Raw genomic sequence first — 72,089 nt, forward strand, 5'->3', positions numbered from 1 at the left:
CTAAATCTTATATGTTTATGTCTGCTTATACTAAACTGTTTTATATTAAAAGTGACTATATTCTACTCTATTTTTTTTTTTTTTAAAGATTTTTGGCTTAATTTTCCAAACTGAAGGGAAGTGAAGAGGACATTTGAAAGACTACTTTGAATTTTACTAATGATGACATTTTTCTGTTATAGCTACATGTTTGTGGAACCAGTTGCCACTATACTAGTCCCCCCATATCCATGAGGGATATGTTTCAAGATCCCAGTAGATGCCTAAAATCATAGAGAACACCAAACCTTATTAATACTATGTTTTTCCCCTATAAATACATACCTATTAGAATGTTTAATTATAAATTAGGAGCAGTAAGAGATTAACAATAACTAACAATAAAATAGAGTAATTAAGTCAAGAACTTTAAACTTTTCCCTTAAAGGAAGTACTTTACAGCTTCTCTTTGGCACATCTGAATTGCCAGCATCACTACTCTTGTGCTTTGGGTCCTCATAGCTATGCCATCATCAGGGAAGGTTGATGTGATAGAGGAAGAGATAGGACATATGCATATTGCAAACCCAGGATTCAGGTAATGTGGTCCTTCCATCTTGCTTGCATTTTATCCTAAACTAGAGGCCTGATACATGAAATTCTTGCAAGAGTAGGCCTTCTTCCCCTGGATGCTGGCACTGGCTTCCCTCTGGCACCCGGGACCCAGGCTTCCCTTGCAGCCCCAGCTTTGTCGAAGGTTGTCCAGAAGGACGTCCATTCTAATTAGCATATTCTGTTTTTATTATTATAGATGTGTTAACTAAACTAACCTCTTTCCCTTGCTTCTCATTGTATTTTTACTTAATCTATCTATATATATAAAAGGCTAATATGCAAAGCTTCCCCTCAGGAGTTAGATCAGGAGACCAGGCGTTTGATTGCTCACTATGACATCTGCTAACCACCAATGTGTGGCGCGGAACAAAGGAAGGCTCCAGCCAGCAGCCGGCAGCGGGGGACGGAAGGCCCCAATTGGCCCTGATCACTGGCCAGGCCTAGGCACCATACCCATGCATGAATTTCATGCACTGGGCCCTTTTTTAAATATAATTCCTCTGATTGCAGGATTTTTATTTGATTTGTAAAGCTTTCTGTTTCATGGTTTCCAGGGTAGTGTCCCTGTAATATAAGTGGAGGCTACCATTGTATTAAGGTGATTTCTCATGTGACAACAAAACTGGCCAGAGATGGGTTCTAAAGTCCTTCCAAGTTTCAAGGGTTATTGGGCAAGTATAGATCTGTTGAAGGAAACCCTCTTGCTAAGACTGACTTATAATCAGTCAAGGGAATCAGTTATCCCTTGTAATTAGTCAGCATATTATCAAAAGTAATTGGGATTCTATTAGCAAAACATCTGAGTGTGAAATGACTGCTGATAGTCAATATTACTATCTGATATGGAATTATCCTCTTCATTTATAAATTTGTGCTTCATTTTCTAGTTAAATTTTTTTCCATATGGAGTAAAAGCAAAATTGAGCAATAATCTTACGCTTTTAATAAAAGCATGGAGATATATAATTAACTAAAGTCACATAATAATTCTTACAAAATTAAAACAAATTTCTTTTCAGTTAGTTCTGCTACTTCACATTTTTTAAAAGTTATTTTTATAGAAAATAGTTTTCTGAAATTTTAACGTTTGTGATTAAGAAAATTTCCTGGAATATAATAACTTTATTTTCCTTGAATGAGGTGCACATGATACAGAACAAGTAGCATAGATATAGACATGATCTCTGCCCCATGGAGTTTGTTATTTCCATAAGTTAGGAACTTTGAAAAATATGCCTGATTTGTCTGAGGTTTAAAATAGAGGTAAAAATAGCTTAGAGCCCTATTTTAAAAATTGAATATGAGTTATGTACATGAAATGCCTAGCATAGCACCTGCTTCATATTTGGAACTAAAAAATGGGTAGTTATTATCATCATTATTAATATTATTGTTTGAATTAATGAATTTCAATGTCATGAGAAGAATGCAATTTAGAAAGAAATACAGGTTTACTCTAGAATAAGAAATCTTAAAACTTAAACTAAATGTCATTTAGGGCACATTTATTAGCCACTTAAAAAAATTCACTTTAGCATTTCTTTCAAGTAAGCTACCCTGGTGCATTTAATATGCTATTAATTTGCATAGTTGATGAGCAAGAACAAGTGATTTGGGTAGTAAAATTGTAAAAGAAGTGTGTGGACATTTAGTAATTGTGCTGAGGGATTAAGGCAATTATAGAAAAAATTCAGCCTAAAAGTGCCATTGAAGAGCATTTTTACAACATTTATTATTCAGATGACTCATCCAAAATGGATAACTGCTCTGACTGATTATTGCTTAAGACTGTTTAATTTCTTGAAATGACTTAATCACTGAAAACTTCATGTAGAAGTTTAGATTTCAGGTAATTATTGAAGGAGAAAGAAAAGTTGCTTAGCAGTAGATCTAAGTTCAAAATTAGAAATAAAATGAGAACAATAAAACATGCACCATGAAATTTCTCTCAAGGTCAATGATAGCTCAGTTTTAGAAACAATATATTCAGACATATCTGGCTCTGCAAGACTAAAGCAAGTTAAGTTTATTTTTGGTGCATCAGTTATTACTTATTACCCTTTGTTTTACTTTGTGAAAACCCTCACACCCTTTAACCACCTCCATTTTTTTGTTACCAATATCAGCCTTACACTACAACCAGCTCCGCGGATATGTACACTACTCACTAAGAGTATTTGCATTTTAAGTCCAAATTCTAAATGTGGAATTAAAGTCTGTATTTTCATGAAATATATTTTAATACAAGAAAGTAAAATTTTTGTTGTTTTGTTTCTCAGGAATGGGAAGAAATAGGGGGGCCTTCCAGGGTTTTGAAATTAGAAGCTTTAAAGTATGGTGAGCACATGTCCTAGTTTTCCCAGAAGAGTACTAGTTTACACCCATTGTTCTGGCAGTATTATTAACTAGAGGCCCAGTGCATGAATCTGTGTACCAGTCAGGTCCCTCAGCTGGCCTGCAGGATTGGGCCAAAACCAGCTCTCTGATATCCCCTGAGGGGTCCCAGATTTTGAGAAGTTGAAGGCCAGGCTGAGGGACCCCACTGGTGCAAGACTGGGGCCAGGGAGGGATGCAGGAGGTTGGCCAGCTGGGGAGAGACCACAGGAGGGCTCCAGGGCATGTCCAGTCCATCTTGCTCAGTCCCGATTGACCAGACCCCAGCAGCAAGCTAACCTACTGGTCAGAACGTCTGCCCCCTGGTGGTCAGTGTACATCATAGCAACCAGTCGACCGGTCAACTGCCCCCTGGTGGTCAGTGCATGTCATAGAAACTGGTCAACCGGTTGAGTGTCTGACCCTTGATGGTCAGTGCACATCATAGTGAGCTGTTGAGCGGCCTTAGCATATCATTACCACATTTTACTTTGGTTGGTTGAATGGATGACTGGACAGTTAGCATATTAGGATTTTATTATATAGGATTGCACCCCATTTTACATTTTAAACAATGTCATGGTTTGAGGATAAATTACATGGCCAACTAATTATAAAAGCATACTCTTTACTTTGACAAATTAATGAATCATTCAGAGAAAAGAAATTATAAACTCACTTTAATTAAGAAGTATATATATTTGTAAATGTAATATCCCACTTAATATATAATACCTATCTTCATAGGCTTGTTTGTAGAACTTCCTTTTCCCTGTCATCTTGTTCACATACAGCAAGAATTTTGTAAGAAAAATTCTCTTGATTTCTTACTCTGCCAAAAAAGGGAATCATCTAATTTGTAGGTATGTTCCACTGGTTTATATAGTACACATGCATCAGCTTAATTTTATTTAAATTATGATATTACTAGAGGCCCGGTGCATGAAATTCATGCACTTGGGGGAGGTGATCCCTCAGCCCACCCTGCACCCTCTCATAGTCCAGGAGCTCTAAGGGGATGTCCAACTGACAGCTTAGGCCCACTCCTGGATGTCAGTTGGACATCCTTAGCACTGCCGTGGAGGTAGGAGAGGCTCCTGCCACCACCCTTGCACTCACCAGCCATGAGTCTGGCTTCTGGTTGAGCAGCACTTCCCTTGTAAGAGCGCACTGACCACCAGGGGGCATCTCTTTCAGTAAGCGTCTGCCCCCTGGTGGTCAGTGCACGTCATAGGGACCACTTGTTCTGCCATTTGGTCAATTTGCAAATTAGCCTTTTATTATATAGGATGTATGACATGTATAAGTATATCAGACAAAAGTTATGGCTACAGTAAAAATAAATAAATCTCCAAATTTCAGGATTTTAACTTAATAGAGATTTATTTTTCATTTAAGGAAATTCTTGAGCAGCTTGGGAAATTCTCTAGGACAGCAGCCCCTTGTAAATTGCAATTCAAGAACCTTGTCTGTCTCTATGTTATGCCTCCACAATCTCAACAGGAATAGTTCAAGTTTGCTTCAGAAGAGGAAGTTAGAACATGGAATATTATAAAGGGTCGTTTCATGGCTTCAATCCAGAAGTGACACTTGTAACTTCTACACATGATCCCCTGTCCAGAACTAGTCACAATGCTGATCATCAAAATCTCTCTTTTATTTTATTACTGTGAAAGAAAACACCAGCCCCTCTGCATGGAGACAATTCCAGGTTCTATCACATCACTGCATTCATCTGAGAAGACCAGAATCTGGATCTATGCAGCAGTCTGTATATTGAGTCAGATATAGCTCCATCAAGTTATCTGTCTTTGTACACCATATTCAATGACAAAAAAAGATGGGATAATTGCAATGACCACTTCTGTTCAGAAAGGAGAACAGAAAACACTCCCCAGTTTTTGATCCATAGCAATATTTACATACCACTGGGAAGCCTTATGCACATCTCTGATGGATGTAATGGGTATTTTTATTATACCTGATTCTGCTTTCTGGGAGGTTAAAACTTATACACTGTTTTCTGTGATTTCTGGCCCCAGGTTCTGGGAGCTTCTTTCTCTTTTGTTACCTTTTTTGATAACAACTGAGATGAACTTTTGGAAATAGCCTTTTCTTGTGGCAATACAGCTTTCTAAGCCTGCTTTGTGTTGTTCTAGATTTGTTCATTTAATGGAGTTGATTGGTTAGAAATAATTAGCAGATGGGGCAGAATAATGAGAAGTGTTTTCTGTAGAATGTGTTCATTAGCGTGCTATTATCAAGCCATTTGACCTACAGGTCTAAAGCCACTTTTCCAAATCGCTTATCAGTTAAAGGCTCAGATCTTGATCCTTATTTGTGTGTCTCCTATGTGTTTTATTTTATTTTATTTTTTAAATATATTTTTATTGGCTTCAGAGAGTAGGGGAGAGAAAGAGATGGAAACATCAATGACGAGAGAGAATCATTGACCAGCTGCCCCCTGCTCACCCCCTATTGGGGATTGAGCCCACAACCTGGGCATGTTCCCTTGACCGGAATTGAACCTGGGACCCTTCAATCCACAGGCCTATGCTCTATCCACTGAGCCAAACTAGCTGTGACTGTGTTTTATTTTAAACTTTATTCTAAACTGAGAATGAAAACAAAAATTAACTATTCATTTCCTAAAAAAATCTCATTTCCTCAAGACTGGTTCAAGTATTTTGAAGCATGTCTAACTTAACAGAAATCTTTTGACAGGTAGAAATGTTTTTAATGTTATAGTACATTAAGCTCATTGCTTTCATTATTTACAAAAGTTGTTAGAAAAGTAAAAATACTTTATGCATGTTAAAGTAATTATTTTGTAAATTTCTAATAAAATACTGTTATTAAATATAATTCTCACTAGTATTTTATATACAGGTATATATTAAATAAATTTAGAAAGAAATAATATATAAAACATTTTTAAAATAAAATATAAGCACCTTATAGCAGCGGTTCTAAACCTGTTGGTCGCGACCCCTTTGGGGAGTCGAATGACCCTTTCACAGGGGTCGCCTAAGACCATCGGAAAACACATATATAATTACATATTGTTTTTGTGATTAATCACTATGTTTTAATTATGTTCAATTTGTAACAATGAAATTGGGGGTCACCACAGCATGAGGAACTGTATTAAAGAGTCGTGGCATTAGGAAGGTTGAGAACCACTGCCTTATAGTATCATTTTTTTAAAAATATATTTTATTGATTTTTTACAGAGGGGGAAGGGATAGAGAGTTAGAAACATCGATGAGAGAGAAACATTGATCAGCTGCCTCCTGCACACCCTCTACTGGGTATGTGCTCGCAACCAAGGTACATGCCCTTTACAGGAATTGAACCTGGGACCTTTCAGTCTGCAGGCTGACGCTCTATTCACTGAGCCAAACCGGTTAGACCGTACTATCATTTTTGTTATGAGTTTTAATGGTCTTGATCTGGTAGATCAAGTATTTTAGTTACATTTTAATACACTTTCTTTGAGTCCCTTTCCAGTGACCATAGAGCAATAATGTCTTGCTTAATGAATGGTATCACTTTTGCCTTTTAGAATCTTGATGATGCAAACTAGCCTTTGGTGATACCCTTTTGCCATTTTCATGACTCTTAATAATTATGATCTTTTCATTATAACTCTTTCCTTTTCTGGTTTATATCATTACTAAGAATTACTGTTCTGTTGTTGTTGCTGTTTTTATATTTTTCTTCCAGAAAGGAAAGACCTATTCTTAGTCTTAAATTTGTGCAGTTAATTGGTTCATTCAATTAATTCTGCTTTTAAACATAGTTTTTATAAATGCTTCATTAGTGTTGAAAATACCATCTATATAAAGGAGTCATACAAGAATATATTTATAAATTCTTTCTCAATCTCAGTCCAAGTTTGTAATCTATTTTAATCTTTACTAAGGATATTTTGATATATACCTCTTCGGGTTTTTTCTTTTAAGTATATTAAAAACCTCTCAGGTTCACATAAAAGTGACTTATATAACAGTGTCTTCACAGTTGATACTAAGAGAATTTTGTTAGTACAATAATTGTAATGAATTGCTTTCATTAATTGTTTCTTCTAGAGTTATTATTCGGCTACTGGAATGAGACCTTAAAATAGACTATGTTAATCATCATAAACACTAAATATAGACAATATACCTCCTCTACTTTTTATAAAGAATCTAACTCTTACGGAGATTATGTAATTTGACAAAAGGAATGCAGCCAAAAGTCAAAGAGGATTCTGTTACAATGCTTTCTAACTTAAAGCTATTCCTCTTAAACCAGCGGTTCTCAACCTGTGGGTCGTGACCCCTTTGGCAGTGGAATGACCCTTTCACGGGGGTAGCTTAAGACCACCCTGCATATCGGATATTTACATTACGATTCATAACAGTAGTAACATTACAGTTATGAAGTAGCAACGAAAATAATTTTATGGTTGGATCACAGCATGAGGAACTGTATTTAAAAGGCCAGAAGGTTGAGAATCACTGTAACTCTAAACAATTTTATATTGTGTAGACCCATTGAACCAAGCACAGTGCTCAGTTCAGAGAGCTTAAGAAATGGAGTTTGGTTTACTAGAACTAATGAAGTTTACTAGAACAGAGAGAGAGAGAGAGAGAGAGAGAGAGAGAGAGAGAGAGAGAGACAGAGAGAGAGAGACAGAGACAGAGAGGGTTTTTTTGTTTTGTTTTGTTTTACCTAAAACAATATATCAACTAATTTGTCTTCTAAATTATATTAAAAATCATTAATAAGTTTGCAAAAATATTTGGAATAAAAAGAACTATATAAATTGGAACTAATATTCTTCTGTGTTCTCTAATGTCCTTCCTGTAACAGTCAAGGGAATAGTTGCTTTTACAGAGTTACTTCTGTTCTAAGGCTTTCCTCTGCCTATAGACAGGCATCAACAGATGACTGTCTGCAGGTATTTGCCTGGGGGAAGCTATTGAATGTCAATGCAAATCAGGGCAGCTTCCTCCACTGTAGAAAGTTACTGGCAGGAACCTTGCAGGCATAGGTATATTTTAAGACAGTAGAACTGCACATTATGTCAATAAGTTTATATCACTAAATAACTATTTTTACCTTGATATCAATTGTTTTATAATTTCTTTATAATACATTTTATTTTAAATTATATTACTAGAAACTAAAAATGTCAATTACTGTATATATGGTGTAAAACATACTTATATAATTTTTAAGAACTTACAACTTGCGTTTATTACATTTTTGTAATATAAAAAGTTGATATAATACTCATAATAATAATAACAGTTTAACGTTGTGCTGTTTCAATGCTAAATTTAAGTAAATTTTTTGTAAGATAACATTTTATAAGTTCATTTGATAAAAAGAAAATTCCAGAAACAAAGTCTTAAACTAGCTTAATCATTTACACATTTTATCTGTTACTTTTTGTTCTTCAAAAGAAATGGCATAAATTTCTAATGACTTGGGACTCAGCCACCTGTCATTCTAAAGAATGTGTCTTTCTTCACGAAATGATGTGCTAATTAACTGTTAAAATTTGGGGTAGGGGGTTTAGAAATAAAATGATCATGTGTTATGTTGAAAAGAAACACATTTTTCTATTTAGATGTATTCATTTTACTATTCCTAGGGAGACAAAAATTGATGAAATTGATATGCAAAGAAGAAACAATGTCACCTTTTAAATTACAATCTGGATAAAGATTTAGGAAACACAAGAAGTCACACTGAAATATACTTTACTATTCTTGAAGAAAACCAATATTGGTGCCAAATGAACAGCACCATAAATTATATATACCATCAACTATGGCAGAGATATTTAGATTTAAAGCTAAAATTTCAGTTTGAAATAGTATCTTATTAGCTCTTAGACTAAGTCTCTTCATGTTACAAATTCTTAAGACATAGAAAGAATAAAACTCGTAACATTTGAAACTAAGAATAAAACTCATAACATTTAAAAGTTCTTTTGGCTAATAGCACTGCACATGTTTGAAAGCAGTCATGAAACACAGAGCAGGGGGAAAATTAGACACATATTAGTCTATGAGACACAGAGAAGGCGAGAGATTAGACAGATATTAGTCTATTTCACTGGAGTCACAGAACGATGCACACAATACGATCCATGTCTTGGCATTGAGACATTACAAGGAAAGAGTAGATCATCCAGGATGACTGGGCACAACGCAGTGAGTCCAAAATGTGTAGATTTCACAGGAAAGGATTCTCTGATGAAAGAAGAGGCTTTTACAGAAGAAATTTGTTTTTTTAGAAAATGCAAGGGCCCTTTTTTTCTTTACCATTGTTTAAATTATTACTGAACCAATATGGTACTAGAATAGGGGAAACTGCTTTAATTTTGCTAAATGTTGGGGGCTTATGTCATGACGTGTATGCACCAACCAGCCTTCTAGATAGAGATAAGTAAAAATATTCACCCAGCAACTCCATGGGCAGTAAGTACCACAAAGACTGGCTCCATAGCCTTTTTTTTTTTTTTTTAATTCTCACCCGAGGATATGTTTTTATTGATATTTAGAAAGAGAGAGGAAGGAAGGAGAGAGGGAAACATTGATCAGTTGCCTCTTGTACACACCCTGGACCTGATGGGATTGAACCTGAAATCAGGTTCTATGCTCTGACTGGAATAGAATCTACAATCCACTGCTGCTCAGGATGATGCTCCAACCAACTAAGCCACACTGGCCAGGGCTTTTATTTCTTACTAGAGGCCGGTGCACAAAATTTGTGTATAGGGTGGGCGTATCCCTCAGCCCAACCTGAGCCCTCTCCAATCTGGGACATCATTCTCACAATCCAGGACTGCTGGCTCCCAACCACTCACCTGCTTGCCTGCCTCATTGCCCCTAACCGCTTCTGCCTGCCAGCCTGATCACCCCCTAACCACCCTCCTGCCAGCCTGATCGACACCTAACTGCTCCCCTGCCAGCCCGATTGCCCCCAATTGCCTTCCCCTGCCAGCCTGGTTACCCCTAACTGCCCTCCCCTTCTGGCCTGGTTGCCCCCAACTGCCCTCCCTTGCAGGCCTGGTCCCTCCCAACTGCCCTCCCCTGCCTGCCATCTTGTGTCCACATGGGGGTGGCCATCTTTGACCACATGGGGGTGGCTATCTTGTGTGTTGAAGTGATGGTCAATTTGCATATCACCTCTTTATTAGATAGGATTAATCTGCCTCCATAGCCTTTTGATTGGCAAAGATAATTCCTGGATGTATCTCTCCTCATCCTGGAATAATTAACAATAAAAATCAATATGTGCCATATGAAAGAGGTCTTCAGATAAAGAAAAAACTGTGTCATACTAAAAACACAAAGAAAGAATATACCACTGAAAATGGAAAAATACATATATGTAAATTTTGAAACAATTCTTTAGAATCATTAAAATATCTCTTTCCTATAAGTAGAAATAGAATGTTACCAAAAAATAAAAGTTTAATACAGAATATGAATTTATTGAGAGATATATTTCAAGGAATCTAAAAATACAAATTAACAATAAAAATCTTCAATGAAAATTCATAAAATTAAAACTAATAAAATTAGTATATTGGATCACCAGATCATTGTAAAAGACAAATTTGATTTAAAAAATTGTACAATGCAGAAAATGGAAAAAAAGAATAAAATTGTGAGAGAAAGTTGATAATTGTGGGAGATTAAGACTAGTGATCCAGTTTAAGTGTTCTAGGAACCCAAAGAAAAAGAATCAATACCCATTAGATTTAATTTTTGGAAAACAGTAACATAGGTCTACTATTTTACTGGTTTTACTGTGCATCTGGGATAATCAATAGATTCTCACCATAGTCCAGCCATGTAAAAAATTTTAAACTGTAAGCTTAAAGAAGAGTCCTTTTCTTTAAGTTGGGTGTTGTCAACTTAACACCCCAAATCCCAAACTAATATATTTATAAAGAATTTAATTTCTTTTGGCTTGAAAATCTTCTCTAATATATTGCATGCCATAATATATGTCTGTATATCATAGTATATATAGATATATGTCATGTACATGATGGTGCAAAAGTAGGTTTACAGTTGTGAGGATGCTAAAGTATATTCTTGTATTATTATTTATTAATTATTGTATTATTTTCCATACAAACAATTATAAACCTACTTTTTCCCCACCCATATATAACTTTTGAGATAAAAATATTTGATTTGTAAATTCTATATTCATGAAAGTTTTAATTAATATTTACAGGCTACATATTGCTATTCTCAGAAATGGAAGTGTCAGAACTATACTGTGTGATTACCATTCTAAAAAAAGATACTTGAAGAGATATTTTAGTCCCCTTAGAAATCAATATTAAAACTCAAAAGTTGTGGAAGTGCTTTAAAAAGGACAAGCATGGGGTGCTGATATTGTTGTTGGAGGAAAAAAGGATTATTCCACAGTATCACAGGAAATGCATTTTCAGGACACACTCAGAAGAATTTGAGGTATAGTGGCAAGATTTATTGGATTGCAAACAAAGGAGGGCCTTAGGGGGCATATCCACAACCAGGCAGCCCAGCTCTCTCTGCTGGGGTAGAAGTGCAGCCCTGGGGCCACAGGCCTGTACTTGGTCCCAGCAAGCTCAGGAGGAGAGTCAGGACCCATAGCTGCCATGCCATTAGCCTGGCATCCGAGGTTCCAGTAGTCTCTGGCTACTGTCAGTGCTGGCTATGGCCCACATGGCTGCTGAAGAGAGAGAGAGAGAGAGAGAGAGAGAGAGAGAGAGAGAGAGAGAGAGAGAGAGAGAAATGCCTTGTGCCATTGCTAAGCTTTGATTGTGTATCATTAGGTTTAGGGTGGAAATTTTTCTTTCAGTCTCTTTCCTGGATCTTTCTGGGGCTACAACTGGTGCTTCTTCTTATCCAATTCTTTTTGTCAGGTCTTTCTCCTCCCCTTTATGGTTGCCATGTTCGCTCTGTGGGTGTGCACTCATAGCAAAAGGAATCCGCCCTGTATTGTCTTGGCTTCTACTGCACAGACCTCAGCAGAGGAATTTCCTTCTTGAAGTTTCTCTCTCCCCTGTTAATCTGTGGGAAAGGCCTGCTCTTCCCTGGGGAGATTAGAAAGCCAGTGTTTCCTGCCTGCCTACTTGTAAATTAGAGTCTTTTGGGGAAAGGGTGTGTCTGTGAAGTTGCCCCTTCTAATTAATCCAACTTAATTAGATGTCTGGTTGCTTACTATAACAATACCAGTGAGCTGTTGTCAATAATAACAAATAAAATTGTAAGTATTGATACCCTAAATGGAAAGCTGGAACTCTTGTTCCACCAAGTTTTAAGAATAAAGGTTGAGGACAAACGGATTTAAACAAAAGTGTGGAAATTTATTGCAAACTTATACAAACTCACCCCTGGGGAGGGGTTCCCAAATGGGGAAACAAAACGAAAAACAGTGAGTCTTTTTGTCTAAGGGTTTATAAATGTGGGCAGCTTCATTGTCTGTACATGCTCTTTTCTAATTGTACTCTTCCTCATTTTATTCCCCCAGTGATTTTTCCTAATTGGCCGATTCCCCTCTTTCCTGCCTGGTATCAGCTTTAAAGTTTCAAAGCTCACCCACTCCTCTTGTAAGGTAAGCATTCTAGCCATTTGGAGCTGGTTCTGTCCTTCACATTTGCATTCCTTCCCCATTCACCCTTACCCTAATTGCCTTTCTTGTCTCTAAATCCTATCAATCCTATCTAATAAAAGAGAAACATGGTAATTTGCCATATGTCTGCTACCCTTCCCATTGGCTAATCAGGGTGATATGCAAATTAACTGCCAGCCAAGATGGCAGCCGGCAGCCAGGCAGCTTGAAACTAACATGAGGCTTGCTTGCTTCAGTGACGGAAGACTCCAACGTTCCCCGCCTGCCTTGCCAGCCTCTGAGCTTGCAGTTTGAAACATTGTTACAAATATAGAAGCTAAACAAAACCCCAGAAACCTGCTTTCAGCCAGCCGGGATCTCAGAGCTGGAGTTGATAGAGTGTTTCGATTTTAGAACCCAAACAAACCAGATACCTGCTTTCAGCAGCGGAGGCCAAAGAGCTGGAGCCAAGCCTCAGAGCTAACGATGGTCCAGAATAAAGAAGAAAAAAAGGAGCGGTTGGGAGCTTCAGTCACCTGCCAGCCTGAAAACAGCCCTCAGCCCCTCATCCAGACTGGACAGGCACCCCAGTGGGGACCCCCACCCTGAAGGGTGTGTGACCAGCTGCAAACAGCCATCATCCCCTCACCCAGGCTAGCCAGGCACCCCAGTGGGGACCCCCACCCTGATCCAGGACACCCTTCAGGGCAAACCAGCCGGCCCCCACACATGTACCAGGCCTCTATCTTATATAGTAAAAGGGTAATATGCCTCCCTACACTGGGATCAGTGGAGCCGCAAGGCCTCCCAGCACCGGGATCAGCGTGACAGGGGGCAGCGCCCAAACCCCCTGATCGCCCTGCGGCTCTGTGTGTGACAGGGGGCAGGGCCACAAGCTCTCTATCTGCCCTGCTCTGTTCGTGACAGGGGAAGGCGGCCCAACTCCCTGATCAGCCCTGCTCTGTGCCTGATAGGGGGAAGCTCCCCAACCCCCTGATTGGCCCTGCTCTGTTTGTGACAGGGTGCGGCGCCCCAACCCCCCAACCCCACTGGCCCTGCTCTGTGTGTGATGGGGTAGAGCCATAACCTCCCCATCGGCTCAGCCCTGAGTGTGACAGTAGTGGCACCCCAACCCCCTGATCGGCCCTGCTCTGTATGTAACAGGGGGCGGTGCCCCAACTCCCCTATTGGCCCTACTCTGTGAGTGATGGGGGGAGCTCCTCAACCTCCTGATCGGCCCTGCTCTGTGCGTGACAGGGGGGAGCTCCCCAACCCTCTGATCGGCCCTGCTTTGTGAGTGACAGGGTACGGAGCCCCAACCCCCCTGATGGGCCCTGCTCTGTGCGTGACAGGGGGTGGCGCCGCAACCTCCCCATCGACCCTGCCTTGAGTGTGACAGGGGGCGGTGCCTCAACCCCTCAATCAGCCCTACCCTGAGCGTGACTGAGGGTGGCATCGCAACCTCCTGATCCGCCCTGCTCTGTACATGACAGGGTGTGGCGCCCCAACTCCCCAATCAGCCCTGCTCTGAGCCCGACCAGGGGCTGCACCTAGGGATTGGGCCTGCTCTCTGCCACCCGGGAGCAGGCCTAAGCCAGCAGGTCTTTATCTCCCGAGGGGTCCCAGACTGTGAGAGGGCACAGGCCGGGCTGAGGGACTCCCCTCTCCCCCCAGTGCACAAATTTTTGTGCACCGGGCCTCTAGTATGGTTATAAAACAACAAACTCTTAATATAATTATTGAAACATTGCATAATTCATAAATAAATTAATATTATACAATTAAAATAATATAAGAATACTGGTATCCTTTTCCTTACATCTTTCTATTTCCTTCATACTTAGGCCCTGGCAACCACTTTTCTATTCTGTTTTCCTGACATTTTTTAGATTCCACATATAAGTGATACTATGCAGTATTTGTCTTTATCTGTCTTAGCTTTTAGCATTAGGCCTTCAAGGGTATGTGTGTGTGTGTTAACTAAAAGAAAAGTAACCATCTGGCAAATAGAGGCGGTCAAGACTCTAAGCAGGCAACTTTGGAACATTCTGCAATGAAAGACTTGCTTACTTGCTATGTTTCTGTAAGAAGGTAAATCTCTTCACGTGATGTTTCAGCAAGTTTTCGAACAGGACTTCCAGCTGGGCCAGTTCTTCTAATTCATTCTGATAGCCAAGATGGCATTTCAGATATTCTATGTTCTTCATCTGTTTTGCCAGAAACTCTGTCATGAATTCTAAAAGGTCAGTTTCATTATTCTCAGAAAATAAGATCTTCAGGTTCTGCAAGATCTTGCTTAATAGTTTTTTCACCTACAGAGCAGACTTTAGAGCTTGCATGCCACTTTCCCAGTTACAAACCTGCAGCTTTAAAAAGAATTAGGTCTGAGGATCTAATGTATAACATGGTGACTAAAGTTAATAATGCTGTACTGTATACTTGTAATTTGTTAAGATAGTAAAACTTCTATGTTCTCCCCCCAAAAAATGTTAAATATGAGATGATGGATATGTAAATTAACCAGAAGGGAGGAGTCCATTTTACAGTATTTATGTATATTAAATCATATATTTTAAATTTCTTATAATTTTACCTCAATACAGCTAAAAATAAACTTTTAAATAAACAAAAGATAATAAAAAAGTTCAGTCTTGAAGAGTGTATAGAATCATGGTCAATTACTTATCTTGGAGGTGGGGGCTTATTTTTAGGTGAGTTAGATTATAATGACATTATAAAGTTTCATACATATTAATATATGTAAATAAAATTTCAAATCACAATGGGATAGATATCCTAGGAGCAGGGAAGGGAATACTGATTCAAAAAGCAAGACATAACTTGATTAGGCAGTCATTAAATAATTGTGAAAAAAATAACCTACTTAGCCCTAGCTGGTTTGGCTCAGTGGATAGAGCATTGGCCGCCAGGCTGAAGGGTCCCAGGTTCTATTCCAGTCAAGGGCACATGCCCGGGTTGCAGGCTCGATCCCCAGTAGGGGACATTCAGGAGGCAGCTGATCAATGATTCTCTCTCATCATTGATGTTTCTATCTTTCTTTCCCTCTCCCTTCCTCTCTGAAATCAATAAAAAAATATATTTTAAAAAAATAACCTACTGAAATGTTTCAGAACCAGAGGTTTCAAATATTTCAGAAAAAAATGTTATCAACAAGCAAAATGATCTGTAGTATAGAAAAAGATGGAAAACTACCACATTTATTTCTGTGAAGCACAATTATCATATCATTACTTGACAAAGATTGCAACCACTATATATATATATATATATATATATATATATATATATATGTAAAATTTCTCTATTAAGCAATGCCTAAGATGGTCTTTAATGATTGCCATCTTCTGATATTTATGTCCTTTTGTCCCTCTTCTTCAAGGTGGTCTGGATTAGTGAACTAGTGATTTGTGTCTAATGGAAAGCAGAGGTAATACGGTGTCACTTCTGGCCTGGATGGTGTGGCTTAGTGGTTGAGCATCGACCTATTAACCAGGAGGTTTCGGTTTGATTCCTTGTCAGAGCACATGCCTGGGTTGTGAGCTTGATCCTCAGTAAGGGGCATGCAGGAGGCAGCTGATCAATGATTCTTTCTCATCATTGATGTTTCTATCTCTCCCTCCCTCTCCCTTCCCCTCTGAAATCAATAAAATTATATATTTTTTAAAAAGATGTCACTTCTGAGATATGTTATAAAAATACTATGAAAAAAATACTATGGCTTCTGTCTCAGAGTCTCCCTTGCTCGTTCATCTCTCACTCTTGAGTAAGCATGTAAGCCTGTGGATAGGTCCATGAGGTAAGGAACTGATATTTTCAGCATTAAGACAGCAAAGTCTGTGTCCTTCTATGGAGCTCATGAAAGAGCCTGGAAGTGCATTCCTCCTCCAGTTGAAACTCAATGTGACTGCAGCTGCTGCCGATACCTTGATTACAGTTTCCTCAGAAACCCAGAGCCAGAGGTGCCCACCTAAACTGCTCCTGGAGTCCTGACCCACAGAAATGACAAGATAAGTAAATGTTTTGCTTTATTTTAGCCACTACAGTTTGGATAACCTATTACACAGTAGTAGACAACTATTAGACTTAGTTAGAAAATACTAATTAAAAAATGAACACCACTAAGCAGAAGAGCATTTGAAAAAAAAATCCATGTTATATAGAGTTCACAACATAAAAAAGAAAACAAGGTAAAATATTATAATTGGTAAATAAAAAATTAAACATATATATATATATTTATATATATATATACACATACATATTTAGTATCATTTGATTGTAAGAGAGTGAAGCCATGAAAACAAACAGGACATAAAAAATAAGTATTTATTTGACTCATGAAATTGAATATTAATATATAATATATGCATATGTATATTATAAACACTGTATATGAAATCAGACCACAAATATGTCCAGGATGTCTGTCACTACTTGAGTCAATTGAACAGAGATAGGGTTCAATCATATATGAGCATTTTTATTTTCCAATATTGCTCGTAGCATGGGAGAGCAGGAGGTCATCCACAAAAATCTGCTCTATCCTACCCCCGACCCATTAACCAGCTGCTTATATTGCATAGACGGTCAAAGATTACATGGGGAAGGAGGCAAAAGGAATAATAATGCATAAGATGATTACAGATTACAGACTATGTGAATGGGGATTCAGAGGGCGTGGACCTCTGGGACTCCATTGTTTAGGCAACAAGGTCATTAATCTTCTTATGATGATAGGCTGTTCTCAGATGGATAAGGTGAATGGACCACATTTCGAGGGTAACTCCCAGGTCCCAGGGCATACAACAACTAGCAAGGTCAGAATGTGTATTCTTTAATCAGAACAGAGCAAACAAAGTTAATAGAGCATGATTAATATTTCTTATATTATGTTAATATAACTATAGCTAGTTTCCACTATTCTATTTCTTCCTCCTGCCCCTCTATGTGTTCATAAGAAATAAAGGATTAGGAAATAAGTTTGAAGCAGAGATAAAAAAGATAAAAGAATGAATAATAAATAACAACAAAACTAAAAATTACAAAGATCTCACTAAAATAAATTAAGAAGATCCACAACAAGACACATAATTTTAAAATTTCAGAGCTCTTGGGAAAATATAAAACCTTCAGAACTCATAGAGAGAGCAAACATAATCAACTTAGAGAGAGGAAAGATAATCAGAAGATGATTGAAATGCCTTTGGACTCTCAACAATAGCTCTGGTCACAGAAGACAATGAGTAATACTTTCTAAATTTGAGGAAATATGATTTCCAACTAAAAGCAAACAAACAAACACATAATTATATAGACTATGTTAGGTATGAGAGTAGAATAAAGACATTTTCAATTGTAAAACTTCCAAAACGATTCCTTTATGCTGTTGGAACAGGCAACAAACTTATTCTATAAAGAACCAGATAATAAATATTAAAGACTTTGTAGACCATAAGGTCTGTGTAGCAACTAGTCAGCTTTAAAAATACAACTATGAATATGTGTGAATCTGTTCCAATTAAGCTTTTTTTATGGACACCTACATTTGAATGTCATACATCATGAAATATTATTTTTCCAACCATTTAAAAATATAAAATCATTTTTAGCTTGATGGTGGGCCAGATTTGGCCTGTGGACCTATAGTCTGCTGACCTCTGGACACCTGGAATATAAGCTTTCCCCAGATAAAAGTAAGCAAGAAATAAGAAGTTATAAAAGCCAGGATACAAGGGATCCAACACAGAAAGTAGGCAGAAGGAATTTCCAGAATGAAGGTAAAGGGAGGTCGTATGAAGACAGTGTGAGCTGGGGGTTCAGAGGGCATGGACCTCCGGGACTCTAGGATCTCAATTTCCACCATTGTAGGTTGGAGCAGGAGAACAGAGTGCTCCAGAGAGATGTACCAAGGAAAACAAAATGAAACAAAGCAAAATAAAACACAACAAAACTGATAAATTTCCCAATGTGCATGTTTTAATTGAAAAAAACCTGAAAGATTTATTGGAATCTTAGCTAAAAGAAATCATGATAAGGATAGGGAAACAAAATAAACAAAACAACAAAACAAAACAAAACAAAACAAAACAAGACAATCAAATAAATTAGATAAATATGCACAGATTAAAATAAACAAAAAACTGAAACAGTCAATCAAGAGAGAAAATTTAATTGTCATAACTAAACTGTACAGGTCTGAACAATAATTATAACAATCACAGAATATTATTTACTTTTTTAAAAAAGCATAGTATAACCACATTATAGACACTATTAGATGTATGTGTGAGGGTAGTGATAGAAGAAAGGTAGTGATTAAGGAGTTAAAATCTGAAAAATTAATAAATAGCATTGAAAGCATACTATTTAGAAATAGGGAGTAACTACCAAAAGAAATAGATAACAGTAGTAAGTTACTACTTCTAAGCTGCATGAACAGAGAGCAAGGAGGACTGGTTAGGACCACTGTTTTTACCTACATGTCAGGTAAATCTATTTGTAATAGTATTTTAATAGCAACAATTTTATTACCAAAAAGTTAAATAAAAAGTAAGAAATGATTAATTTATGTTTTATAAATGGTTGTAACTCAGACAGTATATTAATAGTGATACTAACAATACAATAATTACATTGTTTTTCTGGATAATAAAATGCATTACAGTAATACTGCAAGGATTGGAAGTTATGTAAAAAAGACAAAACTTGAAGGCATCTTACATTAAAAAGAAAAAACAAAGTTTGAATTGGCTGTTCCCTTAGCCTGGAATGCCCTTCCCCCAGATGTGTGACTGGCTTTTGCCTTTCCCAGTTTCAGGCTCCTGCTAAAATATCACTTTCTTACTGAGTTGTTTCCTGATCTCCCTATCTGCACAAATACCTTCTATCCTCCTTCCCTGCTTTGTTTTCTTCCATAGGTTTTATAAACATTTGACAGTGAGTTTTATTTTTTGTTCTTGCTTGTTTTCTCACTGTCTCTCGATTCTCTTTTGAATATAAACCACTTGATGGCAGTAATTTTATTCTGTTTTGCCACTTATGTATTCCCAAAATTTAGAGCAGGAGAACCAAGATGGAGGTATAGGTAAACACAGGTACTCACCGCCTTCCACAACCACATCAAAATTACAAGTAAAATACAGAACCATCATTCAGAGCTGCCTGAAAGCTGGCTGAATGGAAGTCCTACAACTAGAGAAGTAAAGAAGAAAGTACATTGAGAGTGGTCAGAGGGGCAGAGGCCCTCAACAGGCTGGTCTGACATCCATGTGTAGTGTGTTTTTAATTGTGAGGAATATCTCCAGGACCTCCTGTGAGAAGCAAGGGGTCCCAGCCACACACTAGACCCCCAGCCCAAGGTCCCAGAGCTGTGAAGAGAAGTCCCCATAACTTCAGGCTATAAAAACAGCTGGGATTGTGGCTGAGTGACAGGGAGGCTGATGGAGTCAGTTACAGGTGTCCCTCTTAAAGGGCCAGCACATGAACTTACAGCATCCCACTTCCGCTGAGCTCCAACTCCAGATGGCAGCTTTGGGAAAATTCAGGGACTTATGGGGAGGAGCTGGACTGTCTGGCATTGGGGCAAGAATTTAGGGGCAGCTTTATCCCAGACAGGGGTGTTCAGAGGGGTCATTGTTCCTGTACTAGAACTCCCCCATCACAGAGCTGACTTGCAGCCATACCTGAGTTTTCATTAATGTGGCTCGCACTGTTTTCTCCACCCTGGCAGTTCCCTGAGGCCCTACCCATCCAATTTGCATCCCCACCCAAGCTGTTTGCAGTGGCTTTTCCATATAAATGGCCTTTCATGGCTCAGGCTTCAGACTTTGCTAAAATCTCTCAAATAAGCAGCAGCTGGCTTCAAACCTATCAATAAAAGGCCCAAGACCTGGTTCTAGCATCAGCTTGCCTTGCTTCACAGCTGGGCCTCACCTGGGCAATTCCTAGCCTAATACAAGTAGCAGCCATATACAGATCTCTCTGTACCTCCTGCTGAGTGGCATCAAGCAGTGGCTGACTTTGTACCTCCCAGGAAGCCCCAGAGCCAGTGCACCAATGAACAGCTTCAGACCATACCAGATTACAACTCTACACAGCTACAAGTGACACACTCAAGAAGAAAGTCCTGCTCCAGAGGGGTGTCCTCTGCACAGCAGCTCTTCCATTGTAGATGCAGTTGGTCCTCACAGACAATTGGCCTGGAGGATAATTACTTCCAGTGATGCCAGAATGCGGAGACAAAGAAACATGTTACAAATGAAAGAAATGGAAGCAAACAGATAGTGGGCACTCAATACATATATGTTCTAATAAATGAAAATTGAGTTTTAACAAATAAGAAACAATAAGGAAAACTAAATAATGTAATAATTTCAAATTTTCCCAAATTAATTTATATATTTAACAAAACATATTTACTTCTCCACAGAGACTTTTACTGCAACTTGGTAAAATAATTCTTAACTTAAGTGTTTTCAGAAAACATTGTGGTAAAGGTAGCAGGAACCAGTCAGATCTGTGATGGCTATTATTATTGTCATTGAGAAGCAAGATATTTTGACAAATAATAAAACAGGGCATTCCTAATGAAAGAGTTAGTTTACTAAAAATCAGCAGATAGGTAAGTGGAACAGAATAGTCAGCCTTAAGAACAACTGTAGTATGAGCAGTCCTGATGGGTGAGTCATAAAATGGGGTGAGAAATAGTGGATAGCTGGGAAAATTTGAAGTTAAAATTTTTGCTTACAATATATGCCCAGATAAATTACAGAGATTTAAAAATGTTAAATTACAATTTTTCTATATGCAAAATAATACAAATACCATAAAAATATAGGTAAATGTCCTATATACACAAAAATAATTGGAATAATGTTTTACCTGGTCTTTTAATCTTATTAATAAATAAAAAATCATCACAAAAATCAATATACCAGTGATTAATGAAAATACTTTTGAACCTGTATTTTTATAAAAAAGTTTGAAGAATTATTTCAAATATAGAGTATCAGACATTCAATTTTTGAAAAGAAATCTAAGAACTAAACAGAAAAACTGTTTAGCTTTAACAGTAGTGTTTAATATGCAAATTAAAAAAACAACAACAGTAAGATAATGAGAGGGTTAACTTGAAATGCAGGCAAATAGAGCAGGGGTCCAGTGGAAAACAAAGGCAGGTGGAGCATAGGCAGGGGCAGACACTACGGTTTGAGCAGATTAATCCCAGGAACCAACCAAGCAGAAATCATAAAATGTTTCTGGATTCAAAGTGGGGGGCATGGGAAAACAGGGAGGGCCTGTGGCAACAAGGTGTATGAACACATAGAAACAAAGAAAGTTCAGCACAGGGACAGAGAGAGAACATAGAAACAGGAGAAGTTCAGGCCTGTTACTGGGCAAAAACAATTGAGGGAATCAATCAGGTTGATGACATAGGTAAACCTAGAACAGGCTTGTGGCAAATATATACCCCTGGACTACAAGGCTTTAACAGGCAGCCCATTATTGTGTCCCCCTCCCCTTGTGGGGGGTCTGAATCTACTTAATAAGTTTTGCACACTTTTGCTTAAATCTTCTGGTCGGTGGAGCACGCATCTTGTGACATGACCCCAGGGGAAACACCTCTGCTCACCATTCAGGTTATCAATAACATGCCCCCTTTATAATTGGCCAAGCCTAACATTACTAATTAATACACTTAGGTAATCTCATATACTTGTGATGTACATTAAAATTAGTTCAAGGAGTTTGATCGGAAACTTGACTCTTGTCAAAAGAAACAACCTAACATTCAGCAATATAAGAATAGTTTACTAAATTAAATAATTTAATAAATTTTAAGTTAAATAAATGAAGATATCTATCTATCTACCTATCTATCTATCTATCTATCTATCTATCTATCTATCTATCTATCTATATAAAGCCAGCGACCGGAACGCAGGAAAGTCTGGCCATCCCCACCCCTGATCAGCCTCTCCCACCCTGATCAGGGACAGGGCCACTGGCCAACTACCCATGGCCCCACCCCCAATAGACCCCCACCACCCTGATCAGCCCACAGCCCCACTCCCCAGTCAGCTCCACCCCCGAATGGCCCCCCCACTCCAATCAGGGCCAGGGCCAGCCAGCCAACCACCCATGGATCCCCCCAAGGCTGGCCCCACCCCCAATCAGCCCCGACCCCAATCAGGGGCGGGGCCTACTGGCCAATTGCCCTTGGCTCCTGCCCCTGCCGGCTGGGACCTGATCAGGCCCAATTGGGGCAGGCCAACTGGCCAATCTCCCACCATCTCCTCCTCCCAACGGGCCTGGCCCCGATCGGCCCTGATTGGGGCCGGGCCAGCCAGACCCCACCCATGTACAAATTCATTCACTGGGCCTCTAGTACTGATATAACATTTCCTGTAGCCATTGTGTATCATGTATTTAAAACATGTCTAAAGACATGGAGATGTCCTCATGTTGTAATATTAATGAATACCACTGTGTTTTTTGAAATTATGTCAATTGCTTTTTTCTCATTGGTATAACATTTAAGGCATTCTATGTATGTATCTATCAATCCAATTACATTGCATTGTACATGAAGTGTAAACATTAGCTTTCAGTTTTTCTGTCTCTCTGTCTGTCTCTGTCACACACACACTATTTTTAATGTGATTGCATCTGGTTATTACATTGGTACAGATAACTTCTAATTCTTTTATACACTCTTATGCATTTTAAATCTTGCACAATGGAGATAAAATATTTTATTATTCAATGAAAGTACCATAAAATTTTCCTGAAACCTACTGAAATACCATCACCAACTCTCACAATTTAAATCATGGCATTTTTGTGACTGTCTCAAATAAGGGAGTCAGAAAATAGAATGCTGCAACTAAAGGTTGGATGTCACTCCTTTCCTTTGCTGAAAAGCTCTTCCTTCATAGCTCTTCACTGTTTATAAATGACAGCACGAAAGAATAATTGGAAGAGTTGCCTGGTACAAAGAAAAAGGTAAAAGTCTCTGCTGCAAGTCTTCTGCCAGAGAGTTATTTTTAGAGATCCTTAGTGGTCAGAGCTACCCTTCTACAAGGCTTGAGCTACCAAATGCACTTGTGTCTCTAATCGTTTTTCTGAAAGGCTGCAATGATGACCACCCAATAAACAAATCCAAGCACACACATAAGATACAGCATGTCATATTTTTACTGTGGAACCATTTGAGTTTTAAAGTGCTGCAATTTACCACTGTCCTGAAAGGATGGAAAACTGTTTCCAGGATTTTTTGGGGGAAAATGCTTCTCCTGACCCAGAGGGGTTGGATTTTAGGCAGATTGTCTTGAAAGAGTATCAAGCTTTTATTGACTCTTTTTCCCCCTGCATAATCAGTCTATACTCTTTCCTCTTTTGTCACCTCTTGTGATATAATAGGCTTATGGTAGCTACTATATAAGAGGTTCCTGGATATAATTTACACTAATAAAAGAGAAACATGCAAATTGGTGTCACTCCAGTACTCCCACCAGCCAATTAGGATGTGTATGCAAATTAACCCAACAAAGATGGTGAAGACTGAAGACTCCGGTCCAAGCAAAGACTGAAGACGACTGAAGACTGAAGACAACTGAAGACTGAAGACAACTGAAGACTGAAGAGACTTGGCTTCTCCACTGCAGTTGGAGCGAAGGCCTGGGTCCTGGGTACTGGAGGGAAACCGGTGCCAAAGGGAAACCGGTGCCAGCAGCCAGGGGAAGGAAGGCCTATTGCATAAATCCCTTTGTGCAACGGGCCTCTAGTTGAATATAACACACTTGTGAAAAATACCTATGCCAGAGTAAGAACACTATTTATGGGGCATTTACTCTATGCAGGCACAATTTTTTACATTGTTAATAAATTACTTTATATTATCTTCATAGCTATCCTGTGCTACACTCTTAATATTTTTTGCTTTCAGATAAGGATACTGAGGAACAGAAAAGGTAAGTGTCTCGCTCATATTACACAGCTAATAAATGATGAGCTAAGATGCAGACCAGGGAGTCTGGTTCTTAAACACTGTAGCTAATTTCTCAACATTTTGCAATGATTTACTGAGCCCATGTGTGAAAACTACCTCTAATAGGTGAGGAGGAGGTTTTCTTTCAAGTGAATGTAAACTACTGTGAATCAACCTGGGGGGTGGTTTAGCCTGCGGCAGAAAAGCGACTTGACTGAGAGAGAGGCGTTTTCCTCACTCTCTATTCTGAAGGAGGGGAGTTTTAGGTTTGGTGAGGGTGGTTTCCATGCACAAAGAGTCAGCAATAGAACTAGCGGGTCCGTGAAACACCTCCCCGCTTCCCTTTTTGGCAATGAGGTTTGCAGTTGCCTTAATGACAGTGCTCTTAATCAGATGTCTGAAACAGCAGTGAGGCCTGGGAAGGTAGCATCCAACTCCCCTTTCAAACATGCAGCTGTGCTCTAAACCCACTGGCAATAAGTGAGGTAAATTCTTTCTGACATTTTGGATGTAAGAAAATTATTTTGCCTTAACTGAGGTCTGGGAGGACAATAGATTTCGGACATGCGGTCCGAGTTTTCCCTTTATTTCCAATTATTACCTCTGCCTCTGCTCACAGTTGCTCTTCCTTTGGGAAAATGGCTCTGTGTAAGTTCTAAGAGTTATTTTCTACGGCTTGATCTCTTTGTGGCCCTGAACAGTTTGCTTTGGTTTTTCACACACTGGACTCAACCCTGAAGGTGTACCCACTCTTTGTTAGTAGTCCCCCAGATGGGGGTGGATCTAATAGAAACCTGCATTATTGTTTGTGAAAGCAGCATGCCACGGGAGTGCTGGAGTCCTTGCCAGCAGCAGTTTTTGTTAAAAATGCAGGTCCAACAGCTAAATCTGGCCATGTTACTGATGTCACCATGGCTGCTGAAGATGCTGCCTCGCCAGCAGGCTTTCCAGAGGCCAGCGTTAACAAAATCGGGCACAAGTGACCATATCTGAGTGCCTGCTTTCTGGCACAGCATGGCAAACTGTTTAAGGGGCCAAAGTCAACATCCCAGGAGTTCTTCAGAATGTGTGAGGAGATTAGCAATAAATTGGATTGCTTGCTCATCAGTTATCATGATTGGAATATCTTCATGTTGTGTGAACTTATTATAAGACCACAGGCGAGGGACGTCTCAGAGTTGGCAATGACAGCCAATCCAGAATTGTTTTGCACAATGGGTGTTCTTATTGCAAAGCTATCATTTCTCTCTTTATCTTAAACTCCTAATGCTCTCAGGGGTCTGACTTCCCAAAATTTCCAGCTGTGATTGTGTTCTCTCTCTCTCTCTTTAAGAGCTACTGATTAATGACTTTTACTTGCTAATTTCCAATGTTGAAATTGGTTTCCTAATTTACACTGGTGGGGACCATTTGTAAGGTGGTAATTGATGATTGAAATGCCAGCAAATAGGCCTCTAACAGAGACGGAACAATAGGGAAGAGTGTCTGTATTCTGACAGTAAGCCTTACCCACTGAGAGCTGTCCCAATGAAAGACACATCTTGAATGAAGTCAGGTCTGCTTGAGATCCACTGGTATTGTTAATTTTTAGGATCTATGTAAAATCACCTGTTCTGCCCATCTGTATTCTCCCTTGCTCATCTTTACACAATGGGATTCCACAAATAACACTTGCTAGTGGGTGGCAAGTGAAGTTATAGCTTTAGCACTGTATTAATTTGCTTTTATTTAAAATTTGCTTTTTGGAATGTTACTAACTCTTACAAAGGCTTTAACAAAGATATCCAAGAGAAAGGAATCATACCTCCTGCTCCTTCTTGTCTTATTTTGTATTAAAGGAACAAGCTTTTCTGGAGTACTGCCTTATTATTTGCAAAGCAACGGGCAAGGAACTTTCACATGTTTACTCCTTAATAAAATTTTTCAGGCAAGAATTGCAACAAATATTCTAGTAGGAACAATGGCTTGCAGAAAATCACACATCTGGTATCTCTATAAGAGATGGAACTAAAACTTGAACCTGAAATTCTGACCGTAAACCTAGAAAGTGTGTGTGCTTTGTTCTGCTTTGTTTGCATATAAAAATACTTATAAATAATTCAAATAATATTAAAGTGTTTAAGGTAAAAATACCTTCTTTTTCTTTCTCCCAAACCCACAACACATAGGTAACTGCACATAATAGTGAGATGTTTATATTTCCAGAAATTTTTAATGAATATAAAAAATGCATAAGAATGCTCATATGGATAAGAATATCTACATGTAGTTTTTTTTCAAAATTTGTTATGTAAAAAATATATTGGTTTTTAATTTGCTCTTATTGCTTAGTATCTAAAGGCTTTCAAATTGTAGGTATAATGCCATCTGACTTTTTGATAATTGTATAGTATTTATTAAAGTAATACATATATTCATATACATACTTGTATTTTATCTATAATGCATGTATGTTGTGCATGGTTTGCATATTTAAAAACAAGAATAGTGAAAGACCTATTATGAGATATCGGAGTGCAAGGTCACTAAATCAAACTCACATTCTGAAATCAAATTTTGTTAACAATTCATAAGGAAACAGAAAATGGTGGGACACCAATAAAATAGAAGTCTGAGATGGCCAATACATTTCTCTGGGTTTTCCCTTGTCATATTAAGACACACATAGTCCTGATTCAACCAATGTAACTTAAGCAATGCATCACTTCAATTCCCCTACTAATACACAAATTTATTCTTCAACGGAATCCTTCCACTATTTATTCTCACAAATGTGTTATTTTATTCAATCATATTTTCAGCTTAGTATTTTGCTTTTTTCCCCTATTTCCTTTTCTAGTTTCATATTGCTGATATCCTTCTTGTCTTTTTTTTTTAAACATGTTTATTAGGCTTCTTTTTTAAATTCTTGGTCTCTCTGGTCAAATACTGATACTTCTGATGCAATCAAGCATACAGTTAATTGCTTCTCATTTGAAATAGTTGTGCTCCTCAGATGTCTAGTTATTTTGACTTGTGAGATCCGCCCCCCTCCCCCCCCACACACACACACTAACACTTGTTATGTGCTTATCTGCTACACAGTCATGCAATGCACAATTGGCAAGGCCAGACCCCAAGCTGTGCCAGTTTCCATTAGATTAAAGTGTACCATAGTGGCTTATATTCTGTCAACTTGGTTAAATCGAGCCTGCATTTACCTGAATCCCCTTTTCCTTTTGGCTCTGGGTTAGAGTTGGTCAAAGAGGAATTTCATAAGTTTGGGAGGGTGGCAGTGGAGCAGCAGCCAGTATTCTCTGGATGTCTGATGGCTAGATGCGATGAGAGATATACAGGTTGAGCCAAAAGTAGGTTTGTAGTCATGAGTATGCAAAACAGAGTTTATTCTGTATTATGATTTATTAACTAGGGGCTCAGTGCATGAATTCGTGTACCTTGAAAGGAACTGTGGGCCATGAGGCTGCGATAGGCACAGGGGTGGGTCTCGGCCCATCATCTACACCCCCACCTGGCCCCTCCCACAGCAGCCCCCCAGTCACCTGTCTGCTGGCTGCTCCACTCCTGCCTCCACCACTTCCATGCACTGATGACGCTGGCCCCGCTTGCACCTTATGAAGGTGCAAAGCAATTGGGGCCAGCTCCAGCAGCGGATATGTGTGAGGCCAGCACCATCAGCGGGTGCAAGTGGCAGCTGCTGCCCTGATTGCCCCTTAGGAGCAGGGGAAGGTGGAGAAGACCTCAGGGGCGATCAGGGCTGGCAGCCGCCGCTCATACCTGCTGATGGTACTGAGTGATCGGAACCAGCGCCAGGCACCGGCAGTGGGTGTGAGCGGCAGCTCCAATACCGGCTGCAGGTGCGAGCGGGGCCAGCACTGGCAGTGGGTGTAAATGGCGGCTCTGGTGCCAGCAGAGCATGCAAACAGGGCTGGCACCAGCAGCAGGTGCAAGCACTGGTCAGGACTATGGCACACAGGAGCAAAGAATTTTCACTGACCACCAGAGGCTTACCCGATGACAATGACCAGCACCCTGCCTTGGTCTGGTGCCCCCACTCACCTGCCCCACCATCCCGCTGCAGCCGGCACCCGCCCTGTTCCGCACACACCCCCTGGTGATCAGCACATGTCATAGGTACCGGTTGTTCTGCCGTTTGGCCTATTTGCATATTAGCCTTTTATTATATAGGATTATTGTATTATCTTTCAAAAGTAAACCTACTTTCCCCCACCTAGTACGTCAGGCATAACCAAGGTATCCAGCTTACCTTTGCTTTCTCCACTTCTGTGTTCAGATCTTTTGTTTCAACATGTTAGTTTAATTGAACAACAACACTTCTAGGCCAGTGATGGCGAACCTTTTGAGCTCGGTGTGTCAGCATTTTGAAAAACCCTAACTTAACTCTGGTGCTGTGTCACAGATAGAAATTGTTTGATATTTGCAACCACAGTAAAACAAAGACTTATATTTTTGATATTTATTTTATATATTTAAATGCCATTTAACAAAGAAAAATCAACCAAAAAAATGAGTTCGCGTGTGACCTCTGACACGCGTGTCATAGCTTCGCCATCACTGCTCTAGGCTGTCACTGGACACCGGGCTGAGGACCCTTAGAGACAACAGCTCCAATCGATTCCTGTTGGAAGTTTCCTCCTGTGTAGTTTCTCTTCAGCAGTGGGCTCCTCGGAGTGATTGGATCAGTGACTGACTCTCCAGTTCTGGAATTCACATCCCGACTACCCTAGCTCCTCCCACAGCAGTGCAAGTTATCAAAGTACAATTCCCTTGAAGTATCAGGGGGACCACTTTTAAAGGTATATGATTATCTAACTACTATGCTTCACACTTGAAACTAATACAAAGTAATATTGAATGTAACCTGTAACTGAAAAATGTAAAAGAAAGTATAATTCCCTTATCCCATAACAAGCACTGTCTTTTCCTGCTTGAACCCTGCACAACGCAACTTTGGGCTGAATAAGCTGAAGCAGGGGAGGCACCGACATCAGAAATCCAGTTAATTATTTCTTAACAACTTCTCAGAGAAGGAGGCCATCCCCAGCTAAGGAAAGAGACACAGTTGGGCAGGAGGAACCCTTATTCTTGCTCTCCTCCCCTGAGGTGTATAGGAGAGAGGCACCACAGACCCCAAACCCCTGCTTTCCTTACCTCCTCCTACACCCATGGTTTTGTGTTGCTGTGATTTTACTCCAAAGAAATTCTGCATCAGAGAGAAATAAATGAGTCACCACTGGTGTGGATTCTGGCACTGTTGGGCCCACGCAGAGTGGGAGGAAGCAGAAGGATAATTCCAAGAGTTTCTTTCCTATTTTTATTTTATCACAATTGGGCAGAGCTGCTCTCTGTCTCAGTCAGATACCCCTTCCCTTACACACAGCCTGTTCAAAACAGCCTCCTTGCCCAGCCGGCATGGCTCAGTGATTGACCATCAACCTATGGATCAGAAGGTCATGGTTTGATTCCCGGTCAGGGCATATGCCCAGGTTGTGGGTTTCATTCCCAGTAGGGGGTGCACAGGAAGCAGCCAATCAATGATTCTCTCACATCATTGATGTTTCTATTTCTCCCTCTTCCTTTCTCTCTTAAATCAATAAAAAAATACATTAAAAAACAACAACAACAACAACAGCAACAACAACAGCAACAAAAAACAGCCTCCTCAAGGTTTGTGAGTTCTTTCAATGTCAGGGTGTTTTCTCTCTTTATTCCTCTGGGGTAAAACTTTGGAGATATAGCAAATGTACTTTTCTGCAACTTGTTTTGTTTTGATATTTCTTTATTTTTTCCCCTTGTGGCTATATACATTTTATTTTCTTTGTTTTTTTTTTTCTTCATCACCATTTATCCCCCCTATATCTTCTTTTATCTCTATCCACCCTCCTCTTCCCTGTAATTGCCTCACTGTTGTCCATATTTTGAAAAGCATTTGAGGGAAATAAATGTATTTACTGTAATATGTTTAATTTTAAATCCTTGGCTTTGTGTAAACTTTGTCGTAGTCAACTCTAGGTTCCATACTGCAATTCCATAACAGGGTAGTTTAAACACCAGAAATTTATCTCCACACAGTGCTGGAGTCTGGAAGTCCTAGAGTTGGATGCCAGCATGTGTGGGTTCTAGTGAGAGTGCTCTTCCAGGCTTGCAGATGGCTGCTTTCTCGCTGCGTCCTTACTTGGCAGAGCGATAGACAGTCTCTGGGTTCTCTTGTTATAAGAACACTGATACTATTGAATCAGAATTCTATCCTTAAGACCCGATTTACCTGTAATTATTTCCATAAAGGTCCTATGTCCAAGTACAGCCATATTGGGAGCAAAACATTCGACATATGAATTTTGGATGGACACAATTTAGTTTATAACACAATTATCATTTCTTCTTTTTGCTCTTTTACTTTGCATCTTCAATACAGGAACCCAGCAGTTTCCTGTGGTGTCAAGGCTGCATGTTTTGTTCTCAGGCCCCTTTGCTTTCTTTTTTTAAATCCTCACCCAAGGATAGTTTTTCATTGATTTTTAGGGAGAGTGAAAGAGAGAGGGAAAGACAGAGAGAAACATCAATGTGAGAGAAACACATCGATTGGTTGCCTCCTGCATGAGCCCGACCAGGGCCTGGGCCAGGGGGGATCCTGCAACCAAGGACGTGCCCTTGACAAGAATTGGAACCGGGACCCTCAGTCCACAGGCTGACGCTCTATCCACTGAGCAAAACCAGCTAGGGCCCTCTTTGCTTTAGCACCCCTCTCTCCACCCCCAACATATAATCTCCTGGAAATTTCCTCATTGTTGATCTCTCCCTCTTCTAACTTTCATAAACAATGAACTGCTTTATTTCACAGGACCCTTGGCTAGGTAGGATGTATTAGTCTCAAGTTTTACTCATTTAGGCAGTAATGACTACATGTAATAGAAATGCATATGCAAATTAAAAACAAGTTAGGAAAAATTTACCAACAAATGTGTCTTGGCTGAGTGTTATATGACAAGTTTTGTGTAGGAACTGTGAATGTTACTGGGAAGGGGGACCTGGCCCTGAGTGGGTCTGCCTAGGGCCAGCCCGGAGTGTGTGGGTTCTGGAATTTGTGCAGGAAAAAATTTACAACATAAGTCTAGGTGATTCTGAGGGAATATTCATTAAAGATGGAGACATTTTAAAAAAGGGGGTTGTCTTAGCATAGAAAAAGCAACTGGAGAGCCTAGGCTGGGTTGCCCTAGCTCTCTGGGAAGTCAGGGAAAAGGGGGCCTTGGGAACAGGTTCAGGGGACAAGCTATGACAAGCTGCTGCTGCCCATTGCTCCCAGGCTGTGAGCCTCGTGGGTGATTCAGGTTTTAGGAGATGCGTGCCCAGGGAGAAAGTAGTGGGGGAGGAAGACAGGAAAAGGAATGGCAGGGGTTAGAGGCTGCTCCCCTGAGGGAGAGCAGAGCTGTGTCCTCTGTCTTGAGGCTTTTTCTTTCTTGCAGGGGGAAATCTTAGGGGAGCTTTCAGGGGAGGATTTCAATGGAATATTCATCAGTTTTCAAGGTGTGCTCCTCCAGGGCTGTGGTCTTCACTGGTTGGTCAGTGTCAGGGCAGGGGGACGTGGGTCATCACAGCTGCTCCTGGTGTTGCCCGCCTGGTTTTGCTGCTTTTCTGCGTCTGGAGCTGAAATACAACTGAGGCCTGGAAGTTATCTCTAGGGAGGTGACCTTCCATATGTGCTGTAGATTGCTCCACAGTTTGTTCAGCTATCCGTCTCAGTTTCTCTATTCCACTTGTCCTGGTTTACTTGCCTGTCTCAGAAACATATAAAAAAATATTATATTGCAGCTCACAGTAAACTTACACTAATGAAGGGCATTTGAAGCTCTTCAAGCAGTAAGATCTGGGATTAAACACTCATTAAATCACATCACATAGTCAGAGGCTACTGAGTTTTTGGCAAGCAAGTTATGTATTTTCCAATTACAATAAAGACTCTGAGCTCAGTCTGTGTGTCGTCAAGTGTGGATTTGATCCCAATATCTGGTGCAGATAATAAGGATATCAAATACTTTCACTCATAAGCAATCTGTCTAGTAAATATGCTAATTTTGGTAGTAGCCAAGCATAATTGAGTAACTAGCTTATATCCGTAAGAGAAATGACCCATAAAAGTAAGAATCTTCATTTTTCCACACAATTGTTTTACATTTCCAGTGGATATTCATGCAAAATGACCTGATAGACTTTGTGAAAATTTGATATTGTTAGAAATATTTCCGTTTATTCTACATTTTACTTTCATTCACTGAGTCCAGTATGGGAGCTGATAAAGGGAAGAGCTGATTTTTTAGTTTGTTTCCATCTAATTTAGATCCTAAATGTCTTTTTGTAAATTTTATAGCTTAAATTTTCTCACTAAATTATTATTTAATGTTAATGCTAAGAATATGCATTATTTATAAAGTGTGAAGAATGAAAGGTAATTTCAAGTAAAAATAAAATAACTTTGTATTGTTCTTTTTCTATGAACGGGAGGACCGTGTCCACATAGTCCTCTAGCAAAGCTCCTGCCTTTCATTTAATATCAGGCACAGAGTTACCATATTTTTCTGTGAATAAGATGCTGTTATTTTCTAAAATCGTTAGACTGAAAATTGAGGGGGGTCTTATACACGGAAGTCAGCCCAGGAGGGAACCATACAGGGGTGCATAGCTGCCCATACCTTGTTAAACAGGCTTCCTCCAATCATGAGCCTTATTGTTACTGATGTCAGCCGATGCCATAATTGGAGGTGGAGGTGGAGATGGAGAGTGTGCAGATTCAATAGGGACCAGAGAGTTCTGAGACCATAAAGATGTCAAAAAATAAAAAGATAAATACTCATAAGCGATTGTCTTACTCCATAAAATTCAAACTGAATATAATCAGCTATGCAAAAGAGCTTGGAAATAGTGCTGCAGAGAGACAATTTGGACCTCCTCCCACTGAGTGTATGACCAGACAGTGGAGAAAACAGGAAGAACAACTCCTTAAGATGCCAAAAAAGAAGAAGGCCTTAAGAGGAAAACCAGCAAAATGGGCAAACTTGGAGCAGAGGCTTAAGACTTGGATTGTGGAGCAGCGCCAGAGTGGCTTATGTGTGTCAACCAAGCTTATTCAATGTCAGGCAAGAATGTTTGCAAGCGAAATGAACATTGCTGATTTTACAGGAAAGGCAAAATAGTGCTTCACTTTCATGAGGAGAGAAGAGTTGGCCTTGAGAATAAGAATACAGTTAGCTCAGAAAATGCCACCAGTTTATGAGGATGATCTCACATATATAGATAGTGATTCAGAAGACAGCAGTGGTACAATAGAAGTTGAAGAAATTGATATGTCCAGAACTAATAGTGATGAAGAAGAGAGCAGTGAGGCAAAAGAGGCTGAATAAAGTGATATGCTGCATAATATCATAGTACTGGTATGTAAACATTACCTGCAGTAATTACTAAATAAAAATGTGTTCTGCTTTATGTTTAAAATATTGATGTCTTAATTTTGGGTTGGAAAAGCGGGGGGCGTCTTATACTAGTACACGGAAAAATAGGGTAATATTTATTAATTACTTGATTAATGAATAAATGTCTTAGTGACAGGCATGAAACATAAGCACCCCCCCTAAAAAAACTAATGGTATTTATAAGATTTCTTTCAAAGTATTACTTCTTGTAAAATTTATTTCTCTTATAGAGAAGTTTTTTACTAATAATTTTTAATTACATTAAATTTAAATGTAATATAGACAAATAACTTTGTGCATATTTTTATTTAAATATAAGATCATACAGTATATTCAATTTGGTAACAGGTTCCTTTTCATCATCAATTTATTCTATATATTTTTTGTGGTCATTTAATATTCTTCTACAATCTGTCCTAGCCAGTTTGGCTCAATGGATAGAGCATCAGCCTTTGGACCAAAGGGTTTTGGGTTTGATTCCAGTCAGGGGCACATACCTTGGTTGCAGGCTCCTCCCTGGCCCAGGCCCTGGTCAGGGCTTGTGCAGGAGGCAACTGATCAGTGTGTTTCTCTCACAGTGATATTTCTCTCTGACTTTCTCTCTCTTTCACTCTCCCTAAAAATCAATGGAAAAATATCCTCAGATGAGGATTAACCAAAAAATAAATAAATAAATGAATAAAAAATTCTTCTACAATCTTATTTTCTATGGGCTTTATACTATTCTGCTGTATGAATTGTTAACTAATTTACTTCACATCCTATGTAATAAAAGCCTAATATGCAAATTGTCCCCTCGACCTGGAGTTCGATCAGGAGTTCGACCGCTCGCTATGACATGGGATGACCACCAGGGGGTGGTGTAGAACATGGTGGAAGTCCGTGACGCAGCCTTGGCAGCCTTTGGCAGTGGAGGCTCTGCCAGCCCCGATGGGCCCCAACTGGCCCCAACAAGAGCAGAACTGTGGCGGGATGGTGGAGCAGGTAAGTGGGTGACTTCAGGCCAAGCTGGGTGTGAGAAGAGGCCTGATTGCCCCACCAATCACCCCATAGACAGAGACCAGCAGTGGTGGCGGCAGGGGCAGGGCTGCTGCCCGGCTCCCAGGTACTGAGGGAGCCGGGCAGGGGGCCCGGCCCTGACCGATCACCCCACAGATGGAGGCCACCGGGTGACCAGTGGCTGGCAGGCCCTGATCGCCCAATCACAGGCCCTAAGCTGGGATGGGGAACTGGGGGTGGGGGTCTGCAACCTCTCACCACCAGCTACCTGGGGGTGGGGGTGACGTGGACGAAGGTGCAGTGAGAATGCGGTGTGTCTGTGGAGCTCACTCTCACTCTCCCTGATACCCTCCCCTGGGATGCCAGGGCTTGTGTGCCAGGGAAACCCCCTGTGTTCAGGTGCCAGGCGCCCAAGAGGTGCCCAACATGCACCTGCACGGCCTCTTCCGGGGTGAGCCTGGCCACAGACAGCTGTAGAGACTGCAGGGGCTGGTCGGGCTCCCCGTGGATTCACACAGGAGCTGGTCTGCAAGTCTGGCCAGGAGAGAGCATGCTGCCTGCCTGGCTTTCTTGCAGCACCGTTGGACAGCCCAGAGACTTACGCTGTGCCCAGGACTGCTGTGCCCTGGTCCGCAGCATTCAGCCACACTCACTGCATCTCCAAGTTGGGACTCTGGCGCTGTGACTCAGGTGGAGGGGAGCTCTCTGGGGCTCGGGGGCCCAGGTGCTGCCCAGGGCCCAGAGGTCAGCTGGGACCTGCCCTTCCATGCCAGATGCTCGCTCTTTGATCACCAGCTAGGCCTAGGGACTGCACCCATGCACAGATTTCTGCACTGGGCCTCTAGTTTACTTATTATGATGAACAATTTCATGAGGACTTTTTTGTTTTAAATTGGTATTTTTTAAATTAAGTTGATTTAAGAGGTGAAGTAGCACAGTACTTTTACACTTACGGAAATATTAAGAAAGTGATATACTATGAAAAATATAGGATTGTTTGAGTTCACTATATATGAGTCACAGAATTTTTATCTGAAATGCCTGTTTTTGAGAAAGCAGGATGACTGAAGATTTGCTTAATGGAGTGTAATGCAGGTAAGTGTTGAAGATTAGTTGGAGACTAATTACAAGGTGTCTTGGACTGCAAAAGTCTATATTGACTTATAAGAGATGTTTCTTTGATATAAAACCTTAGAACAGTGGTTCTCAACCTTCCTAATTCCGCGACCCTTTAATAGAGTTCCTCATGTTGTGGTGATCCCCGATTTCATTGTTACAAATTGAACATAATTAAAGCATAGTGATTAATCACAAAAACAATATGTAATTATATATGTGTTTTCCAATGGTCTTAGGCAACCCTTGTGAAAGGGTCATTCGACCCCCAAAGGAGTCATGACCCACAGGTTGAGAACCACTGCCTTAGAAAGCTTTTGAGCAATATTCATTAATTATATATTAGAATTAATAATATAAGTAAATATTTTTATTTGTTTTTTAGATTAATTTACTGACAAGGTTGATTTAGTCATGATAATTTTGTGTGCATCAAGTGCATACATGGAATCAGAAAGAATGTTATAGAAGATCTAGAGTAGTAAATTCAGTAGAAGAAAAAAATATATAAGAAGGTGTCAGAGAAAGTTTAACAAAATCTTATAGATTGTTGACTCTCAATATAGATTGATACAATCAATTTTGTTAAGCACTTTCTGGAAACAGAATAATGTGTGTCTGTCTATAATGGACTTACTAGTCTTTTTGTAACATACAGACATTAAGAAAGAATTAACTTCATGAGACTAATGGACTTCAGTGAAATGGAATCAACAAGTTTCTAACAAGCAGAACGGTATCCTCATTCTTTCTCTGCCAAGTTCTAGTAGACTGAAAAATTCAACTACATAAGCCAAGAACTTAGGTAGCCCACTTTTTTTAGTGGTTTGTAAAATACATATTTATATGTTAAAAAAGACAAATACTTATGTATGTAAAATATTAATTTAACAATTCTGATTATTTTAAAACAAGCAAAAAATAGCATTGCACACTGTCAAAAGTTGTTTCTTCAATAAGTTCCACAAGAGAAAGTAGGTCATATTTATGTAAATAGAAGATCAAGGCAGTCAACTGTATAATAATTTCACCTTCATGTAAGTTATGTGCTTACATAATTAGAAGCAAGGTAGCTTTCAATAAATATTACATTCTGCTGTGTTGGTAGAGTAACAGAAGTGCCAGTCATTTGTATACCGAGACATGTTCTGCATGATATTAAAAAACAGTTCTGGAAATTTTCCTTCTGAAAGTCATAGGAACAATCTTACCCTCTTTAATTTGTTTCAGTGAGAGGGAAGAGAAGAGAAAGGCTAAAGATAGAGAAAGAGGGAAAGAGAGATAGAGATACAGAGAGAGAGAGAGAGAGAGAGAGAGAGAGAGAGAGAGAGAGAGAGAGAGAGAGAGAGAGAGAGAGAGAGAGAGAGAGAGAGAGAGAGAGAGGAAGGAGAAGGGGAGGATAGAGAGAGAGACAGAGAAAGACAGAGGTGTGCAGGTAGGGAATGAGAAAGAGAGAGACTTGATTTCCTTAACAAAAGTAAATGTCTTATTGAGCAATGTAACCTGTATGAAATCAAACTGCACACTCTGAAGGACTATGGAAATAAAATGAAAGCAGCTGCAGTGCCAACATTAGATGAGTGGCTGCAAAAGTTGTGATACTTTATCCATGGATACAACTTGGCCATGAAAAAAGAAGGACATCTTCCCTTTGGCAGCAGCATGGATGGACCTTGAGAGTGTTATGCTGAGTGAAATAAGCCAGTCAGAGAAAGACAAATCCCATATCATTTCACTTATATGTGGAATTTAAAGAACAAAATAAACAAGCAAAATAGAAATAGACTCATAGATACAGACAACAGCTGACAGGGGGAGAGGAGTTGCTGAGCTGCATGTAAAAGTTGAAGGGATTAAGTAAAACAAACAACAACAAAAACAACTCACAAACACAGGCAACAGTATGGTGTTTACCACAGGAAAAGAAGGGTGCAGGGAAGTAGAAGAGTATATTAATGGAAGAAGACTTGACTTGGGTGGTGAAAATACAATACAATGCACAGATGATGTCTTATAGTATTCTATACTTGAAACTTACATAATTTCGTTAACCAATGTCACCCAAATAAATTCAATAAAAATAAAAAAATAAAAAGTATGGGACCAGTTTAAAACATGTTCATTCTTTTTATTCCCTATTTACTTTTAAGATACTAATATTTCTGATAAATGTATTAATGCCTAATTTAAGTACTAATAGATAATAGTTTGGCACAACTTTATGGTCTTTAAATTTTTAAAAAAGTGTGTGTGTGCCTGAATCATGAACTGAAGTCTAAATAGAAATTTGAATCCATTTTTCTGTATGAGAAAGTTTACCAGTGTAACTATATCAGGATTCATAATGAGTTTCATGAATATATTTTTTTAAAATAAAGACTTTAGGGCTAGTGATAACAAAATAAATAACATTTAGTAGAGTTAGGACTACTGAAATACTTTAATGTGGTATTTTATTTTCATGATCACATCTCATTTGCTGGACTAACCCATCATTGTTCATGTTTTATTTTATGAAAGAGCATTATCCTGAAGTGTATGAAGAAAATTAGCATTGTGTCTTCATTTAATACTCTCATGTCCTAAGATTTTGCATGCTTTGAATTACTGGAATAGAATTGTTGAAGCACTAGATACATGATGGTCAGAATTTTGGAACAATTTAAAATATCACCTAACCCAATTTTGAGTACATGGTAATTATAAAGCAATCATTGATATATCTAATCACAAATAATCAAAGTTTGAGTGACTTTAGAAGAGTTTTAGCATGACATTGTTTTAAACTTTCCAAAGGCATTGAGGTCAAGAATTTACTTCTAGTAAGAAAGAATTGGAGCATTTCAAAATTTGGACTATAAAGGAACTTAAACAAAATAAAATATAGTAAATCAAAAAATACAAATGGATATGTAATATTTTTCTACTGTAATGGCTCCAGGGGGGCGGGGGAAGGAAGTGTGTGATGGTGCATCATCATGAAGCAAAATTAATTTGCCGTGTCTTCTGGCCTATTCTGGTCGTTTTATGATCAAAACATGGTTCAAATTGATTATTTGTTGTCGATAGCAATCAGTATTAATGGTTTCACCTGATTTTAAAAGCTCATACTACACCACGCCTTCCTGATCCTTGTTTTTGAGTTTGACACCCATCTCCATCCAATAATGCTTATAATTGTTGGTCTTCAAACTTTTTTGGTTAACTTGGACATTCTTTGTCTTCACATCAAAATCATCACTTTTAAAGCGTTTAAACCAGCATTCACAAGTATCTTGAGATGGACCATGTTCACCATAAGCTTCCCAAAGTGTGTGATAACTTTCAGCAGCACTTTTCTTCAAAATAATGAATTAAAACTTCCCGCAAATACTCTTTTTTTGGCATGAAATTCGACATTTTTAAGTGTAAAAATATCTATGATGTTAACACCTTCAGAAAATTTGATATATGAAGTTTTGAAACTTGTTGTCAATACAACAAAATAGCACACATATCAAATCACATATATACCAACATATGTGTAATTGTCTATTGAAAAAAATCGGCATTATTGACCGGTACACCTAGTATATAAAACCAGGCACACAGAAAGTGTTCTGTAAAGTTTAGTTATTACTTATTTTGTTGTTGTTGTTGTTGACTACATTTTTTAAAATTTAAATTCTTTATTGTTTAAAGTATTACATGAGCCCCCTTTTCCCCCCATTGACCTCTCCCCTGCCACCCCCACCCCCAAGCACAAGCCCTCATTCCCCCTACCTCAACTGTCTGTGTCCATTGGTCTAAGAGGGAAGGCAGGGGGTAGGGTGGTGAGAGATCAAGCAAAATCATATTTCTATAACTAGAGATCTCAGCTAACTGGGGGAAAGCCCAAGTGTATTCATTCTACCCTATCTCCGTAAATTAGGCTACCGTGTCTTTCAGTAAGAGCTGTCCCTTACAACATGGAGTAGTAGCTCATATCATGTGCTCATGAGGTTAGAACTGATGCCAGAGCTGACATGATAGTAATAAATGTAGATTTTAATTAATATAAGTAAGAATGTAAAGCTTTTAACAAACTAGGGACTGATTCAGCTATTTATGTGCCTCTTTCAATAGCTCAATGACCATCAAAGATTTTTTATTATTGGCAAAGTGTTTGATTACTAGAAGTTTTGCTCTCAGATTCCTTACACTGTGAATATCCTACAGTTCTAGTAACAAACACGACATTATATAACTTAGTTTTTAATTAACAATATCTGAAATGGTTCAATGAAACACTTAGTGTATATGCATAGTTATAATGTGTACCTTTTTTACATACGAATAAAGGAAGACAATTTGAAGCTAAGTTAATTTATAAAATTTAGGTTGAACCTAGTTTCTACTCCCAACCCCTCCCCCCACCAAGTGAGGGAGAAAAAGTGTATAGATTATTCTAAATATGGGATGCTTCTGTTTTGGCATAAATTCTCTACATATTCAGCTATTTTTGGCTCATATTGATTTATGAGAGCAATAAACACCTAAAACAATTATTTTAACCCAGCTGAGAATATTAAGATTCCTGAGAAATGTAAATGCTAAACCTCCAGTGAGATCTCTGTGGGAGAAATAAAGTAAATTTCCTTCAACGATGTAAGGCACTGCTGTGAACTTATTTTCTGTCAAGTTGGCTAAATGTGTTAAGTAAAATTTAGCGAGTAAGGTACAAAAACTAGCAGGTGGTTGAAAATTTATTCAAATAATAAATTACATTTAATTCTTGAAGCATGTTAAGGTAATTAAAGTAAATTTTATTAATATTTGTAGCCATTCAAATATGAGATTGTCCCCAAGTATAGTTTGCCTTTTCTACTGTTAAAAAAGAAAAAAAAAATAGAAAATTCTTAAACAGGAAACTAGAGAAATGTTAATCTTCTATAACATAGGATTCTTAAACAAATTCTATAATCCTATATAATAAAAGGCAAACTGTTCCCTCGGGAATTCGACCAGGAGACTGGGAGTTTGATTGCTCCCTATGATGTGCACTGACCACAGGGAGCAACACGAGACATGGCGGGAGACCAGCAATGAGGGCAGGTCGCTGAGGGAGCAAGGGAAGGAGGAGGTGGGGAGGCAGGGAGACAGGGAGGTGGGGAACCTGATAGGCCCTGATTGCTGGTCAGGCCTAGTGAGCCTACCGTGCACAAATTTCATGCACTGGGCCTCTATTGCTCTATAATAAGATAATGCTCATTATTTCTATCATAAAATTTGTGCTTATTTAAACCCTGTTTTAAGAGAGGAAGCAAAATGTCTATTGGTGGTATTATTTTTCAAAAGAACAATGATGAATGCCTTTTTTTTAATTGCAAGATAATATGACACCATTGGAAACACATTATTAGAAAAGCAACTGTGCTCTGCCTTCTAAATTCTTTATGATGAGCATGTGTTCTGAGTTAAGAGATTAAAATATTTAGTGCTAATTTTCTCTAAATTTGGAATTTTCTTATGTTTTGATTTACAAGCAATTTTAGTTAAAATTTTTATAACAAAGTGGTTACTTTCATTTGTTGCATACACCATGTTTAAGGAGAGGAATATGCTGTCTTCCCCTACTCTGTACTTGTTATGTTACATTGCCAGTTCTCTATAAAGCTCAGTAAGCTTCAGTTTGTATATCTAATAAATAGTAAGTAGAGGATAGTTAAAAATCATTTTTATTTAATTTAGTTTTATGAACTATGTGTTAGCAAATATTGTGGTGCTTAAAACTTTATTACCAAGAGATTTGACCTTATTATCATGAGTAAGTTCTAGAAATCCTGATGCTTGTGAATATTATTGGAAAAACATAGTTTGGGACCAAAATTACCCTTTAAACAAGTAAATAAGACATGGGAGCCCTAACCAGTTTAGGTCAGTGGATAGAGCGTCAGCCTGCAGACTCAGGGGTCCCAGGTTCGATTCCGGTCAAGGGCACGTACCTTGGTTGCGGGCACATCCCCAGTGGGGAGTGTGCAGGAGGTAGCTGATCAATGTTTCTAACTCTCTATCCCTCTCCCTTCCTCTCTGTAAAAAATCAATAAAATATATTTTTAATAAAAAAAAAAAGACATGGGAACTTATAACTTATCCTGATGTCCAGATAAGCTAAATATTGTCTAGGATAAGAAGGGAATGACTACTACTGAATAACTTCCATTCTCATTCTATTCTCTTTCCTGCATCTTCTTTCTCTTTCCCTCTCTACAATTATCATTTCTGTAAAAAAAAAAAAAAAAAAAAGATTTGTAGATGATAGATAGAAGGTAGATTGATAAGATTGATAGGTAGACAGATAGGTAGACAGATTGGTAGGCAGACATTGGAGGCATGATTAAGCTTTTTCTTTTCAGTTTTTGGGTACCAGATTGCCTAAAAAGAGTAGTTGAACTCATTTGGTTTTACAAGATTGCACTTTTATTTCTCTTAAATATTTTTTACACATGTCCATGGCTTTGTTCATGTGGTATGAAGCATACTTTTATTTCTTTATTTATCTGAAAAATCCTTATTCATCCTTTATTGCTCAGCTCAGATGTGGCTTCTCCAGACGTCTTTCCTGACAGCAAGTGAAGTTGAATGACTTGCAAGCACATCACACTACACATACATCAATCCTATCACAACCTTTTCAAAGGACACTATCTCTTTGTAAGTGTCTTAAAGAAAAGGACTACATCTTCTTGGTCTTTGAGATACATGTCCCCAGCAGCACTTTAATATAGAAGTTACTTAATATATAAACTGAATTCACTGGTTTTGACTCCTCTGTCTTTATATTGACAAATATTTGTTTAAAAGTTATTGATAGATTTTGAAGATCCTTGTATGCTTTTGTTTAAGGTGAATTTGTGTTCAATTATAGCATTTCAATCTTAAATTTTGAAAAGTTTTAATGCTCTTTTTTAACTCTAAATAATTTGTCATTAAAATGATTAAATAAGAATGATAAAATATGAAATTACTAATAAGCACAGCAAGTGAAAAATTAGAGGCAAAAAAGATTAATATACATGGCATTTAGATGGTTATGACCCCTTTGGAAAAAATAAATCAAGTACTAATTCATTTTTGGCATAAAAATGAAATTAAATAAATTAAGTGACTTTTAATTAGATAAACTAATGTGTTAAAACAAAAGAATATGTGGGTAAGTGTCAATTTTCTACACAAGAACATATCCAAATATAAAATTAATATAATGTTATATTGACAAACAAAATGAAAAAAAAAGTCAATTTAAATTATTGTATGTCCCAAATCACCACCATAAATAATATTAAACGTCAAATTAACTGGAACAAAATACTTGCATCATATATAATTAAGACTTGCTACCTTTATTTTACTACCTATTTTTAATAGACAAACCAAAAAATATATGAACATCGTATAGAAAGAAAGAATATGTAAAAGTGAGGAGACAGAAGAGGGTTAGGCAGTCAGGGAGGGGATCATGGGAGGGAAAGTAGAGTGAGGAAAGTCCAAGAATAACAGGGCTTGCTGTGCCCTGTTTCAGGAAGAATCACAGAGTCAGACAAAATGACCTAGAACTGAACCCTGCTGGTAGGAGTTGCTAGGGCAACCCTGCCAGGCAGGAACAGGGGCATCACCTGGGACCTGAAGTGGCAGTCCCCAATTAGGTCTGTCCTGCGGGAGGGAACTTGAGCTTAAAATGGATGGATGTTGCTAAGGCAGAATTCCTTGAAAGAACCAACTAGAAACCAGCAAAGCATATATCTACTCCTAGATAAAGAATCTTAACCAGAAACTCCTTTGGGCCTTCTCCCTACTGCTTCCTGCTGCAGAAAGTCCATCTATCTCTCCACAAACTTTGCTTCTCTTTACTGTCTTTGTCCTTGAACTCATTCTTCGATTTTGCCAGATAATGAACTTGGACCAGACCAGAAATTTTGGCATCAAAAGGACAGGTCACCAAAGATAAACATTCTATTAGAAAAAAAAACAAGGGGTGGGAGGATTGTGATTGTATAGATCATATGTAATATCAATTGGTGAGAGTCTATGTAAATATTGAAAAAAAAATTCTTATATTTTGAAATGTTAATGTTAAGGTAAAAAGTTCAGGCAGTAAAACAAAATGCATAGGGTTATTCTAGTTAGTGTCTGTGTGTATTTAAATGTTTACATAATTAAATAGTAATTAAAGAAGATGATGAAGTTAAATATCATTTTCATTTTTAAAAATGTTATATCTTTAATTTTAAGTTTCTCACAATAAGGATGTATAGCAAGAAAATATATATAATTAAAAGCACATTTTCAAATATAAAAGTTTCTATTCTCCATAAAAACTTATTTTCACATAAATGTCAGACAATTAGTTGATGCATTAAAATTTATTTTCTAATAATCCTTCTTTTTGCATGCTGTTTAAGCAATTGAAACCCTCTGATAAAAATATCCATGTCTTTCTGTGCCTAATTTACTCATTATTTTCACTATTTTTATATAATCTGTTAGTGAGTACATAAAAGCTTTTAGAAACCTCTTGAAGCAAAGTGAATATCTCCAGAACAAGAAATGCCATTTCTAGTACTTGTCATTTCACTTCAGGATTTAACATCATAGAGAGCCAAACATAAAATGCTGAATACAAGGATGCAAAATGTAGTTTTGGTAAACAAGATATATTCCAGGTTATTTTAAAATTCAGCATTAGTTACATTACTTTCTTGCTCATGTGACATTTTAATGTCCCCTTCCACTAGCCAGTTTTTGAAAAACTTGTTTTAACATTGTTCAGCTAGATAATAGGTCCCTTAGCAAGTAAAAAATGAAGTGGTACAAATATTAAAAGAACTCTGTGCCCTTTGAAAATATTATGAAAGTTACTGCACAGATGGGCTGAAAGTTTAATTACCTCAAACGAAGAGAGTCAGAGGCATCATTGCTCCTACAACAACTGGAGACTTAGCAACCAAAATATCCATCAGGAAATTACTCTGGGAGTATATATCAATACACTGAAGAAACAGCTGCAGTTCCATTTACGTCACCCAGACATGAGAATTACAGGGCCTGGAATAACATGAAGATACCACATTGGACACATTGGATTTTTTCTTAATTTGACATTTTCTAGGCATTTTTCAAATGTGCCAGACTGGGAAAACCTTTTCAAATTGAGTAGCATGCACCAAGTAAAATAACATAAGCTCAATTTCATGTATTTTTGGTATGCATTTTTGTGTAAAAGATTATAGTTCTATTACAGGTCATGGCATATTATTTTTAGCACATTTTTATTATAGAGATAGAAAAACTAACATTTTTTACATAGAATTACTAAGATTTCTTTAACAATATATTATGCTATTTAAATTGTTATAAATAATTTCTAATAATGTTGTGTCCTCTAGTAAATCATCAAAAAATGGTGATACGAAATCCTATTTTAGTATCACAGCTGCATGGCAAGATGTCAGAAACTGTGAGAAGAACACTACTCAACAAAGATTAATTTTTCAGAGTAAATATTTATTCTTTTGCATCAAGGGAGAGTAAGGACATAATAACATTTAAAAACGGCTCTTCGAAACCGGTTTGGCTCAGTGGATAGAGCGTCGGCCTGCGGACTGAAAGGTCCCAGGTTCGATTCCGGTCAAGGGCATGTACCTGGGTTGCGGGCACATCCCCAGTAGGAGATGTGCAGGAGGCAGCTGATCGATGTTCCTCTCTCATCGATGTTTCTAACTCTCTATCTCTCTCCCTTTCTCTCTGTAAAAAATCAATAAAATATATTTAAAAAAAAATAAAAATAAAAAAAATAAAAACGGCTCTTAATGTTTTTTTTTTTTTATTGAATTTATCAGGGTGACACTGGTTAACAAAATTATACATGTTTCAGGTGCACAATTCTACAATGCATCATCTGTATACTGTATTGTATGTTCACCATCCCAAGTCTAGTCTCCCTCCATCACCATGTATCCCCCCATACCCTCCTCTCCCTCTCCTCATCCCACCTTCTGGCAACCACCACACTGTTGTCCATAGGAAAAAATAAATCCTATATAATAAAAAGCTAATATACAAATCAAATGAATGGTGGAATGACCAGTCACTATGATGTCCACTGACCACCAGGGGGCAGACACTCAATGCAGGAGCTGCCCCCTGGTGACCAGTGCCCTCCCACAGGGGGAGCACTGCTCAGCCAGAAGCCAGACTCAGGGCTAGCAAGTGCAGTGGCGGTGGTGGGAACCTCTCCTGCCTCTGTGGCAGTGCTAAGGACCACTCAGGGGGATGTAGTTGGCAGTCAGACATCCCCCTGAGGTCTCTGGGACTGCGAGAGGGATCAGGCCAGACTGAGGCATCCGCTTTCCAAGTTCACAAATTTTGTGCATTGGATCTCGAGTAAACAAATAAAGACCACGCCAGTAAATTTAAATGAAAGAATGAATGAATGAATGAATGAATGAATGAATGAATAAAATGAAAACTGCTCTTAAAACAATCCTACTATGACATTTTTCCATTCCTTGCATTCTCTGCTTCTGACAAGTTTATCTGGCATTCTTTGAGCTTTATTTATTACCAATAATGATAAACCAAATACCTAAAGAAGCACAATATTGTCTAAAACTATAAAAGTATTGTGCGTTCATTTATATTTGGCAGAACAAGTTTTAAAAGTAAAAGAAACAGCTCTAATGGGTTTGGCTCAACGGATAGAGAATTGGCCTGCGGACTCTAGGGTCCCAGGTTCTATTCTGGTCATGTACCTTGGTTGCAGGCACATACCCAGTAGGGAGTGTGCAGGAGGAAGCTGATGGATGTTTCTCTTTCATCGATGTTTCTAACCCTCTGTCCCTCTCCCTTCCTCTCTGTAAAAAAATCAATAAAATATATTTTTTAAAAAAGAAGTAAAAGAAACAATGCTACATATTCTGGAAAATATTAAGAAGCCCATGTCATTATAAAAACGTGTATCATTAATTTCTGAAAAGCATTACAATTATGGTTACTCAAATCCTAATATACTGAATCCCAACTGAATAACGGTAACTCATTTTTATTTCCCCAAAATACATTTAATATAAGCCCAGTCTTTATTTTTATTCTTTAGTCCATTACAGATGTCCCCCATTACCCTCCCTTTGCCTCCCTCCACCCATGCCCCCCTAAGCCTTGGCAATATTATCATCTACATCCATGGGTTATGTATATATATTCTTTGGTTGATCTCTTCCCATCCTACCCACTTTCCTTCCCTCTAACATCTTTCAACCTTGAATATATGCACCCTGATATGATATTCATAACACCAGATTTTAATTGAGGTCTTAGGAAACAAAAATACCCCTCGGAACATAGTTACACATAAAGTAGTAGCTAATAAATTACAGTAGTATCTTCTGTAATTTAGGCATGTATGTGATCCCCTATGACTTACAAGTTTCTGAAACTTTATACTCAAGAGAAGATACAGAAAATTATGTAGTACTTTACAAGGCAAATAAAGATCTTAAGCTGTTATAATTATGATTTTTAAAATAGTTATTATGTCAAATATTAGCATATCCTAATTGAATCACATCTCAATGTCTCAAAGAACTTAAAATTTAGAAAGTTATTCTTTCACTAATTAAGTTGGATCAGAGGTTTATAGGGAAGATATTATGTTAGATATGTGGATCTAAATGCAAGTGAATAGATCTATCACCCAGCTCAACTCCAGGCACCCTGGACTGCTGCTGTTCCGCCAACACATCAAAATGCTCAGTCCTCAGGCTGGCCCCTGCCTGGGATCCTCTTCTCCATTTAGACACACTTCACTTCCTCATTCCCTCAGGTATTGGCTGCAGATCATCTTCTTTGTTTTTATTTTTTTTAATTGATTTCAGAGAGAAAGGGAGATAGAGAGAGAGAAACATCAATGATAAGAGAGAATCATTGGTTGGCTGCCTCCTGCACCACCACCACCACCCCCCCATTGGGGGGAGATGTAGCCTGCAGCCTGGGCATGTGACCTTGGCTGGATATGAACCTGGGACCCTTTAGTTCACAGGCCGACGCTCTGTCCATTGAGCCAGACCAGCTAGGGCTGCGTGTCATCTTCCTAAAGAGGCCTTCCCTAACCAATGCATCTCAACTTTACTTCCTCATCTTGACTCCTGTCAATTTACTATTTACTTTTTTTTGCTTTTATTTTGTGTTCCTCTTGACACTTTATATCTAAAATACTATAGTATGTATAGATGTTACCTCACTTGAGTTTTTGTCTGTTTTTCTCACTGGAATATAAACTTATGAGCTACTTTTGTCTTCTTTGTTATATTTTAGACCCATCAAAATATTTGTTTTGTGAATAAATGAATGCACTGACTATAATACTAATACAAAGTAAATGAAGTTATTAAAAGTTTTATCCAAAAAATAAATATTCTAACTTTCTCAACAATAAAATAAACTCACCTTATGGTCCTTTCAGACTTAGACTTTTATGATCCTGTAAGGCCCAAATTTAATAAAGCTATCATAAGCACACACACATACACTAATATTGTATCATGTCTCTATAAAGTGATTCATATTCTCAAAAATATAAAGTGTGTGAGGGGTGGAAGCAAACATATACACCTGGAAAGGAAAGGATTAAACAGTCTGGCCTTTGATTTGTTTCTCTCCCAATTACAGGTGAGATATTCCTGGCAAAGGAAGAAAACAACTCACCTTGTCTCATAAACATGTAAGCATATTGGTAGTTATAAATAGACGACTTCTACTTGCTAGGAAATGCACTTAGAGGGATGTCCAATCATTTTTCCAATGGTAACCCAATCTAGAATCTATGGAGTTATGAATTCTAGCTTTTCAGTCAATGTCTCATGGGCTATACAGCTATCTGGGTTATAAAATAGAAATACCAGTGATGTAAACACTCATTCTATGAGGTGACCACAAATCTCACTTAGAGATAACATCTATTACTTGAGCAGATAAAAAATGTCAGATGCAGAAAGGAAGAACATGAGGTTCTATGTGGATTTTCTCTGATTCTCACGGTTTCTTTTGGGCCTCATGTCTGCTAGTTTCCTTGAAATTACTAATAATGTCTGATAGCTCAGCATCAAACAGCTAAAATGTCACCCAGAACTGATGCTAGAGTACAGTTCAAAATGAATTGTGAAGCATAAAAAGCTTGAAAATAGGAGACCCGGAGTTCAGGTTTTTTCCTAACCAGAATATCTTCAGGAATTTATTTAACATCTCTCAGCCTAGGAGTCTTTATTTGTAAAATAATGATAATATTTCAAAGGTTTGAGATAACACACGAAAATGCAGTGTATTTGAAATACCAAGTAAATAATGGCCATATAATTGTATGTGTGCCTGTTAGACTCCTACCTTTTATAGGGCTAAGAGATAAACATATCAGAGATCCTACCTTATATCTTCAGCTTTTGATTAATCATCAATATGGGATAGTTATTGGATAAAGCTGACTCATAAATGAAGTAGGTATAAGCAAGGTATCATTTCACTCATTCATTATGGTTTAGAGATAAAGATATTAAATTTCTTAATCATCAACTCTGTGGCTGGCAATGAACTCGGTGCTTTGTATATCCCATTTCATCTAATCCCCAGAGCAACTTTCTAATGTATTGTAATCCTAATTTACAGAAGAGAAAATAGAAGTTCAAAAAGGTTTTGTAATGGAAGTAGAAGGTTGATTTTTATTGTGCATTTGTCTCTGCCCTTCGGGCCTAAGAGAATGACTTGAACTTACTAATTAGATTTAATACAATATGTAAGCACACCCTAACAGCTACTCTGCGATAAGACAGAAAGGAATGCATCCATGTGAAGCTGGAGGCTGAAGGAAGAGAGCAGGAGTGGTAAATCACTGCAAGAGGCTAAACTCCTAAAGGGTGTGATTGATCCTAAGATAGTCTGTAGAATATTCCAAATTAAACCAAAACCCACAAGTAACAAGCCTAGCAAATATCAGTTAAACTTGCACAGAAAACATGAGCATTTCTCAGTGTGCAAAGGGAAGAAATCCAGTCAGGATGTTTCCTGTGAACAGAAGGACTTTCACACTTTGTGATCTAAAGCATAATGTGATTTATATTGCATATTTAGATAACATAGACCATAGACAATGTATACCTGGAAATTTGAACAATAAAATAAAAGTAAATACTAGTTTTCATCATTTTATTTCAAATGAAATGATTTGGGGAAGTTTTACAATTTTGCTATATTTTTCTATCCTCTTATTTCTTATTTCTTTGATATGAAGCAATCACTGGATATGAAGTTATCACTGGGTCTCTGTTTTTTTCTGATAGTATTAATGATTTAATTGTTCTTATTTAAGCAGTTGCAGTCAATGGAATGTAGTTTTAAGGAAAAACTGTTCTAAATGAAACTCTCTAGGGTTCACCTTCTGGAAACAATCTATTCTGCAGTAATGCGGCAACTTAGACAGCAACTTTTCGCCTTCAGTATCGCCAGTGAGAGGAGAAAAAAATGTCTTGAACAAATGTCTCTCCTCAAATGGGAGAAAGTGACATTGCCAGTGAATAGAGGTGCTGCTCTTATCTGTGCTTAATAACCTCTCTCACTGGCAGCCATTCAGCTGCCACTTAACACAAAGACAAGTCTGCATGTCATTTAACGGGTCTGCATTAATACACCTAACCAATCAATGGCTTCTACCCATTCCACAAGGACTCCAGTCTGTTGCCATTACTAGACACTGTCAACAGAAAATGACACCAGAGTCACAAAAGGCAAAGTGATGTCAGTTTAATCAGAAAGCAGAAGAAAACGCAAACAATGCTACTCGGGATAGAAGTGTAACAAAGGGACTCAGAGGTTGGCATAAGTCACTCCTGACAGGTCCCAGGGAAACCGGCTTGAAATTCCATGATACAAAATCCAATAGGATGACATAGACAATCAGAACTCTTTTTGCCCCATTCAATTAAAATTGGTGACTGCTGTTGGCAGAAGGAAAATCTGTAACAAAATATTGGAAGAAAGCGCAACCTTAATAGAGTTTTTAACAAATCAAACTATTTTTGCATTCTGAAAAAAGCCTCATCAAACTAATTTATATTATTTTAAACTTTGTTTAATCAATTACTTCAGTTTTCTTTCCATGGAAAATTAAATAGACATTTTGAAACGTCTTATTATATTAAGCCCACGGCTTTGAATTGTTATATGTATACCCTGACAAGATAGCTGTTCACATTAAGTAGTGATAATAATGATGGATTTGTACAATGATGCATGTGGAATAGGCCTCAGAGATTATCTGGCCCAACCTGCTCATTTTACAGACGAGAGAACTGAAGCTAAGACAGAATGAGAGGCATGCCCAGGAGCACAATGGCAAAGCTGGGTTCCTGGCTCCCAGTCCAGCTCTTTTTTCATAACACTGTTTAAGGAGCGTGTTTTACAGTAACTATGCAATTTCTATCCAGAAAAAGAAGACATTTCATTAATTCATATACCTATAATGCATGCTACTGTGAAGCGGCCACAAGGAATTACTTAAGGTATTTCAAATAGAACATTCATAAACAATGAAGTACCATCTGACTGACCCTTTTGACCTTGTAAGATTCTTCTTCCACCCTCCTCAAAATACTTGAGGATGTGCAGCACCTTTAAAAACATTAGAGATAACTTGGCCCATAAGAGCTGGCTGAGAGCAGTCAATTCTTTGGCAAAATGTCAGAGATGCCATATCCTGATCCCCCACTGCACTAATCTGCGTTCTTTGGCTGGCTCATCACCCAGTTTTCACAGCTTACAATATTTTGGACTCATCTCTGACATTGTTCTCAGTTCCTCTCTGAGGAGAAGTCCAGTGCTGACTGTGCTGTCCACTTGAGATACCACTTTCAGCCAAGACTGGCTCATGCTTTCTTCCAACTCGATTTCCCCCAGTTCAGTTTCTGCTAAGTCCTGTAGCTCTGGGATGGGTTACACATATGGAGAGCCAGGTGGATAGGCCTGTTCCCCGGACACAGTCCAGACAGCTCCCTGCCTCGGGCTGACAGCTTTTCCTGGGAGCTCAAACTGAAATTTGGTTTCAAAGCTCACTCTTTCCTTAATGTCTAAAGAGGTCTATCTTGACCTTTTAAAAATCCATATTTCTTTTGGGTAAGTAAGAAATAGCTGAAAGATGGACTGCCCCATGCCTCTTTGTGTCATGAAGAATTAGTGCTACTGCTACCTGTGAAGAATGTTATGGGCATTGATATTGGGGGTTTTGCTACAGAAAACTACTTCTTTATATTTTCAAACTTTAAAATTATAAATGCTTAATATGTTTATTCAAGCTCCACATACCTTTTCCTAAGATTCTAATGTGGTCTGCCCTCATTTCTTGCTCCCTGTGCCTCAGTATAAGCCTTACTGGTTTACAGGGGAAATTACACACATTGCTATAAGTCTTACTCCTTTTCCTTATCTCTCTGACTTTTACATCTTTCAGGTTAGGTGATTTTAACCATGAAGCAATTTCTTTTTCACATGTTCTCATATATCCTTCTTCCCAATTAATTTCCTCTGTCAACACCCACCCTTTGCACCATTAGCTCAGAAAAGTCTGCCTTTTATTTATCCTCTTAACTTCACGATTAAACACACACATACACACATGGAGCGAGAAAAAGTGAGAGAATATCGCGGATAATGAGTATAAGGACAGTTTCACTTTTAAAATAACAAAAGATAGTACACTTGCCTTGATATTAGGAAGGAAAATCACTGAGTAGAATCAACTTCTGGACTCCTTTAATGTTCCATTAAATTGTAGCCAGACCCTTCCCTTTTTCTGAATTGATTCTATAATCTTCCCGATTTTAATAATGTATTGTCCATATAAATTGTCATTCTTCTTTATTTAGTAATAATATTGAAATATTGATAACCTTTTTACTAAAATTATAGAGCTCTGCATTTTGGTTAAACATAAACTTCATTAGTAAAGTAAATGCTTCCTAAATTCTAAATAATCAACTTAATTTCCTAGAACCCACCATTTTATAAATTGAGAATAGTCTGTAAAGTCCAATTTTCAAAATTTCAAATGCAATGTGGAAAAATGACATTTCAAGATATTGGCTATGAAAGCAACTCAAATGTCTATTGACAGACAAGTATATAAAGAAAATGTGATATTTATAGACAATGGAATAATATTTAGTCTTAAATAAGAAGGAAATGCTACCATTGCAACAACATGGATTGGCCTGGAAGACTTAATGCTGAGTGTGATGATCCAGTAATAGAATGATAACTATTGCATTATTTCATTATATGAGGTATTTAAAATAGTCAAACTTATAGAAGCAGAAATAGAGTGGTAGTTTCCAGGGAATAAGAGAAAGGGGAAATGGGTAACTGTTGTTCAGTGGGTATAAAGTAACAGTTATGATAGGTGATTCAGTTCTAGAGCTCTCTTGTAAAACATAGTTGCCTATAGTTAACAATATGGTATTTTTCACTTAAAAATTTACTAAGAGGGTAGATCTCATGTTAAGTGTACTTACCAGCCCCCCTACATCCCCCAAAATTAAAAAGACACAAGGAAACTTTTAAAGGTGATGGATATGTTTATTATCTTGATTGTGGTGATGGACACAAGGAAACTTTTAAAGGTGATGGATATGTTTATTATCTTGATTGTGGTGATGGTATCCCAGGTGTATACACATGTACAAACTCATAGGACTTTATACCTTAGATATATGCAATTATCTCTATATGAATTACTCATCAATAAAGTTTATAAATGTGTATGTTATTAAAAAGTCAGGTTATAGGGTCACAATGAGTCAAATTTTTAACCAGTTAATAAGCTATAAAATTATGAGTTTTCTATTGTGTATTAGAATGGGATGGAGTTTAAGAGCATGTGGAGGTCTAAAGTCAGATAGACTGAGTTCAAAACCTGGTTCGTCTATGAACTACCTTAGCAAATTGCTTGCTTATTCTCTTCCTCTTTTTCTTAATCTATAACATAAAGACTATAGTAATACTTCCCTTCTAGAATTGTTAGAAATAATACATGAGATAATATATATTTAGCATTTGGATCTATGCCTGGCATCCACTAAGGGTTAGCAACTATAATTATGATAATAAATAGTGATATTATCTGGCCTTTGAAGAGTTGCTCTGATTCCAGATGTCTTCCTTCTTCTACACTTCTGGTTCCATTCTACAGAATAAATAGAGGTAATTATTTAATTCCTGACACATAAAAAGACATGTACTAGTTACCTGATCCTTTACTAGCTAAGAGAATAACTCTCATAAAAACTTATGCTCATAGCTTTCATATCTCTTATTTATTTGATTCTAAAAGAATATATGCTTATGATAACTTATGTAATAAATCATTTCTATGAAGATCTCAGTAATAACTTAAATATGCCATGCCTTAGTTTTGTCAGTTCTGCTTATCTCTGCATCATTCTGTACTCTCAGCCCAATCATTTATCAAAGATGTATAATATCCAAGTTTCAAAATTATGAAATGCCTAATGGCCACAGAAAACTGTATGCTTCTTTTTTTAAAAGAATAGTTTATTTATTTATGTATTTATTTATTTATTTTAGAGAGAAAGAGAGAGAGAAGAAGGGAGAGGGAGAGAGAGATAGAAACATTGATGTGAGAGCACAACCTTGATCAGCTGCCTCCTGCATGCCACCTACCAGGAATCAAACTAGAAACCTCCTGGTGCACAAGAGGACACCCAACCAAGTCACACTGGCCAGGGCAAAACAGTATCCTTCTACAAAATAAAAAAAATATTAATTTTGTAAATAAGCACATGGGATTTAGTCTATAGCAGTGGATTTCTAATTTTGGTTTGCCTATAAGTAATATGGCTATTTTATTGATGTGCAGATTTTAGTTTAGTGCATCTTGGGAGAAAGGCAAAGGGTATTCTATTTCTAATGAGTTATTAGATGATGACAGTTCTTCTGGTAAATGTCATCACACTTTGCACCACACAAGGATCTATAGAATATTATTTGAATCTTTACTACGTTAACAAATTAAAGTAACATCTAGTTTTAATTTTTAGAATCTAACTTTTGGGATTTGGAGTCAGTGTCATTTAAATTTTAGTTTGTAGTTATTTGATGTCACAGGAATTTGATCTGATGTTGCACTATCTGCATGGAGATTGCATTAAAAAACAGCAACACAACACTTTTTAGTATGACTATTCTAATGCTTGCATGAATTCGTCAATATAGAAGGTATTTCCCAAGAGAGAATATGAAATATGATGTAACAATAAAAATCCAAACACATATTTTAAGCCAATGTCACCAACTCGTGTCTTTCTGTGACAAGCTGTAGGTTTAAAATGCAGCAAGGTTTAAAAAGATACCTTTGGTTCTTCTAGTAGGTGTACACTAGGTTCAGGAGCAGTCAAATCCATACTTCACTGAAAATCTTCTCCTTTAAATAGCACTGGGAAAGAGGCTCAAAAAAAAAAAGCATGCAATATTAAAAATATGACAAGAAGGAAAGAGTAGAGAGGAAAGAGAAATGTCAAATTGTAAAAATACATCTGAATGGAAAAGAAAGATGTATTCGGCAAGAGAACATCATGTTGGACTTACACACTGAAATATAGATGAATACAGTAGGAAGAAGAAAGCTCCACTCATAATTAATTGAGCTTATGAACTCCTTTTATTTCTGATTAAGAGCATTGATACATTTTTTAAATATACAGTTTTGAAGGAAAGATATAAAAGTAATCCACTGCTATCTTCATTTCTTGTATCTGTAATCCTAAACAAGAATGAGAGAAATAGAAATGCAAGTGAATTTTTATAAGAGTCCATTAGATATGATACCAAGGGATTAAGTGATTGCCTCTATCCTTTTACATTTTTAATTTTGAAATAATTTCAGAATTTTAGAGGACTCGCAAGGATACTACAAATTGTTTATACACTTACTTAGCATTCCTTAAACCTAGCATCCTACAAAACTTTGGTAGATTGATCAAAACTAAGAAATTAACATGATACAATACTACTACTGCAAACTAAAGAAAAATAGTTTTTCCAGTAATGCCATTTTTGTGTTTCAGAATCCAATCTTGTTTACCCTCTGGCATTGTTTCCTTGGTTACCTCTAATCGGTGATAGTTTCTTAAGTCCTTTTTCTGTTTTTAATATCATTGACAGTTTTGCAAAGTGCTGGCAAGGTGTTTTATAGATTGGTCCTCAATTTGGGTTTTCTTATTATTAGCTTGAAGTTAGAAAACTTTTAGAAGGATACCACAGAGGTTAAATTACCTCCTTGCCCCATCATTTCAGAGGGTACATGATTTCAACATGACTTATTACTGTTGATATTTAACTTAAGCACATGGTTAGGATGGTTTCTTTATGATTTCTCCATGGTGAAGTTGTTTTGTTTTTTTTGTTTTTTTATCATTTCCACACTATAAAAATGAATGAGTCTTTGAATCTAGCCTGCTCTTTAAGGGGAAATTAAGTTTCACTTCCTGGACCCAGGAGTATTGTGATAAGCAGCACTGTATGCCCCAAAGGTGTCCCTTTCCTAATAAACACCGAGAACCCATGAGTGTGTCTTTCTCTGGCCGTCTTCAAGATTTTCTCTTTGTCTTTGTTTTCAGCAGTTTGAAGATAATATACCTAGATATGCATTTTGTATGTATCCTGCTTGGTTTTATCTGAGCTTGGGCCTGTAGTTAGAGGCTATTACTAATTTTGGAAATTATCAACAATTATTTCTTTAAATAATTCTCTGGTTTTGTTCTTCCTTTTTTCTCCTTTCATAATTCAATTTTTGTATATTTTAGATGATTTGCTATTGTCCCACAGTTTGTGGATGCTCTGTTATTTGTTTGTTTTTTTCTTTTTTCTTTTTCACTTAGTTTTCTCTTTTGGGTTTCAATTTGAGTGAGATCTACTGAACTACCTTCATTTTCCCTAATTCTTTCCTTGATTGTATCTTGTCTGCAAATGAACACTTCAAAGTCATTCTCTACCTCTGCTACTATGTTATTGATTTCTAGCATTTCCAACTGAATTCTTCTTATAGTTTCCGTATTGCCTAAAATACCTACTTGGTTTGGCATGTGTTTACATTTTCCATTAAAAGCTTTAACTTGTACTTAATTCTGGCTTTTTAACTTTTTTGTCTGAAAGTTCCAAGCTTTCTGTCCTATATGATTCTTGATCTGATGTTTAATTTATTTCTTTAGAACAAGCATGTCAAACTCACAGCCTGTGGACTGCATGTGGCCTGCAATGAATATTTTTGTGGCCAGCCAATATAACAGTGTGAGCAGTTACTTACAATAATGAAAGGAAATAAGTCTCCTGTCAGATCCAGAATTGCCGACATTCACCTTGGGTCAGTTTTGAAAGTAATCACTGTGAACAAGATTTCCCCTGAAGTAGAAAAGATAGTAGCAGAGAAGAGATGCCAAGTGTCAGGAAGAAAACATTAATTTTATCGTACCTTTCTATGAAAATTGAAGCTTTTGTTTTTTTGCGGCCCACATAAACTTAAACCTTATTTGGCCCATGTTAGCCTTTGAGTTTGACATGCTTGCTTTAGAATGTGGTTTTTCTTTCCTTTTTGTATTCATTATAATTATTTTTTGGATGCAGGACATGTATAGGACTATAAATGTTGCAGGTTCAAGGTTCCTGTGCCAGGACACTTCAAAATATCAATATTCAAAATATCAGCTTTCAGAGTAAGGAAGGGTTTATTGCTTGAGAAAGTGCCAGCTCCCGAAGATGGGGGTTCTTAGGGCTTCACAAACCATCTTAAGAAAGAGCAGAATTCAGGCTTCTTTTATTGTTAAGGGAAGGAAGAATGGGTGGGGCAAGAGATGTGTGGTGACTGAAGAAGTCTAGCTTCCAACAGGGATCCAAGGAAGAGCAGGAAATCTCTAAATCTCTTTGTTCTAGGTCCTGTGACACCTGCTGATCTAAATCCTGTCTTGAGACTCCCACAAATCTTTGCCAAAAGCTCAAGCCTCAAGCAGAATTCCTCTAATAATTAACATATCTGTGGCAAGAGCTATTTTGCCTGAAGGCCATGGGAGAAATGCTGGCTAGGACTAAGACAGAGTCAGAAAGAGGGAGCGTTTCACTCTGTTACATACATCCTGATGTATAACATTTCTTTGTTTGGAGATGAGCATGCCTTTCTTCCTGGTAGGCCTTTAATTGGGGGAGGGGGATTGTGTTAATCTGATCAGGAGTTTGTATGGATTTGAAGCGTATTGTTGGGATGCTTAAACTCAGTGTACCAGAAGTTTCACATTCTTCTAGTGATGCTTATCTTTATGGCATTGGCTTGTTTGCCAGATTTTCTTTTCTCTGTTTGTTCTCCATTTGGTTTTGTTTTCCTTTGCTCCTGAAAAAGATTCTGTCCTGCAGCTTTCAGCTGTATTTTACCATCGTTATTAGCTGATACTTATTGGTGTGTGTAGGGGCAGCTGGGGGATTGTGGGGAGGAAAGCATTCCTTTGTTTTAATAAGGCTCATTATTAGGCGATCTATTGAACCAATTACCCTTGATCTTAAACCTGGATCTCAAATTATAGACTACACAAGTGGAAGCTTCTCTTCCTCTGTAAGCCTGTACCCAGCATGTATTATAGCCCCTAAGGCAGGCTAGGAAGAATCTAGAAAAATCCCTTGGTGAATGGAATGGGGAAACTGAGACAGATAGGTGAATCAAACTGTCCTCATTCAGCACCCTGATTCACCTGCCTCCTTCTCCCTTGCACAACCACTCCTGTAAGCATTAAGCCCTCAGGACCATGATGGTTCTGATCAGCATCAAATAATCATAGGAAAAGAACAAAAAACAAAAAACCTAGGATTTGTTGACCACAAAGAGTTTTGGTCAAGCTAGAGTTAATGCCTAGGCCTCGGTTGTGTTTTAACTCCAAGCCCAGAATATCAGTGAAACTAAGCAAAGTGATGCCATGGCTGACATCAGAAACAGATGCAATGACCAGTGACTCTTTATCCTAGTGCTGACCAATCAGTAGAGACCGTCTGACCTTGAAAGTACAGGACTGGAAAGCTGATGAATATTCTATTGAGGTCCTTTCCTGAGATCTCCCCTAAAAGCCCTGCCTTTAGGAAACAGGTAAAAACCCTTAAGGCAAGGAGACCCAGTGCACACACGCTCTCTGGAGCACACCTGTACCTTTCCCCCTTATTTTCTCAGGTGTGTATCTTTGCTTTTTTTAACCTGTCTACAAGGGCCCTTCTTTGCCTCTGTAACTTGTTTCCAGATTCTATGAAACCCAGCTGCTGCACTTCTTTTGCCTCTGTGGCTTTCTCTCTAAATAGTGAAGACAGCTCTCTGAGTGCCCCACTAGATCATTCTTTATGAGTGTGCTTTCTCTTTGCTTGTTAAATCAACTTTCTCATATGCTAGAGTTCTTGGCTCTGAATTCTTTCTTTGCCAAACTCAATAACCAAGGACTAAGACTACTGCCAGCACCCCATCCCAGAATAGAGTTTGTTTTTTTCCTATCTATTTTCCTCCTTCAACTGCTGAGGGTCCACCTGGCCTTCAGTTTTTAATCTCCCCCAGCTCCCCTCCCCCTCTTCCTCCCTACAGATTAGGGCTTTTGTTCTTAGGTGTTATTAGGGAAATAGATGAATCTGCACAGGGTTTCTCTTTCCTCCTTTATCGACCCACAGATTATAATGTTTCTTTTCTTCTTAACACTTTATTCTTTTTTTCCTTGAGAAAGTTAAAGACTGGATCTGGGCAGTGTTTGCGGTGGCTCCTTTTCCCCTTGCCTAGCCAGCACCATGTGGAAAGCTTTCTCAGGATTCTCCCTGATTGTCTCATTGAGCAGCTGGGAAAGTTCCTGGGAGGGGAAGTGGGAAAGTGGATGGGAATCCACCTAAATTTGTGGCCCTCAGGTGCCCTACACTTATGAGAATCCATACTTGGGAGTTCAGCAATTTATAAAAATTTATCACTGAATCTTCTTCCCTCATATAAAATCTAGTGGCATTTGATCCATTCAATAAAATGCTTGGGTGTCTTTCTACCTCCTAGAATTTTTTCTAGATTTCAGATTAGTTTGCTCCATGACTTCAGTATTTTGATGATTTTTCATAAATCATTAATTTGAAGTTTGTCCAACGTTTTTACTAGTAAGGTGAAAGTAAACTCTTTTCAGTTCTTTGTATCTCTAATCTAAAATTGGAAGTGGATTATCTCTTCATAAATCTAAGAAAGTATTAGCTTGCAAGTGTTCATTGATAGAGTTCAGTAATTGTGTAGTAAGTCTTGGAGATTGAGTAATTCCAAAAGTCAGGCATAAGTCAGGACAGGAAACAAAAGGAAACTCATTAGCATTATTTTTTTTTAAATGCAAAACGCATGCATTTGTGAATGCATTTGGAAAAATAATTGCTTTGAGTCTATTAACTTTTCTTCAAATTTACTAATTTTTATGTGAAAATGTGTCTAGTAAATCAACCAGCCTATGTCTGTTTTCAAATTTACTTCAACAAGAAATGCTTTTTTCTCTTCTGGAATTGTGTATAAAATTATTTATAGGAAGAATATACTTTATAACATCTGCTTAATTTAATTAATATACAAAGTGCACTTGGCTTTCATGTATCCCCATTGGGAAGCTTCGTATCAATTACCACTCTGATGGGTCTTCCTCCTCGAGTAGACTCCTGAGGTTCCAGACAAGCCTAAAAGACATGGGGGCACCTGACAACACTTCCTTGCATAGGGTAAAGGGTGGGGGCTTCCTGGGAACCCAGTGGTTAGATGGCATAATCATTACTCACTCTGGCAATGCCTACGGTTGAACCTGGAAGGAATGGCTGGGTTGTTATGTATCATGTGAGAAATGTGTAGGAAATGTGGCATCACAATGGAAAGGGAGTACGTTTTATACCTCACATGAAGCAATTTTATTGTCTTAGCTGGAGCATCTTGGACTATGCACAAATGCTGTGGCTTCCTTTTAAAAAAACCAGTAATAGACACTTTTATGTTGACCATTTTCCATAACATTTTTTTAGACACTTAGTTGCAGTGAAGCCAATGTTTCCTGGGTTTTGATATTTGGAATGTGAGGAAAAAAAACACTTTTGAGGAGTATATATAGATTAGACACACTCTCATCTCACCTTCATAAGAAATTCACATACTAAACTGGATTTAAAAGCTGGTCAACCAACGTTAAGAAATTCACCAATGTTATGACAGTTAAAAATATCAGTTCAAAAAGCGTGATTTTCTTTTCTGGAAGCTGATAAAGCAATCAAGAGTCCTGTCTCATGGACACGATCAGGAGGAGAAGCTTTATGAATGTCCAAGTGCTCATTATTCAAAGCTAAAAAATTATTTTCATATTTATCAATTTATTTTTAAAAAATTATTTTGCAAATATCCCTCAAGTCCACCAGCCAGACAAAGACAAAGTCTAAAATCCAAATAATCACATTATCTTCATTTTATTAAATCAGCTCTTTTTTATAGAAAAAAGAATCACAGGTTTTACTTTATGGTCAGTTCTGAAGCATTTTGGAGATATCACACAGACATGGTCTCAGGAGAATTTCTTTCCTAGTGCAAGGCAACCTTTGTAGTTGGCTGTGCAGTCTTATGTTACTTTAAGTGTGTGTAACTGTTGAGTCAGAAGTTCCTATGGCATGAAAAGCCAGGGTTGCCCTCAGGGGATTTGTCAAACTTTATTTAGCTCAAGCATGGACTCAGAAACCTGGAAAATGTTCTCTAGTTGGCAGCCCAGCTCTTCTTGCAAGTCATAAAGTTCAAGCGATCAAAGAACTTTTCAAGGTGACAATTATATAACACAGTACATGACATTTACCACAAAACTTAGGTTGGGAAATCTATGCTGAGGGGTTTTCCTCTGCTGGCATGCACCTTGCCTCCTCTCTTAGTTGTATAGTTGGGACAGAAAACAGTTTGCCTATGTGTAAATCATTTTTTTTTTCTAGACCATATTAGCTAAGGGAAGGGCTTTAACATTACAAAGATAGTGACATACATGTTAATCTTCCTGCAACCCTACCTGATAATTTGAGATAATTACATCTATATGCCTCCCTTCTGGTCTCAGATATGTTCACAAAGAAAGTTAGGTCTTCAAAAGGATTACACTTGCAATTATTATAATTGGACAGGTATGGAGTCAATAAACTGGTTTACTATATCAGATATAAAAATTTAATAAAGAATAAGAGGAATGAAATCTCTAATTAATAGGGGAGGTGAACTGGAAGAATGGTAACCAGTCTTGATTAAGAAGAGTTAAAATAATCTTTTGTAGATATTTTGTCAGATACCTGATTATAAATTATGTATATCAAATCATTTGAAAATATATTTTATACATAAAATTGTTGGGTTTTTCTGTTTTGTATTTAATTTTTAATATATTTGATATGAAAAAAATATCAGAGTTCAATGTTAAAACAATATTGGGCTTATAGTGACAATCATTGGTGGCCTATCTTTTAATGATTAGAATGCTGGAATGGACATCTATTCTTTTTTAAATATATGTTTTTATTGAGCACTTCCTATATTCAAGAAATGTTTCTTTGGCCCACATGCAGGATTGGGGGCAGGGAGTGGGGAGGGGGACAGAAAAAAAGATTTTACAAAAACCCTTACCTTGTCTTTTGTCTTTTTGGGGTAATGTTACATAACCTTTGATTCTTCTCTTTTAGTGAAACATGTAGGCTTCTCACGCTTGTCAAGACAGAACAGCAGGATGTGTCAACTATACCAGGAGTGGCCAGAGAGAAAGGCAAGGCCAGAGGAGCTGGCAGAGGCTTCAAGGAAGTTACACAGAGCTCTTCTAGAGCTCTTTTCTTCAGTGCAGTCAAAGGTGACCTCTAAGAAGTGGGAATGGAAAAGGTACAGAGGGGGCTTTCTATTGAGTAACCCTAGGGAATCATGGTTCAGTTTAACAATTTGAGGTTCATTTGGGTTAGAACCAAGTCATTTTTTAACAGAAAACACTATTTTTTTTAAGAAAGTTCTATTTTTTCTCTGTTCTCTTTATATATATATTTTTTCTTTCTATCAACCAGTGTATTGCCTTTTCTTGTAATGAAATTTTTATTCTTTTATACCATAAAGCAAATAAAAAAAATCAAACATGTAGTGAAATTACTTTTAGGAACTACTTTAGTAAATTGAGTAGGGTTTCTATTCTATTTTTGAGATTATTTTGTCTTTAAAATTTTTTTCTTTAGGTTTTCACACGAGAGCCTATTTAGTGAAATATACTGATATATTAGCAAAATAAAAGCATTAATCCCTGCTTTAATTAGTATGTATCAACTGTACAGAATTTAAATTCCTCACTTTAAATCAATACCCTGGATTTTTTTTCTAATACAAATGTTTGCTCCTTATCACAATATTACAATTTGGGATATATAATTTCTTGGGGTATACTGGTTAATAAAATTCTTTAAATTTCAACTATACAATTTTAAAATACATCATCTGTATATCGTATGGTGTGTTCACTACCCAAAGTCTAGTCTCCTACTATCATCATTTATCCTTCTTGGGATATTTCATATCCTATATAATAAAAGGCTAATATGTAAATCGACCAAATGGTGGAATGACTGGTCACTATGACATGCACTGACCACCAGGAGGCAAGTGCTCAATGCAGGAGCTGCTTCCTGGTGGTCACAGGGGAAGCGCCGCTCAGCCAGAAGCCTCTCCTGCTTCTGTGGCAGTGCTGAAGAATCCTCCCAAGGGTTCCCGGACTGTGAGAAGCTGCAGGCTGGACTGAGGGAACCCCCCCGTCCCCGAGTGCATGAATTTTGTGCACTGGGCCAGTAGTATGTGTGTACATGTCTATATATCCTATATAGTAAAAGGGTAATATGCAAATTGACCCTAACAGCAGAACGACTGGGAATGACTGGTCACTATGACACACACTGACCACCAGGGGCCAGACGCTCAATGCAGGAGCTGCCTCCTGGTGGTCAGTGCACTCCCACAGGGGGAGCTCTGCTCAGCCACAAGCCAGGCTGATGGCTGCCAGCACAGCGGTGGTGGCAGGAGCCTCTCCCACCTCCTCAGCAGTGCTGAGGATGTCCAACTGCAGCTTAAGCCTGCTCCCCGCTGGCAAGTGGACATCCTCCGAGGGCTCCCGGGATGCCAGAGAGATGTTTCACTGCCAGCTTAGGCCCTATCCCCCAGGGAGCAGGCCTAAGCCAGCAGGTGGACATCCCTCGAGGGATTACAGACTGCAAGAGGGCACAGGCCAGAATGAGGGAACCCCCCTGAGTGCACAAAAATTTGTGCACTGGGCCTCTAGTTTAAATAAATATAATTATATTAAATAAATATAATTTCACAGAGGAAGAAAGAGGAAGAGAGAGATAGTAACATCAATGATGAGAGAGAATCATTGATCGACTGCCTCCTGTACATCTCCTACTGGGGATTGAGCCAGCAACTCGGGCATGTGCCTCAACTCTGAGTCAAACCATGACCTCTTGGTTCATAGGATGATGCTCAACCACTGAGCCACACCAGCTGGGCTTGGGTTACTTCTTATAAGTACCGCGCGCTAACCGATTGCACGACTGGAGCTCCTGGGTTACTTCTTAATGGCATAAACCAAAGATCTCTTGAGTGTGAAGTTCATAATAAAAAATTAACAAGATTCTTCTTGAAAGAGAAAAAAAGAAATCTGATATTTTTATAGGCCCAAGAAAAAAATCCCACAAGATACATGCAATAAAATTAAAATTAAAAAATACAACAACAACACAAATCTTACTTTAGTATTAGCATTTCTTTAAAAAATGAAGAAATCATTGTTCATCATTGGGTCCCAATGATGTACAACATGCATATCTGTAATTTAGATCATATTTGACATCCAAATCTTCATTGAAGCTTTATATAGACTTTATTTTCTTGAAAATTAATTAATCTTCTGAGAACTTTTCAAGGTCTAGTAACTTGAAAAAATATGTCCTATGAATTAGTGGAGCTTTTCTCAGCCCTGAGTATCTGGGATATAATTGGGAATGAGTGTGTCCTTCAGATTTGGGATGACAACATTTGAATAATATAAGTCTGAGAATCTTGAATGCCCAATTTGCTTGAGCCATTGCAGCAATACAACCAAAATAGTTACCTAAAAAATGATGCTAATTTTCCTTAATATTTTCCTTTGCCACTTCAAATTGACTCTATGTGTATTATTATGGTCACATCTCAGCTGTCTGAGTAGGAGAATTAAGTTCCTGGCTAGGAGAAAATAGTGTTTGACCCAAAATTACAAGTTCTGAATAAGTATACCGTGAACTACAAGAGCATATGTGGGAGTGGGTTGTAGGTTACAGTATAAGGAAAATTTAAAGCTATAGAGGCAATTATCTCCTACCTGGATTTACTATTCTAGCCAGGCTACTTGAAGGTGATTCTAATAATTTACCTGTTGTTTTTGTTTGTTTGTTTTTTAATTAGGACATGTAAATGATGATTGCTTTATATTAATATGATAGATTTACTGAAACTATTTTGGCATTTATTTAAGGAACAAAAAGCTAAGGGGGGAAGATATATTAAAATGAATTAAAATGTAAGAACTGAGAATCCATTATTTGCTTATATTCTACTGAAGGGATCATAAGACACTTTTATCTAAGACAGTAAGGAATCTACTAATGAGAAAAGAAACAGAGTTCTTTTATTTATAAAATCATACCAGCCTCTGTCAATTGTCATGAAACCATTAATGTGGCATATGAGTTCTTTTGGATTTCACTAAAGTCAGAATCAACATGTTTGCTTCACATGGTAAACACAGAAATATACATTCACTATTTAGCCATGGGTCACATTAACTCTCCTGATCTCCTGAAGATACTTTTATTATATTAATATTCAGTAAAATATCAACTGAACCAATACATATATATATCTGAGGATATGTTTCTATTGATTTTTAGAGACAGAAAGAGAGACATGTGAGAGAGATGTGAGAAAGAAACATCTATCATGTCTCCTGTACATGATCCAACTGTGGTTTGAACCCATAAACTAGGTATATGCCTTGTCAGGGAATTGAACCCATGGCCTTTTGGTATATGGGGACATTGCTCCAAACATCTGAGCCACGGGGCTAGAGCTGACCCAGTATATTTTTTATACCATGCTAATTAGATCTGCCAAGCAGGTAGAAGTCAATAATCTAGGTATCTTAGTAAGAAACACACATGTCAGAGCTGTAAAATAAACCCTTCAATGATTCAGGAATCTGCTAAATATGTAAAATTCAATGGTGTAGCACATATTGAGACATATAGCCTCTAGAGTCAAAAAAATTATCTGAATCTTGAACCTTGTACCACTGAAATGCCTCTTTGGTTTGGTCCTTTTGGTAGACCTTTTTGGATTGAAGTGAGTGCATTTATCCTATTTGACAATCCTGCTTCAGCTCATTGCTCAATTGATATAGGCTTGTCCTGGGGATGACAACAAGTCTTTTCCTTGGTCACATCAGTGCTAGTGTAATAGATTCATGAATATAGAAGCTTAGGGATAAGGATGGAGATTATCCATTAGCTCAGAAACATGGAATTAACCTCACCAAAATCTTCTAGCTACTGTCACTGATGAATATCTAAACATCAGTAGCAGAGTGCTGTTGAGCTTTGACCTGATATCATTACATAATGAGCTGTGCCAGCCGATTGATTACATATGTTCCATTTCCCTTTGAAAGGAAAATTATTTTGCCTCTACTGGAAAGGACAAATATTCTGGACATATGTCTGCATTCTCTACCTGCAATACCTATAATACCATTCAAGGGCTTATAGAGTACTGAAGATATCCAGCACAGCTAATGTATATCTTACTGAACATCCCAACTATGGAAGAATAGACATGTATAATAATTTTATTATGTAACCTAAACTGAATCACTTAGGAATGTATAAATAATTTATGGCATATTAATACAATGGAGTGCAATACTTTATTTAGAATAAATATATTATCCATAGCTACCAATAAATATATTAAGTGAATACATTGTTTTTTGCACATTTCAGCCTTCTTTTGATTAACATTTTAAAAATTAAATATGTGTGTATATTTTTTCTTAAAATGATCTGAAATAATTACATTTTTAAATCAAAAAACAAAATGGATATAAAAAATGTTTCTCTCATTTAGTTTTTCTTGAATTTGAAGCTGATACCCAGTCAGGACTGAGGATAATTACATTAGTACAATGATTATCAAACTTGCTTCATAAAAGAATTAATTAGGTGAAGATGTATTAAATTATAGAGTCTCAAGCTGCTCATTGGATATTGATATTTGCCCAATGATGGACTTGAGATCCTATAATTTAGGGTGAAGATAAAAATTTTGCCTTTGTAATTAAACTAGGTCTGTTCATAAACTAAATAAGTCAGAAAATAATATACTAAGTTGAAATATTATGGTAGCCTCAACCATAATTGAGGATATTAATAAATATAAGACTGCAAGCAAAGAACTGATATTATCATGACAGATGTTTGATGACTGTGTTTATTACAATGTCTTTTTGTTCTCTCGGTTCTCATTTTTTAGACCTACTTTATATAATTAAACTGTGAAGTCAATTTGTGTTTTGTTTCTCAACAATTAAACACGGTCTTTAAACAAAATCTGAATCTTGATTTCCTGCTTATTACTGAACTCTATCATATGCTATACAAATAATAGGAATGTCACCAAATTACTCACCTGGCCAAAAGAGATAGTATGATTAGTTAAACATTCCTGTTTAGATATTGAAAATAATTTTAATTATAGAGAACTCACACCATCCTTCCTTAACATGAAAAGTAGATATGGTCATCTTTAAAACTGGAAAGTATGGTTGGCTTATAAAACTCCATTTTGTATAACTGAAAGTGAAATAGATGAAAAATATATCTTTATATTGGTATTTTCAAAGCAGAAAATAATTTCCATGGGCACCTGGGAACTATTAGGGTACATAGCACTAAATTTCTAAGTGATAAACCAAATATATTGCTGCACTATGAAGTAATAGATTGTGTCATAGAAACACAAGATAAATAGACATTAGATGCTTATTTAGCTCTCCTTTGAAAGAACATCTGCAGAGTGTTTGGGCTCTTGAGAATAAGGGTGTATCTTTCATTGAAATTTAAAGTTATTCTTTAGCACTATTTCTTCTCTGGTACATAAGTTACTATCTCTTGATGATCTAGCATATATGACACTGTCTACAATACACACATTTTGAACCTGACAAGGTATTTTCTGTATACAATACTATTAGTGAAAACGTAAATTTATATCCTATGATTTTAAGTTGTAAATTTTATAGAAAATGGAAATATCTTATTTGTTAAAACAGAAGTTAATCATTTGACAAGGTTATTAAAAAGCTGAAGGCTGCCAAACATATTTTTAAATATTTTATTTGCTAACAAAAGGCTTCCTTAAAACTGTATTCCTAGGATTTTTTTTTATATGAGTATAAAAATGTTATTGATCTACTCTGGCATGTGAATCTTAAAACAAGCAAATTTTGTGTACTACCTGACAAAAAAATTGGATGAGCTGTATCCCCTCTTCAGTAATATTTTCTCCAGACAATTAAGGAACACTAATTATGTTCAGAGCAGCCACTTTTATCATGACGACTTTAATACCTGGATCATAAAACAATTGATATTATTTTAAATTAAAAGTTTAGATAACTGTTCAGTGTTATAAGTCTTCTTGGTAAAGTCCTATGATGCTTTAACCAAATGAATACACCATTGTAACTGGATAGGTCCTGAGTGTATTTCATGAAAAATTATAATTCACAACTCTGATCCTTGCTGCATTATACCTTTTCAATTCTCCATTTCTCTTCCCTGTATTATTTTCCATTTATTTTATAATTTTTCATTTCTAAGATATTATATACCTTGGGATTAAGAAAACATTGTTTTACATTCAAATAATTTTGAAATGCTGTAATACCCATAAATATTTGAAAAACTTTTCATTCTTAATGTGTTTTTTTAGGGGGGGAAATTGCAGTAAAAATGGTTATCAGTTATAAAAAGATGAAATTGGATCCCTGACTCAGATCATATATTGCTTCAGAGATGTTAAGTAGTAAATGTTGAAATACAATACTTTAAATTTGTCAGTAAAAATAAAAGTTTTTAAATATATGTTAGATATGGTGTAGAAAATACTTATTTGATAAGATAACAAAATAAGCTATTTATCAAAATAAAATTTTATAAAAAGTTTAACAGAATTTGACTCTACCAAAATTAAGAACTCTTATTTATTAAAAGGCATGTTAAAAAAGTGAAAGATACCTTACACTAGAACATGTAATTGTATTTTATTAAAAATATTTAAAGAACACCTACAAATTAATGAGAAATAATTACACATACATATACACACAAATAGAAAAAAAAAAAAAGGATAAGAGACAGGAACAGGCATTGCAGACAGCCAATTTAAAAAAAGAAAAAAAGATAATTAACCTTATCTTGATTAGTGATATTCATGTCAACAACTCTATGACATTCTGTCCATTCTGTCTTATTCCTATTACACTGACAAAATTTAATTCTGCCAATAACAAAGGTTAGAGACTATGAGAATCTACAGAATCTCTTACACATTCCTAGTTGGAGAATTGACTGATTTACCATTGAAATAGTTTGCATTATTTTCTTCTGTTGATTATTCCCATAATCTGTGACACAGAAAATTCATTTCTAGGTATATATATAAGAGACTCTCTTGTACCTTCACATCATAGACAGTTTCAGTAATATTATATCAACTAGAGGCCTGCTGCACAAAAATGTGTGCACTCGGGGGCGGGGGGAGGGTCCCTCAGCCCGGTCTGTGCCCTCTTGCAGTCTTGGACCCCTCAGGGCATGACCACCTGCTGGCTTAGGACTGCTCCCTGGGGCATTGGGCCTAAGCTGGCAGTCAGACATCCCTCTGGCAGCCCAGGAGCCTTTGGGGGATATCCACTTGCCAGCAGGGAGCAGGCCTAAGCTGCAGTCAGACATCCTTAGCGCTGCTGAGGAGGCAGGAGAGGCTCCCACCACCACTGCTCTGCTGACAGCCATCAGCCTGGTTTGTGGCTGAGCAGAGCTCCCCCTGTGGGAGCGCACTGACCACCAGGGGGCAGCTCCTGCATTGAGCGTCTGGCCCCTAGTGGTCAGTGTGTGTCATAGTGACCAGTCATTCCCAGTTGTTCTGCTGTTAGGGTCAATTTGCATATTACCCTATTATTATATAGGATAGAGGCCTGGTACACAGGTGGGGGCTGGCTGGTTTACCCTGATGGGTGTCCCGGATCAGGGTGGGGGTCCCACTGTGGTGGCCAGCCAGCCTGTGTGAGGGGCTGATGGCTGTTTGCAGGCTGGTCAAGCCCCCCCCCCAGTGGGGACCCTCACCCCATGGAGATTTGGCCAGTCTGGGTGAGGGGATGATGGCTGCTTGCAGGCTGGTCAAGGCCTCCCCAGTGGGGGCCCTCACCCCATGGAGGTTTGGCCAGCCTGGGTGAGGGGATGATGGCTGCTTTCAGGTTGGTCAAGGCCCCCCCCAGTGGGGGCCCTCACCCCATGGAGGTTTGGCCAGTCTGGGTGAGGGGCCAAGGGCCGTTTTCAGGCTGGCCAAGCCTCCCTGGCAACAGAAGCTCCCAGCCTCTCCTTTTTTTCTTTCTTTTTTTTTATTCTGGGATTTATTTACCTTCTATAATTGAAACTTTGTAGCCTGGAATGGAACTCAGAGCCGGCCAGGATGAGCCTCCTGCTCACTTCAGCTCCGTGGCCACGGCCGGCTGAAAGCAGGTATCTGGGACTTATTTACCTTCTATAATTGAAACTTTGTTGCTTTGATTGGAGCTGTGCAGCTGGGAAGTTTGGCTTCCTCCATCATTGGGGCAACCAAGCCTCCTGCTTGCTCCAGCTCCCTGGTTGCTGGCCGCCATCTTCATTGGGTTAATTTGCATATACTATCTCTGATTGGCTGGTGGGCATGGCTTAAGGTTTGGCGAAGGTACGATCGATTTGCATGTTTGTCTTTTATTAGGGTGGATGATATTCACAATTACTAAAGTTGTTTAGAAAGTTGAGTTGTTTAGAAACAACTCAAGTGCCCATCAATGGACCCAATATTCAAGAATAAATTGTGATCACAAGGTTGCATATATTCTCTCTGATTGGTGTTTCAGGATTCTTAGAATATATTCCTAGAAGTGGGATCACTGAGTCAAATGGAATTTCATTTTAATTTTTTTGAGGAAACTTCATACTGTTTTTGAAAGTAGCTGCACCAGTATGCATTTCCATAGCAGTGTGCTAGGGTTCCCTTTTCTCCACTTCCTCCCCAGCACTTGTTTCTTGATTTATTGATGATAGCCATTATGAGAGGTGGCTCATTATAGCTTTTATTTGCATCTTATGGATGAGTACTTGACATTGAGCATTTATTCATGTATGTACTGGCCATCTGTATGTCCTCTTTGCAGAAATCCTATATAATAGGAGAGAAACGTGCAAATTAACTGTCCCTCTGCCACAAAGATGGCTGCACCCACATTTGAGGCCGAGTTCCCATAACAAGCCTTAAGGAGTAATCAGCAAGGACCTGAGGCTGCACCCCCTGCCCCGCACCCTCAGGTCGTGCCCCCCACCTAGCGGGTCTTGATGGGGGACCTCAGGTCATGCCCCCACCCCGCTCTAGCTGGGAGACCTCAGACTGCACTCCTAGTCCAGGGCCAGGC

The sequence above is a fragment of the Myotis myotis genome, unplaced genomic scaffold (genome assembly GCF_014108235.1).
Source record: "Myotis myotis isolate mMyoMyo1 unplaced genomic scaffold, mMyoMyo1.p scaffold_m19_p_3, whole genome shotgun sequence".
NCBI classification, from domain to species: domain Eukaryota; kingdom Metazoa; phylum Chordata; class Mammalia; order Chiroptera; family Vespertilionidae; genus Myotis; species Myotis myotis.